Source organism: Diadema setosum, chromosome 5 (genome assembly GCF_964275005.1).
Source record: "Diadema setosum chromosome 5, eeDiaSeto1, whole genome shotgun sequence".
NCBI lineage: Eukaryota > Metazoa > Echinodermata > Echinoidea > Diadematoida > Diadematidae > Diadema > Diadema setosum.
Window position 1 is genome coordinate 43,338,724 of NC_092689.1, and position 72,089 is coordinate 43,410,812.

At 39.0% G+C, this 72,089-nt stretch overlaps 1 protein-coding gene across 1 annotated transcript; it reads right to left on the reverse strand.

Moving 5' to 3' along the window:
• Positions 1-527: 527 nt before the first annotated feature.
• LOC140228730 (ras-GEF domain-containing family member 1B-like) lies at positions 528-39,521 on the reverse strand. Its single transcript, XM_072309012.1, has 13 exons — positions 39,334-39,521; positions 11,323-11,412; positions 8,289-8,366; positions 7,036-7,124; positions 5,996-6,137; positions 5,398-5,562; positions 4,843-4,914; positions 4,238-4,436; positions 3,653-3,732; positions 3,087-3,281; positions 2,547-2,670; positions 2,132-2,204; positions 528-1,683 (listed from the first exon to the last, which is right to left on the reverse strand). Exons 1-13 carry the CDS (start codon positions 39,466-39,468, stop codon positions 1,653-1,655), a joined length of 1,473 nt encoding a protein of 490 aa, XP_072165113.1. The 5' UTR covers positions 39,469-39,521; the 3' UTR covers positions 528-1,652.
• Between the last annotated feature and the right edge of the window lie 32,568 nt (positions 39,522-72,089).

Below are 72,089 nucleotides of genomic sequence, written 5' to 3' on the forward strand. Positions count from 1 at the left end.
TGAAATGCCCACAAGCTATCAACTTATGCCGATTTCATCACCTACACAAGAACTTTATACACAACACATTTCAGGGTCACAGGTCAGTGCCACCATAAGCACAATACGAGGAAAAATTACTTCCAGATGGGAGGAAAAAAAATTGTGGGTAAAAACATAGTATCAATATTTGACCTATTCATTATGATTGCCTTTCATTCAAGTCACACTCTTTTTTTTTCCCACATTGCTAAAAAACGAAACAGAAAATAAATAAGGTAACCGTACTTTTAAAAGCTAAATAGATTAAAAAAAAAAAGAGTTATTCCTGACAAGGTGAAGAGGCAAGAAAGTGAAAGATGAACTTACTCCACATAACTTGGGAGGTTACATTCTAACGACCATCCATGTGATCAAAGTTTTGTACACCCATATTAAAAAGGAAAGTGTTCAGGGTGTTCCATGGTAAAGCAAGGACATCATTTGTTGTTGCAATAAATTAGTGAGAATATGAAGGTCTGCAACTGGTTGGGTTTTGTTTGTTTATGGAACGTTTCTAGAAATCCCAGGAGTGTGCTTTACCACATGTTATCATCTCCTGTTGAAGGACTTCTTGGATACTATGAACATGACTTTTTTCCCCCCTCGCTTTATGCAGTTTGGTTTCATGAGAATCCCACTCGCTATTAAACAGGATAAGTTGAAAGGTTGATCTATGAAATTTAGTTAAATCTGTTTTGCTTTTTTCCCTTTACATTTCAACATTCATATGAGACTATGAAAATTATGATTTGTAGGAATGAAAACATTACTGCTGAAATACTGCTCATTGATAATTTCCCTATGTGAATCTACTTCTCTTTTTTACTTCATGACTTATTGGGAGATCTAATTTTTGTTCAGAGTGTAAGTATGTCACTGAGGAATGTTACAAAGTGATTCACATTTAAAAACTATGACAGGATATAAATCATGTCTGCTTTAGTTGAAAAAAAATCATGAGACAGGGCAGCTGTAAGTAATAAATGGGCAACAGGAAGGAGTGATACCAAAAACATATGGGCAGTGAAGGAATTCATGAACAATGTAATCAATGTAAGGAAAGAATGCATTTTTTCCGACAATAACACGCTTTCCACGTCATCAGACAGGACACAAATAGTGACATGCACAGCAAAAAGGATTTGAGAGTTTATTGAGTACAGTGAATGCTAGCTGGCCTCTGCAGTCGGCAGTGCTTCTTGCAGCTCAGAGTGCTGGCAAAGGGCTCCTCACAAAATCGCACGAGTCCACTGGGCGCACCGTCAACTGGGGGCAGGCTATTCACATCCATTGCTGCTGCATGCTACGGTTCTGAAGCTCCATGAATACACTTTGGTGAGAAGCATCACTGCATGCGGACTGAAGCTCCCTCGACTGCGCGTCTCACATGAAAGAAGAGAGTTCCGCTAGGCAGCTCAACAAAGTTTTTTTTCTTTTTCTTTTTCTGGAAACATCAGTGTCCTCGATCATCACGAAATATGATGACGGCAGTTTGAGTCATTTCTCTGCACATCACTTCCATTGTGGATTGCTTCTGCACAATCAAAGGTTCGTGGAAAACACTTGTCGCCTCCAGACCATGAATCATGAATGTGCTGCAGCAGTTCCTGTATCCTAACAGGATCCAGTCTTTACTTTGGCGTTGTTGATGTGCACTGCAATCTACAGAAAGAGAAAAAAACAAACATAATGAACAGACGGATCTTCCAAATCTGTCACATTTCTGGTTTCTACCCATCTAGTACTTCTACACATTCATAGGCTGCATGAGAATGTTTATTCCTTCCAGAATATAACAGACAGATCATATTCATTGAACATCATAGTACTATAAATAAATGCAAAGTAACCTTGTCTAAAAGTGCAATCAACTGACTCATTGAAATCTTAGATTAGATGCTTTGAACAAGCTGCACTATATACATGCTTTCATGAACAGTGAGGACAAAGAGACGAAAGCAATTGAGACACAAATTCTATGATGCGAGCACAAAATGCTCATGAAACTTATCAAGCTATTTTCTCTTACACAAAGTTTTTTGTTTGCTACAAAGAAAAAACAGCTATATGTATGTAAGCACTATTATATGCAATCCTGTTTCATACTCACTTGAGTGACTTGTACTGTTCTTTCTCAAAGTCTGTCTCCGGACTTTCACTTTCGTAAGAGGCAAGATTTAGAGCTGCAGACAAAGAAAAACATGAATATATTACTGGATGTAGATAGAATAAAAAACCCATAAAGCTCATGGAAAGGATAATGCAAAAAACTATGCAATGAAAACTATGCAATGAGGAAGTTTTCACATGTCTCTACTCCGGCTTTTTGAAGACTTTCATAAAAATGTGTACATTCAAGTATTAACTTCTATAAAACAAATATTGAACACAGTATAAGAGACATGAAATCATTACATTATCAAGAACTCAAATGATCAAAAAGGTACATGAGTTGATGGCCAAGTGAAACTGATAAAAACAAACTAAAAAAAAAGAAGAGAAATAATCCCTTGTTCTTAACTTACAATTCTCTGAGAATACTGGAGCAGTGAGAAGGTAGTTGAGGGCCTGGCGGTCCCTGGGGTAGGGGCATTCCACCGACCTCCACGTCATGAACTCTGTCACCTGCTTCGCCAGCTGCCAGAATTTCTATCACAAGCATCAATCATATGAAATCTACCATTAGAACAGTCTCATATGCACAGCTTTAACATTAATATGGATGCTTTTGTTGACAAATATTCAAGCTCTCTAAGCATGTGTAAGGTTCAACAATTCTCTTTCATTTCTTCTCAAATCAAAGCAGCATGAATGCCATGGCAATGATTTCCTGAAATAGAACTGCCATTCTGATATGACTTTGATTACACTTGAAGATTAATAGTTTATTCACTTACACTATCACTACTACCAAACACAGTGCAAACGTTTGCAGAACTGCCAAAGTTATTGCTACCTTCAGTTAAGAAATGTGGAAACAAAATAATCATGTTCATAGATCTTTTTAAGCATGGGAGATACTTGTAATAGCGGAGAAACTAGTCTGAGGCTCGCCAATCACTCACCTGGAAGTTGAGGTACCCATTGGGCAGCTTGTTGGAGCAGCCTTCATTGAGGAAGTAGAGGTCCTTGACCAGGAGACTGAAGAAGGGGATGACGATCTTGTCGCAGGCGCCCTCCTGAGCACTCAGCGCCCGCTGCATCGCTGCCTTCAGAGACTGGCGATACGTGGCAAAGTTCTGGGTGGGATCCATTTGGTGCTGAGGAGAGAGAAATCCACAAATGAGCCCACGAAATTTAGTAAAGAACCGACATCTCTTTGACATCTCAAAAGTGGAGATAAATCATTAAACACCAACACCTTTTACTGAATTTTTTCGATTGCCACTTCATACTTGTATCTCTTCATCATGATTTTTGAATACCAGCTTGAGAAATTAAGCAAGCAAAATTGAGAACTTTAAAATACCACTAAGCAGAATTTCATTATTTTGTAGCAAGCACTGAACATTTGGGATAGATACTCGTCGGAATATAATTCCTGCACACTGAGGTAAAAAAAATATCAAAGACTCATTGATGCATTATACGATGTTGATTTAATACCATCTACTAAGTCTTGTGCCCTTACCTCTAAGACAACGAACTTGTCTGTGTTGATCTTGTTCCATGTCTTCTTCAATCTTGCCACAGGACTCATGTTCAGGCCGGCTGTTGGAAATGGAAACAGGAGAATTTATCAGATTAACAGATTACAATAATAAATGCAATCAGACTTGTCAGCTTGGCAAATTAGCTCTCCTATATACAATTGCTAGCCCATTAACACATGTTTAACCTGTTGAGATGAGTCCCGAGAATACTTGGGCAGGTGTCTCTGGGAAATGCATGTTATAGGAAAATCAGTCTGTCCTCAACGGGTTAAGGCCTTGTTTTTCTTTTCTCTTGGGTTTTATACAATGTTACTACAGCTCGTACACAGTGGGTCAAAAAGCAGGCAATGACTTTAATGATAAATGGTAAAACTTTAACACCTGGGGCAAAACTATAGACAGCTACTACACTGACGCATCCAAACTCTAGTAATGTATGTGGGGCACATTGACAAGAAAACAGACATACGGACAGACAGACAGACAGACAGACTGGAAGGAAGAGAGGCAGACAAAGAGAAAAAAAAAAAACAAAGTGCACACTGAGGAGAAAGTTCACTCACACATGATTGCCATGAGTGAGTTGAAGTTGCCAATGTTGAAGCACTCCCTGGCGACGTCGGTGAAGTACTCGATGAGGCGCGCCCTGTGCTTCTTCTTGATGTGCATGCAGACTTCGGTGGCGACAAGGAAGCTGAGCCGGTTGAACCACTCCACGTAGGCCTCGAGGTTCTTGGTCCGCTTCAGATCCTGGAACTTCAGCTGCTGATCAAAAGAGCCAAATACATTCAAAATTAGCAATGGCTAAGGAATGATACAATTGCAATGGGGACCTTTATGATTCTCGGTGTAAAATCTTGCATAAATGAATGGAATAACCATACACAGCTATGTATGCATATGACTGATGATAGTTATACTGATGGGAGATGTTTTTTTTCCAGGCATATTTTTTGGAGATTTTGTGCACTAACACATTTTTAATGTTCTAATTACTAGCACCTATAATGCACAATTTTGCAAAACAAAGACAAGACAAATATTTATGCACCTACAACAGAAAAATGACACCAACACTGAATCAAACAACAAACAGTCCTCTTTTCACGGGTCTTATTAAAGTGAAAGTGTTTGAGATAAAGGCATTGCCACAGAAATCAACACTCACCGTACTGTCTGAGTCGCCTTGCTTAATGAAGGATTGCACAAACTCCTCTGGCCCAATATTCGTTAACCTCTCCTGTAAGTGAAAACCAATGTATTCATGTCACTCAAGGCATAAAAGAAATATTATAAACTAAACACAGCAGAATGCAAATAAATCAAATGCATGATAATACACAACTTTATAAGTGGCATTGCCTGCATAATACATTGGACAAGTAATCGAAAACTTCAAAAGTTCTTTTTTTCTTCTGTCCTAGACCACACAAAATAGATGCTACAGGATATACATGTATGCTTGCATGAAAACAACTACTTAAACTATTCATTTGATTACCTAGCAAAGATTTTCATGTCATTAATTTGAAATCATCTGTTTCTCTTTAACTTGCTTAATTACTCTACAACTTGTCTTTCTGAGCAAAACAGGGCAGAAGAAGAAGGGAGAAAGAGACAAAGAGTGACAAATAGAGTGATACTGGAAAACAAGTAGTAGGAATAAAAGTATGCAAATAAGAGAGTGAATGAATTGTGCCATATTTGAGAGCTTGTGTCTTACCAGTTCTATGTGGGTGAGTTGCTGTGCTAACACATGAGGATGGGGACAGACGTCCATGACGTTCATCTGAAAGGAGGCAGGGTTCGCTCTCAAGGCGTGCATGCGCTCCGCTGCTGCTGTGCTCACCCGTGCCAAGACATCCTCGTACTTCTCCAATGTGGCAAGCTAGAGAGAGATGCAATGATGAAAGGAAAAAAACAAAATCGTGAAGAAGCTTGCATTGGTTTCCTTTACATGTAGAAATTGTGTCATCATATTTCAAAAGACCTAAATACCTGAACTACATGATTCTTACAGTCAGGCTATCCTTTGCAAAAGACATTTTTGTTATCTTCATTAACTTTTATAAAATTTCCTTGAATCTCACATTACATCTCACTCTTACCATCAATTATTACCCTAAATTAACTTATGAAGAACCATACACAACATGGCAATAAGTAGGCACTACGATGCAAGGGAAGTCTATGATAACCCCACTTATCTACAGCAGGCACCTGACAGTAATTATTCATTAGCTGCCAAACATGACAACTACCTGTACCCCCACCTGCGCCAAAATGATCCCCAGACACACACACCCCTCCCCAAAACTCACCCTTCTGATTAACCCCTGCATGAGCTGTCCTGCACTCTTCCGGAGGGTGGGGTCAATGGCGATGCACTTCTGGGTGATGTCCTTCAGGTGTCTCATCATGCGCTCGTCCCTGAAGTCGTAGGGGAAGGTCTCTGTCCACTCACTGAAAAGAAAGTCATATAAACTTTGAGATTCTGTTTTTGTGTACTCAATAAAGCATCGTAATCAAAGCAAAAAGTAAATTAGAATCATTTAGAGCAGGAACAATTCAGGCTCATCACACACAGGAAGAAAGAGAGAAACTGGCGCCATTGTGTCTTGTTCTACAGCTCTTGTTCTACTAACTGACCTAGATAAGTTGGCAGGAGACATCTATTTAGTGCTGATACAAAAGTGTTGTCTGTGCACAAACAACAACAGACCAGGTTTGAAAGTCACATCCCACATTTTTTTTTTAAACATTCTTTTTTTTTTAAGAATTACAAATTTCTATACATCAACAAAATGTATCAAAAAGAACAAACAGAAAAATGATGACCTTTATATCCAACTCCCATTCCTATCACTGGTTTCCTACAAATAAGGTCACATGGCGCTGCAAGGTTGGGCCCTGTCGGACACATGAAGGACAGACTAAACAGAGACAAAAAAAAAAAAAAAAAACACCCAAGGGGAAATGATATAAACTGGTTGGAGGTCTTCATCAGTCCACAGGAAGAATTGTGCAACTATGCTGCCGGTTGACTGTATGACAGCTTTATACTGATAAAAATTGCTGGAGAGTCTGAATAAATCAACTTTTATCCTCAATATTTTCCCAAAATGTGGCATTGCAGACATGGAATTTACAGACATAATGAGGGGAATATCACTTTTATCAGAACGCAATTCGGGGGAAACTTCAAAGAGATAGTGGTATTTCACAAAGGAAGTAGTCAGTCCACAGCATGGCACTAAAGCCAGATTAGCTCCATACAGAATCAATTACTGGACTTGTAAACACAACTCATTTAGCATTGAATGAATGGAAAATACTCTGCATATAGCTGCTAGGAACTTACCTGAGGAGTTGCATAAGATTTGGACCAAACTTTCTGATAGCCTCTTGGTCAAAGTCCTTGGATGTTAGCCTCTGTTGTCTGATGCATACCTGCAATGGAGAAGTAAGCATGGACGATAAACAATGAGACATGTGACTTTGCAATCCACACTGCTGCTGTATTCATTCATCCAGATCTGGTCACACACATTACGCTTCAGGTGGAATAGTGTCTGTTTTATCGAACACTGGTCAAATTGTCTCAAAGACAGCCCCTACCTTGGATCACACAGACAAATATAGCACATGTGATAGGATATTTTGTGTCACTCTCATACCAATGATGACATCCTTTTAAGAAAAATCCCAGAAATGGTAAAATCAGTTCCATTTCCATAGAAACTTACCATAGGTTGAACAACGGATAATGTACCAACAGTTTAATGATTGCCTATCTAGAAAGATATGCTCAAATGATTGCTAACTGAGAAAACAGCACCAATTTATAGTACTGGAAAACAGAATCTGTGATGTCAAATGTGTCCATGGAAACAATAGCACCATATCCTTTTGTGCAAACAATAATATACGTAAAACTGCATGCATCAGTTAAGAAAAGCAGAAAAACATCACCACAGTTCGGTTGAAATGAAACCACAACTGCTTGTCAATCCCACACAAATATTGACATTGTCGGCCTCTTGGATATGGAAGAGTAAGCAAGAAGGAAGGAAGCAATGGCTGTGACGCCAAACCACTGCTGCTATCTCGCAAAAACAACTATCTTGTAGTAATTTATCTACATGCCACTTTCTGCCTGAAATCTTCTTCAAAATTATGATGCTACATGTATGTGGGACAAATAAAAGCAAAACTCATGCTTCTTTCATCAGCGATAGTTGGGCATTTGATGGCCTACTGACTTGATTTGTTTCCATGCAAAACACACTCCAACTTAGGTAGGAAAAGGAATCTTCTATGTCTCTAGATGCGCACTTGGCAATCAGTTTATCTTTTTGGCTGTTGTTGTTGATATTGTTACATGAAGTGGAAGTCACGGAAATCAAACCAAAAAGTTTCCTCTGCTGTTTAATGATCAGGATACCCATCTGTGACAACCATGGCAACTCATTGACGAGTGGATGTGGATGCCTACAGAGAATCCGGTGGTAGTAATTCAGTCATTAATGGTGTTTTTTTTCCTCCTTCTTTCTCAGAGGGATGGGGGCGGGGGGTGGAATGGGGAAAGCGGTGAGTTTGGGTGTTACTTCTTACCTGGCATACGTCATTCAGGAGCTGATGTGGCTTGATGAAAAGCCGCGATGTAAGAAGGAAGGCAAACAGGTACGTCCTCTGTTCAACACAAGAGAGATTCGGAGGGAAGAAGTAACAAAACATTACTCATCGTCATATATACATAATGTTCCCTATTAAATGCCTAGCTGTCACACATTATGACTTTCAATGCTACGCCTCAAGCGCATAGGGAGCCTACAGGCTGAAAAACACCACACTGCACAACAGCAATCACAGAAAAAAAAAAATGAAGCTATATGTGGGCGTCTGTTTACACATAACTTTTTGTGTTCTACATTCAAAGGGCTGCAAAGTCTCTTTGGGAAATAGATTGTTTCCGTAGTAATACACGTATCTCCAAGAGCACAAATATCCAAAAATGTACAGGTGTAATACATACACATATGCCATGAGGAAATGTATTCAACACTTACTGGCAGCACAAATGTCACAGGAAAAAAGCAGATTTGACAATCATGATCAAATTTGCATTAGTGTATCCATTACGTGAGAGGAATTATTCCTGTTGATCAGTGTAGAAAGCTATCACTATTGAACTCACAAGAAATCTTGAGAATAACACCAGGTGGGATTGAAGAATAAATTTGGAACTTATGACACATGTTTTTGTGTGCTCGCAAAGGTCATTTACTCTGATGCAGCCAACAATATCTCCCCACATGTGGCATAAAAAAAAATAAGAAAATCTAAGGACAAAAAGATGATGGGAATCAGAACTTGATGCTGTGTTTGCTCTGTCCTCATTCACAGAAACGTGTGTGCTTCCCACGTTGAAACTCCTGTTTTCTAGTTTCACTCAGTGTTCAAGCATGCATGAAGTATCATGTCATGCACATACAGAGCGTGTATCAATATTCCTCACTCTCCACCACACTGTCCTTCTGAGCAAGTTTAGACTGAAACAAACACCATTTCCATAGAAACCTAAGCCAGTAATATGCACCTTCCTTCTGGCCCAAGTAGCCCCTGTGACGTTGATTGTGGTAACACTGAATTAAACCACACTGGGACTATGATTGAAGGCTAAATTTCCGGATGTGAAACTGAGCCGCAACGTCTTCTTCCGCTCTGGACAAACCCAGTAACTTGCTACTGTGCACAACTTTCACAGAATTATTTTCAGGGCAGGTTAGTTCACATTGGAACTGATTGGAACAGCAATGGAAACAGCTTTACATTTGGCCAGTGTGAAGAATGAAGGATTAAAAGAATTGAAAGATAAAGTCTATCACTTTCTTTTCCCACTAACATTTTGTAGAATCCTTCTGCAAATTGGAAATACTAGGGCCCTATATGCCACATAAGGAAGTGTATGTCCCTGTAAATGCCAAGCTCTTGTGTCACGGGAAGTTCTGAAGAAGTCTGAACCAGATGTGAAATAAGCCACTGTGTGATGCCTTGAACTAAGATAGTGATCGGAACTGGAAAAGGGAAAGTGAAAAAGGTTTGGGGGGGGGGGGGAGGGGCTGATTACATGGCAGGAACCCCTCAGGGATTCCCCAGGGAAGTGGGCAGTGACATCATCACAGTGTCTTGAATCAAATCAAATACCAAGCTTGACAAGATCACAATCATACAGTTGGCTGTAAAGGCCAAACAGACACTTTCAAGTATGGGTATCTCTCCACATCATCAAAGAACTGAGAAGGATAAATGATGATTATAATCAACCAAACCTTGTGATCTACACTTGTTGTTCTGGAGGCAGGCTCACAGCAGTCCTCTCCATGCACATATTTCCCCTATCAGTCAGTTTCATTTCTCAATCTCTTGATATTAATCACACATTCAGGACAGAGCGGTAAGGCAGGTGCCCGAGCGAGACACGCGTGGCCCAACACAGACAGACGGTGGAGGGTGTATTGTGGGGAGGATGAAAGGAGGCACAATGGCCGCACAAGTCCAGGAGTGCTTGCCACATCTGCCAGTTTAGCTTTGATGAATGACTGAGGGCAGAAGTCCTACCCCCACCCTCACCTTCTGATCCTACACAGGGCAAACTTATGATGTCATACACAGAGGCTGACAGGCCAAACAATTAATACCAGTTTTGTAGGAATAAATATTTTATGTCCTATTTTGATCCAATTTTCACAGGTAGTTTTGAATAGTATTTATTTCTAGGTCTGATATATAATCAGTCCTGTGTTGTTTGAAAGTTTGCATGGTGATGCAAAAGAGGAAGCTAGGTTTGCGGTAACACCATAATCAGTCCATAGATTCAGTTTTGGGTATCTTGAGCTACCCCAAGCTGTAGTATAAAGACTGACTCCTGCAGCATTATTCCAGGTCTGGATATTTTGAATGGGTGGCCAGGTAACAAGTGTGACAATAAAATATCTGACATCTATGTCACTACTAAAGACTATAGGCCCTAATAATTTGACCAACATCATTATTACTTGACAGCGTCAATAATCCTATACATCTCTTTGAACAACCACTTTAATAGCAAACATATTTGTTGTTGTCCGCTCTATTGGTTGTTTGTTATGAGGTCCCTCCCTAACCATACACGCTTGCTCAGGTCCAACCAACGACACAATTAACGGAGGTTGGACACCATAGTCTTGCTTGGCTGCACCAATAATGCACCACGAAGGCCTCAAAATAGAAACGCAACTCGACTGAGAAAAACAAAAAATAAAAACACACATACTCCATGGATGCAGCATGCCATAGCCATGACTGATCACAGCTACAGTAATGTAGTCACATCACTGTGCAAAGTCTTCCCCATTTTCTTTTCTTTTTTTTTATACATGTATATATCTATATAAAAGAATAATATATGCATTTATTGAAATAAGCTGGTAGGCCTGACTTGATTTCCATCAAAATATAGGGGAAAACATTTGTATCAAAATGTTACTCAATCCCTGATTTCATTTTGACATTTTTTCTTTCTTTCTTTTCTGGCTGTTGCTGCTGCAGCAAATTTGTCTTGTGGTCTCAGACTTGAGATGGATAAGAATAATCTTCTACTACTCACATCAGGATAGTACGTTGCCGTAGGAACAAGGTGTTGTACAAAGGCCTCCAGCGTACCAGACACCAGGATGCCATCTTGGTAGACCAACGCCTGGAGAGGAGATAAAAAGCAATAGGGACATATCAATGAAAGTGCTGAACGTATAAAAACAGATGAATTGTAAGTTGAAAAACGGTTAATCCTAGACTTACTAATCGACGGTTGATTTTGGGGACAATCAACGCAGAGAGCTGTGCCATGCCATGAGAAGAACAAGGCCTCTGAAATGGTGTACCAGTGGTATCCTTCATCACAAAGCAGCAGTCAGCACACTACCAGCCTAAAAAACCTCCAACCAGCCGCTACTCCCCACGAGCACCCGATCAAATCTGTCAGCATCCGCAAACCCACGTCTGAGCTCACTGACAAATTTCTTGCAAGTTGTGTGTTTCTCTGTGGTTTTCCACCAAATTTTGCAGAAAATTCAACAAACATCTGTGACCCTTTTGTTGACAGGCCATACAGAAATTTTTCCTACTTGAACATGATTTTGTAAATGCAGTCTGGTGTTTGCAGACACGCATGATTGATTACATTGTTAAGCAGAAGCGATGGATACATGTACGATAAAAGTCAAGGCTGCGAAAGGCTGATCTGACTCAAACAAATAGGGAGTTGTTTTTACAACCTCAAGATTTACAACATAATCCAGGCCCAGAAGAGAAGGGGTCAAATGCAGATTTGGAGGGAGACTGAATCAACACATTCCAGAAATGTCTTGACAGGAGGAATTCACCCACATTCTTGACCTCCCCTGACCTTCCTCTCAAGTTGGTTGTCTTGGAAACCAGTGCAGGCACTGAGCCATCTTGATGAGGGATGCCAGGAGATGATGGTCCAAGTGGGAGATGGTTGTTTTGGAGACATACAAGGATGCTGCTAGCTAGTTGTGGACAGACTTCAGAAATTACAGGGGGGGGGGGGGAACTGAAGATGCATTTCTTTGCTACCATGGTTGGCTCAAAAGTGAAAAGTTGGCTCATGCAAAAAAAAAAAAGAAAAGAAAAGAGAGAGAAGAAAAGAAAAAGGAGGAGATATATTATAAGTGTACTCTGCTCTTTAGTAAAAAAAATGTCTAAAAGAAAAAAAAAATGGTTTTGAGACTTTTTGCGAGGAGGGCATCATAAGTACTTCAATGCCCAAGATTAGTCATAGTTTAGAAAAAAAAAAAAGAATGGGGCACTGAAACAAAGACTTGAATTGCACAATATTACTCTACTGTTTGTGTATTCATTGTGATAACAGATCAAGAGGAATATATGCTTCTATGAACTTCAAAATCTGAGACAATGGCACCACACAATCCTTTGTCAATTGTCTGGATGAACATTTGTGATTCTAACAAACAGGAACTTCACAGGTGAACCTCACACTAACAAATCCATATGCCATTAGGTTAGCCAAACAATGAGTGTGAGAGACATAGGCCTACAACAAGAAAGAAGAAAATAGGAAAACTGAAATGCTTTGTTTTCAGGAATCGGTCATCTCAAGTTTCATATGCCCTAAATATGGTGGAAGTCATATATTGGGTTCAGTTCCTGACCCGAGAGACCTAGGTATTGCTCATCACTATTATCAGGATCTCAACAAACCACAATTACTACACTTCACAAATAAACACAAGAGTCATTAAGCACTTCCATTATGACATCATGACACTATAAGATCTCGGCTATCGGTCAACTTTTCATTTTTCCTAAACTCCCTTGAGCTCTACTCAAGACCACAAAGCTGACATTTTCCCTTACTACGACCCATGCCCCACATTGTATGATATGTCAGTTTGGAAAGCGAAAAGGATTCCAACTCAAAGCTGTGGTTGATTACCGATATATCAACACCAAACCTGGATCAGCAATTATCAGCGTACAATACTGGCACCAAATCTAGCAGCCAAAGCATGGTACGACAATTAAATCAGCAAAGGACAGGATATTGATGGCTATGCAGAGAAAATAGAAAGTCAATCAAGCCATGGCAGACTCTGTACTTTATTAATAGGGTATAGAGAAGACCAGCAGTGCAGCTGAATATATAACAATGGACCAAGGTTCTTTGCTCTCTATGCCAATAGAGTTCTGATGCTGGAAATGGTTCACACACGTGTGCGTGCACATGGTTGTTGACCATACAGGAGAGGGCAACCAGCTATTACTATTAATATTAATCTCACTGACCTTGAAAATTTAATTCTCCAACACCTGTGGTTGATTAGAATATTTATAGGGCTTGAAAGTGCCACGATTTGGGCCCTGAGCCACAGCGACAACACAAAATTAACCTGTGTGCCTCAACACCTATGGTGATGTACAGCCACTAGAATAATCTTTGATAAAAACATGACCATAGAAGAACTTCATGCAGCTTGCTTGCACACTCCTGAATCTTGAGGCATACCTTGATGTCACGGAAGGACATGGTGTTTGAAAGTGACCACACTGATTGCGATTTGACCAAGTAATGAGAGAGAACAGAGACCGGACCACAAACATACCTTGCTCTGTTGGATGAGTAATCCCCGCATCTTGTGCTCGCGGCTCATGGCAGCCAATTCCTTCATGTTTAATGAGTGTATGTTCACAAGACAATAAGAATAAGACACAGCTTCCAAAAAAAGTCCTGGTTTCTCTTATCTTGATATTTTCAAAACCAGTCTGCCGAGCTCACAAGTTCCGTTTCTCCGTCCCGCTCAAAGCCGTTCACAAACAATGTCTCAATGTATCTTTCGCAAGACCTTTATATATCCTGGAGTGTTGCAAAATGGTTAACGTCCATTAAGAATACTATGCATGTCATCTGATCACCTCCAAGTGACTGCTTTCAATTTCGAAAACCAATCTACGTGATGTTCAGCGTGGCAGGCAGCCAATACTAACTCTCGCACCAGAGTGTGAAGTCAATATTTCTGACGTAGCGATCAGTGATACTAGCAGGCCATCAAAACCAGATGAATAAGAATAACCTATCAGAGCCCCAGATATTTCTACGAGCCTCCCACTTCCGACTCTACACTTCCGCTTCTGACTGCGAGACGTCACAAAACTACTTCCCCCATGCAATTATTTTTGGTCACTAAACTATAAACCACCAGGAAATTATCATGTTGCTATTTTTAGTGCTATAGATGAGGATACTTAGCACTTGTGTATGCATAATTAAGGATTTACATGGTCACAGCAGCAAGAGAATGAAATAAGGGTCAGAATGAAAACAATACTGTTTGTTTAGAGTGGAGTGTTGCGAGTGGGTGTTTGTTATAGGGAAAAAAGGGGGAATTTTAATAATTATGGGGGACATGCTAGAACTGAATACAATGTCAACAGAAGAAAGATGACTGCTAGAAAGAAATAACACAAAAGATGTTGACACGAAACACAACAAATTCTTGAGCACGTTGACGAATGCCACTTTGGGCATTTGGGTTACATTCAATCATGCTGGGAATAATTGCAAAAAGAAGAAATGAGCTGGATAAGATACAGTAAAGGAGAGATCAGGGATGGGGATGAGCACAAAAACAGGTGGTACTTGACAGTAAGAGGGAACACAGTGGAAACAAGGAATGACACTAAAAGTAGATATTCACCAATCCTTCAAATTTTCCAACAGCACCAGTACCAACACCTCCAGAACCTCCTCCTCCTCCTCCCCTCCTCTTCTCCACCTCTTCTCTCCCCCCTCCTCCTCTTCTTATCCTAATTCTTCATCATCTTCTTCTTCTCTCCTCTTTATCTTCCATCTTCTTTTCCCTCTCCATATCTTTCAGCTGACAAACTTCTTCTCCTACATCTGAGTTTCAGTTATGACAGGGAGGTGGGTGTGATAAACAATCTACTTGAGAGCATTGCTAATAAAGAGCACACTGATAATGCTGAGATAAGAATATGAAACAATGTATGCACTCACTTTCGATGTTGATGAAGCACATTTTGGTAATTGATGCAAAATTTTATTAATAGATTCATGGTAATGTGAAATCAAAACTTGAATGCGTTAATATTCATTTGTGATCATGTGATATGTGATGTACACTTGTATGCACAAAATCATACCCACAGAAAAATGTACTGCTTTGTTTTTCTGCGATAATCTATAAAGTTTTCATCAACAAATGTCTGTTTTTATGTGATTCTGTATGTAAAGCAAATTGAAAAAGTATGTACAACGGATAATTTCTTTAAATTGGATAATAAATTGATTGCACTGAGTTCGACTGAATCAAATGATTTGAATTAATTGAAGCAAGACATCAATCAACCCCTAGGATAGCATTTAAGTATGCTCAGACAGGTATGCAATCTATAACATACAATGTATGATATACAAGTGCCTGGAAATAAGGTTACACATGTCATGCTGTATGTACGTACACCATATGACCATTACATCATAGTGCCCTTGTTTACTTTACAGTGTTCTTATTGGGTCAATCGTCACCAACCAGATCTCTCTCTCTCTCTCCATACAGTTATATGTTTGCACTTGTATGAATAAATAATATACACCTATATCACACATGTGACATAGACATTATTTTCAGATCATGTTGCACACATTCTTCTGCTGGGCAATTATAGAAACACTTGAACTCGAAAGGAAAACACTTGAAGTGGTATGACACAAATAGAGCCGTTTCGGGAGTACGTCAGGATAAGAATCGCGTCACATGGTAGAAATCCGAGACGCATACTCCAGAGTGATCTGTGCCATGTGAGCACCGAGGTGTCATCTGACAAAGCGGAGAAGATCCTGTTTGAGTGAAAGACAACGTTGAGGGGTTTCACATTTACAAAAGAACTTGTTTGAGGAACATCTCTGAAGCACATTTCTAATCATGTTCAGATAGAAATGAGTCTGACGCATCACTAATGGCAATTGACTTTCCATGAAGTAACAAGAGACCCGCGGGTCTAGCGCTCACCTGAGTATCGCAAGTTCACCTTTCACACAGTTACTAATCTAAATTATTCACAGCTCTACTACAATTTGACCAGGCATTCTCAAGTAGAAGATGAAAATGTACAATAAGGGCCCAATTTTTTTTAAGATTCCTTAATTTGGGGGGATTGCAGCCCCCCTGGGGCCCTCTGGGAGGGGCATGGTGCCCATTTTGATAAATTGAGATCCTAACCCCCTAGGGATGCTACCTGCCAAGTTTGGTGAAAATGGGTCATGGGGTTCTCAAGAAGAAGATGAAAATGTACAATTTAGGCCCTATTAGGACCACCCGTCCCCACCCCTGTCCCCTGGGACCCCTGATTCTGCCATGAACAAACTTGAAACTACAGTCATCAATGTACTAACTCATAGTTTTAACTTAGCTCTATCACTTCTGGTTCTAGAAGAAGATTTTTACAGATTCCTTAATTTTGGGGGTTTGGGCCCCCCTGGGGGCCCTGGGTGGGGCATGGTGCCCATTTTAACAAATTGAGTTCCTAACCCCCTAGGGATGCTACCTGCCAAGTTTGATGAAAATCGGTCTTGGGGTTTTCAAGAAGAAGATGAAAATCTAAAAAGTTTACGCACGACGGATGACGCACGACGCGCGACAGACGACGTACGACGCACGACGCACGCCGGACGAAGGGCGATCGCAATAGCTCACTTGAGCCTTTGGCTCAGGTGAGCTAAAAACACTGTGGCTTGTTACTCAACATTGAAGTCTCTGCATACTAAAATTATATGCCATATATTTTGCACGTACAACATTCCATGAATCAAAGACTTGTAAGATGATTATGCAAGTGTGTGAATTTGAGATCAAGAAGCAAGGTGATGAATAAGCCTAAGTTTTATTCCTTACCAAGAAAGAATTTAACGACTTTCCATCTTGGAGAAGACATATATGGGGTATTTGTGTAATGGATGGTAATGATTTTCTGTGATTGTTCATTTTTGTGAATGTCACTTGACTTGCCTAATTTTCCACAATAAAACACCACGAAATGTAAGGCATAGGGCCTATACAGTATATGCTCACAATGTGCAATTGTGAGCACACTCCATAGTAGACATGAAGTAAAGGGCATATCAGCCCCCCTCCCCAAAATAATGTCTAAAGCTATACAAAAAGAGGTAAAACGTTTCTGAGTACAAGTGAGAACCAATATTGAGCAAAATTCAATGCTATAACACCTCCTGGGCCATGATTGGTCAAACCTGACATGAGAAACATGTTTCAGAGAAAGATGGCTCAAGTTTGACTTCAGAAAGAAAAGAAAGAGAAAGACCCAATTAGCAGGAAATATTTTTCTCAACATACTTAGTAACAAGTTCTCCGTACATGTAAGTGTGAAAGCATAATGAATTGTCCTACAGTTACAAACCCGGACATTGCATCCCAGGTCACTCTGTTCTGTGTTCATGAAGTAATGCAGCAGACAAGGAAAGAGAGAGATTACTCTTCAATGGATCATTCTGAATTAGGCAATAATTTTTTCCTTCTCTAGAGAGACAAAGGTCTTATGGTGATGGGAATTTAACAGGATGTTTGCTCATTCCCAAGTGTTTTGCACAACGCAGCTCTGGATCCTGTTTAAAGGGACTGTACAGTACTGGTTGAGGTGGGGATTCATGTTTTGAACATTCCTAAGTGAGATAATGAAAAGCCTCTTATGAAATATGAAAGAGCATGTAATTTTAAGAAGGATTCAACGTTTATTTGATGAAAATTGGTTTTCAAATGGCCGAGATATCCCAAAAAGTGCTAATAATAAAAGGCGACATGCCACAACTTTATTAGGATCTCTTTGTTTCACCTTGTTTTTGGATATCTCAGCCATTTCAAAACCGATTTTCATCGAATAAACTTTTGATACCCCTTAGAACTGCATGCTCTTTGACATCTCATACAGTGGTTTCTGAATATCTCGCAAAACATTAAAAGCTAAATCCTCACCTCGACCAGAACTTTACACACCCTTTAAAGTTAGGACTCTTTAAATGAAAGAAATGTGATATTTGTTGCAGCTCAATTTCTTTTCATCACATAATCTATACTGCAGCTATATGCGAGCATCATCATTTTCAATCACAACCAAACATATCCTCAAAGATACATATTCCTTTTTTCACCTTTCTCAATCCAACCCATAATGCACCCCAGTAAAGTTCCCCTCCACCACCCACCTATCCACACAATGGTATATAGATACAGACTCTGTCACTTTTGACTACCAACACTGGGGGAATCCCCAACATTGAAGCTGTTTCCCCATTTCACAGTGTGGACAATTTCCTGTTGTTTATCTGAAACTAATCTTTTATCTCTTTCCCTCTCTTTTTGGTAAAACTTTGAAAGATAAATATTACAAAAATTCCCTCTACAGATGACGTGGGCGAGTCTCCTTCTCAAGCAGGAATACAAGAAATGCATACCAAAATCAAGGACAAGTGTAAAAATTACCAGAGTTGTTTGTGTCATGTTGCAACCTGAGACGTGCAACGTGACTTTCGCTTTTCACCAGTCACATGTACTGTATACAAATAAAACTATGTCGGCAAGATAGAGAGAAACATCATGCTAAATTCCCCTGAAGCAGAAACAAAGCCCAAGTAGAAAAAATATGAAATAATATGAGTTAATTTTCTTGGCTAACAGGTTTAAAAATAAAATCTGTCCAGGCACGTGACTTGTCAATTCAAGCTTTCTTCATCGCCTTTGACTGGATTATGGATATCTTCTTGTCAAGACTTCTTTCTTTTTCTTAAGAACTTTTTCAGGTTAAGGGAAAGTTCTTAACATGGTGAATAAAAAGTAACTATGTGATACCTATAAATTCTTATCATTCGACAGGCATATTTTTCATATGATTCCACATAATGATTTACAAGTAGGGACTAATGACAATCACTTTTACAATTAACATTGACACATACACATTTAGTTCTATATCATTAGGGAGAAAGAGGATAACTCATGGAATCAGGGTAAAACTTGGACAGCCAAGGCAATTACCTCAAGAGGCAAATAGTGCAGTTTAGATCAGTGTCATAAAATCTACCAATATTACCCGGTAAACTATGTTTGTGATGCTGATAACCCCTCCTGGCATTTACCTCAACCTTCTACTGCTTCTATCTTTACCTTATCCTTAACCCATTGGCATTTACCTCAACCTCTGCTTCTATCTTTATCCTTACCCCATCCACATCCTATCTGATTCCCATTTTTATCCCCATCCTCTTCCTACCCCCGTCCCATCCTTGCCCCCTACCTCTATCCCTATGGCCCTACCCCACCCTCTGCTTCAATTCTTGCCCCCATCCTTACCCAAGTCTACCTCTACCCCCATCTTCTGCCAACATCCTCTGCCCCCATCCTTATCCCAATATACATGTACTTGCCCCCATCCTTATTTCATCCTTACCTTATCCTTGCTCCCATTCTTTACCCCCATCCTCTACTCCTATTCTCTCCCCCACCCTTAAACCATTCTCAGTTTCCATCTGTTACCCTTCCCTCTGTCCCAATCTTTATGCAATCCTTTGTCTCACTGCTTACCCCCATTCTCTACCCCTACCCCTACCCCATACTCTGCCCTCATCATTTACAAAATTTATGTTTCTTAATATTTGTCAAATCTTCCATATCACAGAAAGTGTATTTTGCCAGTGGAAAATAATTCACTCACAGGTGGGTGAGGAAAAGCGAAAAGGAGGTGGAGCTACGTAGCAGTATAAGTACCAAGTCTACAAACATGAAAGAGCCTTTGCTTTCACAGTGTTTCTATACTCACTGCGTGGAACTATGTACTTTATTATTTCATGATAATGTTGAGACATGAAACCTCTGGAACTGAAAGGCGAAGGGTCCTTCAAGCCTTACACTGGGCATTTCCCTGTTTGGAGAAATGGAACAGAAACCTCCTACGCAATGATGTGTTGGGCAACAATGAATGTGTGGGCTTATTGATGGAGTAGGTCATTACATTTCTGTCATGGGTGGTGAAACTAAGAACTCTGGTGACTTAAAGTAACATTCCATACCACGATGAAATAAACCTCAATGAACAAAGTCAATACCATAAACAAAAGTGGTAAACATTTCATTAAAATCAGATATAGAGTTTGAAATACGTGTATCAACTTTTATTGATATATACTATGATCTATAGGATCCTGTACAAATTTGATGAGGTGTTGATGTAATAGCTTCACAAGTGATCCAATGTCCTCCACACAAATCTTTATAAATAAATATCATGAGAAATATATCAAAATCCCATAGAATTTACTTCACGACTTCCACAGGGCAAGCTTGCAGGTTCTCATCTATCAATCAAAAACCTGATCTCTGGCTACTTATCAAAATAAAGACCAATAGGAGACTTCTAAGGTGACAATATCCTTGCCTCACATAAATTGCACACATGTGGTTTCAGCCAACATCAGTCTTATGAGAACATGAAATTCTAAAATGTTGTAATTCTATATTCAAATCTACTAAAACTCCCACCATTCCACAAATTAGATCTTACTTGAGTCACTTTATAAAGTCAACTTGAACATTGGAGTGGATTTCTGCTTTAAAATGTTTTCAATGATCTACGTGTACTCCTCAGCACAGCTGAACAAAACAAGATCTTCATTGTCTTCCCATCTGACAGTGAGTCATTGACCATTAAAATACTGATTATCTCATTTCTCCCGGTTCATAGGATCATATCTCTATGATATCTTCTCTAATTCTCTTCTTTTTTTTGGGGGGGAGGGGGGTGGAGGGGTTGGGGTTGGGGAGCAGGATGGTGGGTTTACAGACTTCACTACCTATCCCGCCCATATTCACCTCAAAAAAAAAAATATATATATATATTGATTCTCCCTTTTATATATGATTCCATATGTTTCTCCTCTTACATTTCAAAAAATAATGTACTTCTGTCTGCAAAAACAACAATAACAACCTCATTCTCACTCCTATAGAGACAGCTTTAGAAGAACATATCCAGTGGAAACAGGGAGGTATAATCATGTAGTACATTGATTACATGTAGAGGTGGCCTTTTCACACAGGTCCCAAGACATGAAAGAGTCAGGTCAGCTCCAAAGGATTTGACTGTAGATTGGCAACAAGCCCAAAAGTGAAGTTTGAGTGCTGAATTATAAAGCACTTTTATGTCCAGGTAGAAACTGAATAAAACTACTTCTTCCAAAGAGATGATGTATTCTCAGAATTTGTGAGTCCTGTTTAACAAGAAATTTTTTTCCCAAGAAATTGTACTACATGTATGTCCAGTCAAGATCTCACGCGAAAACTGTTTTCACTAGATATTCATTGCTATATAATAGTTTGTCACCTTTCACAGAAATGTATCACTTGTGAAGGGACAGCCAAATTTCGCTCCAGAGTTTGCTCTTATTGGCATGAGCTTGGCAATCAAAATTTCTCTAACTCTGCATGGGAATATTCTTTTCATAAGTACTGTACTTGCCTTTTCAGGCACATATATTCATACTACAGTATATCTTTGAGAGAACTTGTTTTACAGAAACAGGTACAGTATGTCACATGAAAGCTCGTGCTAAAAACTGTTACTGTAAAATCACGAGTCTCTGTAACCATCAATTGAATATATTACATTAGTGGTCAGGGATCTTATGTTGTGGTAGGCCTACATCATGAACTTTCACTTCTTGAAGCAGTAGACAAACTTCATTCTACCACATGTTTGCTTAAATAACAGTGACCATACTATGCTTCTGCTTTCCAACTTCACAAACATCCTTTTCTGAAGAAATACAACTTTAATTTTCTCAGATAATGGTCATGCATGGCACGCATGTTTGAAATGTGCCTGCTCACACTAGTTAATGGGGAAAGGCACAGTCAGGGTTGACATTTTACTGAATTTCAGCTGAGGGTCATTCTGTTTTTCAAAACAAAAAGTTTGGCTATTATTAGCAAAAGACACACTGTAATAAGGAATTCCACACAATTTAAATCATTTCTGAAAAACATAAACCAAGGTTGATAGACAGTCAATGTTTGATTATTGCTGGTGATGATTTAAGTGGTGGAAGATCCAATCAATTTTTTTTTTTTTTTCAATATGAATCATGATTCCTGCTTGCCTTTCTACAAGGAAGGGTTTTGTTATCTCATTGTCTTCCTGCTTTTAAAAAACCTTTCCTCTTATTGTCACTCACGAAGTGCATTAACATTTACGGTGAAATACTGCTGTATTTCGCGCAGTACTTCGCAATGTGAATGAAAATACACCACGAAATACTTTGCGAAATACCGCGGTATTTAGGATGGTAATTCAAGCTTCGCACAGTGTGTGCGTGCAAGATTTGAGTGTGAATTGCATCATGAAATACCATCGATCTCACAGCAGTGCATTTTTCACATGACTTGGCCCACTTCCTGTCTTCTCTCTGTAGAAATTATGCACATGCACACGGTTTACCAGAAATACCATGATATTTTGTGAATGAGAAGAGTACCAAGTGAATTACTGCTGTATTACCGTGGTATTACGGCAACGAAAATGGAATCAAGAAATTACAAAAATATCAATTTCCATATCCGTCTATCTCATCAGATTTAATGATTTTGAAAAATTTGAAATGTACAAATCTATAGCATAGGAATGCTTTAAACCAATATTGTGTAAGTGCAGTGTAGGTAAAAACAGTTTTTCTCTCTGAAGAGGCAAGCCTGCTAACTTTTCATCACTTGAAAAAAAAAATGCAAAGAATAAATCGCAATACAAAGAATAAATCGCAATACAATGAACTGGTAGGGCCTATCTACTATCACTCATAACCTCTTGGCCCCAAGTTCTAGGCCAAATGTCCTGATAATTTTGAACACATCAGGAAATTCCTGTTCACATTCCTGTCTGACGCCCCGAAAAAAGTAGACTTACCCACAGACCAGCCAGTCTAAAAAGTCTTTTCTTTTTCAGACATAATAAATCAATAAAGAGAGTCAAACTTTCAAAGCAAGAATACAAAAATTGTCTGACAGTCTGAGCCAAGTTCACCTGTACCTTGTCTTGGCCACTGCATTTCCTTTTTCCTTGTAAAAATATTGGAGCAAAAGTTTTCCGACAGGCTGAAGATGTAATATGTTATGTGGCAGGACCACAGTATCATTTAAGTAGAATAAACTTCAAAGGGTTTGAAATCAGAGCGATTTTTTTTTAAATTTATAGGTGTGTGCTGAAAGCGAAATTGTTTTATTCGCCACACCATTTCGGCAAAGTTGGGTATGCATCTATCGCTTCATCGAAAGTTAATAAATCATATGAAGACAGGTAATAAAAAGTGCCAATTGGTGAGCGAAAATGATTTTGCCTTAAACTGCTACTGAGCGAAAGATAAACCTTTATCTGTACAGCTCGAGGCTGTGTTACATGGAATGGCACGCAGCCAACAGATACGGAGGAAGAACAAAAAAATACAGTATGTACATGTATGTACATCAAACTTTAGAACTATGTATACTTGCTGATTAAAAACTTACACAAATGTCTGATAAAGAGGGTGGTGCACCGTGGGAACCCACAAATCACACAGAAGTTTGAATAATATTGATGACTGCTTCATTAAACTGAAAATCTTACAACAACAACAACAACAAAAACCCCACTTTGAACCCTGTTTCATGCTGCATTGACTTGGTGAGAAATATTCGTTGTCTTGCAAACTGTTTTCAGTTGGATACTTTTACAACTGTGGGAAGCATCATATATTGGACACGGATAAAACCAAATAATGCCTGCCAAGCATATTATTATTACAAAGCATAACTTCAGTACACTTCTACATTTTCCCATCTATCTAGACCTATTTATCAATCTGTTCCATTTTTCCAAGGGAAAGTAGCTATGTCTACATGCCTTTGCTGAGTCAGGACATGGATGAGTGATCAAGCACAGCTCTGTGACGCCAACCACGGCTGGTTCCCAAGACTTTCAGTCAAAGATCTACACTCAGGGCAACCTAAAAGCTGCTTGACAAGTTCTTTACATCAATTTCATGGAAGCATGCTTGGGCAATAAAATGGAGGCAGACAGAGAAAGGTTAATACAGACAGATAGACAGACAGACAGCCAGTCAGATAGAAAGAAAGAAAGAAAGAAAATAGATAGATAGATAGATAGATAGATGGAGTAGATGGATGAACAAGCAGATGGATAGATAGATCACTCCACCAGTGTAAGGATGATTTGAATGGTACACAATTATGCAGATAATTATACAAGTTGATAATAAGACAAGATAGGAAGATGTATACATTGGAAATAGATAAGATTATACAAATAGATTAATGGAAGGATACATAGAAAGGTAAACAAATTAACACAAAGATGGCTATAGAGAGAAAAGTATAAAGGCATTATATAGAGAGATAGAGTGCCTGAAAATAGAAATATCATGTGATTGAAATCAGTATGAAAAATGTGGAGTGAGAGGAAAGGGGAAAAGAACAATATAGGAAAAAGGATCAGTCACTCCTGGCTTGTTTCCAATGAGAGAAATCAAGAGCAAAGGAAACTGCTGATTCTTTTATTTTTTCCAGATGACCTGCTCATGTAATTACAAATCTAAATAATTATTATCAGCTGTCTCTTATATCTGCTTTCATTAATAGGATTTCTTCTATATTTTATGTTTATTGCTTGTGTTCATGTGATTGCCCTTGCTTCGTAGTTCCAAGTTTCTGCATGGCCGTTTATAATGATGGACGTTTTCTTCTTCCAAAAGATCACATACAGCCTTCTGTCTTTTTCCTGTGAACAACAAACAGAATGTTTGCCAAACTAATTACAGGACCCTAAAAAAAAGTAAAAACCATCAAGGTCTAAATATTGGCCTTGTGCTCATCCAGGGTTTTGTAGTTTGTTTTTATTTTTTGGTGTTTTTTTTTTGGTTTTTTTTTTGTTTGTTTTTTGGGTTTTTTGGGTTTTTTTTTTTTTTTTTTACACAGCTTTGCTGATATCAGTGTATTGTGAAAGCCATGAATAATGAATGCACTTTCCTTATCTCACATAGATCAGTTGCAGCTATAGTGTGAATACAGTACTACTGAAAAAAAGGGGCAGATATACATCTGTATTGAAGCATGCTGTGGCAGCATATTGGTGTTCGAATAACCGACAACTGTGTGCTAAAACACAACCTCTTTTCCATTTGCTTCACGCCAATGGTTTTCCAAATCTCTTGGCAAAATTTGCACAGAAATACACACCATCCCTCCAACCATGTCGTATCTCAAAATGCTGCAAAATTCTTTAACAATCATCCCCTGGAATCTTTTGCATTTCATCAACCAATGAGGCAATGATTTTGGGCTGATTAGCATAAACCTAAATAATAAGCACATAGTTATTTTTGCAACTGATTGACAAATTGCCCTACATCGACATCGACGTCTACATCGACGTAATCGACGTAATCGACGTAAAACATCACGACGAAGAATTTTCATGAATTTGAACACATAGTTATTGTATTACAGCATACTCCAGAAATAGTCTGCAATTGTACTGAAGATCTGAAGCAGCCTTGTTGTAGTTGGGATCAATGCACAAAACCTATATTTTTTTTAATCTATGTCTGCTCCATGCATCACCTTTCACGAATCTCACATTGAATTGGATCCAACAAGTGTGATAATGATCTATTTCAACCACACCAGTTTACGAGTGTCGACGTAGAAAATGATGTGACCTGGCTTTTACAAAGCGAACAAAAGATACTGCTCAATAACACAAGACATGGAATTCACTTCTTATGAGAGTTGTAGTAGGACAAAGCTCTGGCTATCAAAATGACATCTACATCATACATGAAGACATAAATTCCTACGGTGTGGTAGCTGGTAAGTAGGCCTACATACAAGGCAGACAAGGATATACTGATGTTGGATCCAGTAAATGTGGACAAGGTAACACAGTTTGCCTCCAGTCAAGGGCAAAGAGATTTAAATTAATTCAAACAAATTTGGGACTGCACCTCTTTTTCCACTCATACAAATGAGCAAGAAACTTTCTTTGTACAATGTTGGGTGTGTTCTCATCCCCCACCTTACTGCTATTCAAAGGCACTCTTGGCTGCTGGTAACCATGAAGAGTCAATATTGGTTCTTCTACTTGACCTGTCTCACAGAAATCTCAGGGTGTCATGGGATTCCATCCTATGCATCAAGACATGCTGGAGAAGTCAAAAAGGTCATGCACGAAACATTTCAGAGACCGAATTTATGTGAAGGCAAAGCTACATTGTAACCCCCCTTGAAAAGTTATTTCCCTTGAACTCCAAAGATCCCATTTAGGCCCTATTATCATGAATGTGTGATGCAATATATCTTTAGAAGAAAACAAAACAAAACAAAACAACAACAACTTGAAATCTACAGTCCTTATTCAACCAGCAAACATAATATCATGCCCTGTAATGCTAATTAACGGATTTCCCATTGTCAAATTAAATTGCATTATCAAACTTTTCTAGATGCCTTTGTTTCCACATACAATGTAGTTACACGTAGGCCTACTTTGTTTCTTACATCCTTGTCAGCAGACACAAAGTGCTTCAAAAGACAGAATGGCATGAAGTTCAGAACACACAGACATACAGACAGATACTACACACTCATGATACACACTACAGTAAGTAGCCGAAAAAAACTTTTGGGGTTAAGGGGGGGGGGGGGGTACAGACGAGATGTTCTCTTCCTCCCCCCCCCCCCCCAGTTTGAACACCCAATGCTATTACATAGCAAACATTTCAGTGCCAATAAACTCATTTTGTTTGTGCATAAGCTTGCATTCATCAAATAAAATGTAACCCCTGAGGGTTTCCTCCCTGATTACATTTGGCTGCCATGCACACAAATTCCTTTTTCTCAGGAAGGACATGTTTTGTGTGTATGTGTATAAATTCTCTGACATATGAAGGTGTGACCACACACACATGAGATTACTAAGGTTTTCTAGGAGAGGATTTCTGCCCTGTTTGGTATCAGGGCAGTGTACCCTGGGTCGAACCAGACTGTCTCATATTGGTTGGACACAATGGGAGTAGACAGCATAAAATGGAAATCATGTGGTGTGCCTAAAGGATTGTGTGTGTGATTGTGGTTACAAGATCAACCAAAGTGAGAAGTTATTTGGAGGGGAAGAAATACAGGGAAACTAACAAAGAGAAGATAGAAAGAAAGAAATAATGTGGAAAGAAAAACAACAGCGAAGAGAGAGGGAGTGTTTGTATGTGTGTGCATGTGTGCGAGTGAAAAGCACTTGCAAAGGAATAAGCTGGTTGTTAAAACAAAATCCATCTATGACGAAAAAAAGAATATGTCACATCAGGAAAAAATAAACTGTAGGGGGCCCTACCTCATCTTCTGCTGATAATACAGAGCACCACGTAATTTAAAACCCCAGGAATGATAGTTTTATCAATTTGTTAAAGGTGCAGTTTACCTTTGGGAGCAGTGATTTCAAAAATGTTCAAGATATCTAGTCATTTGATGCATATGTGTAGGTCTATTGTATCACAAAACATCCTACCATACAAAATTTTCACAATAAAACCTAAAACATTCAGGAGGTATCGGTGTTTTTCTCAATAAACCGTAACTGTAGACGGTTTAGTCTGAAAACATTCTTATTATAACTATTGTTCACATTTTGTGTATTTAACAACACTTACCATTGATTATATGGATTCAAAATTTTACAGTGGTTGTTTCTATCCCTAACTCACATTTTAGAACTATTTTAAAGCACTAATGCTGGGTTTTGTTTCATCTGCAAATGGTATCCAATGCACATTACAATCACCTCAAAATTTGTGCTGATGCTCACACATTCAGGCAAAAGATCAATGTAAGAAATCAGTCTATGTGAAAATTAAGTATCATTTCAATGGCATAGACACTCCTCTTATTTCTTTTGATGGTTTTCTTTTCAAGTAACTGATATTGAAAACCTCTACTTGTGTTGAGTAATCAGATGCTTTATATTAAACTTCTTTGTTATCATATTACTTAACTCCAGGGCAATTCTCGGTGAAATGGTTTCCACTCCATCTCAATTCATGTACTTCCACTTAACTCTCACTCCGTCTGTTCGATGATAAACTGAAGTAGCTCACACTCGGTTTGCAACATGCACACACACTTGAAAATAAACACCAGTGGCTGTCCGGGGGAAAGTTTTATACCACTTTTACTGCAGGAAGTTCATGTCGATGTTTCTGGTCCATGATTTTGAGGAATTCCCTTTTAGATCATTTTTGGCATTGATGGGTTCTTCACTCTAGATTTTGAAGACCATGGGGAAAGGGTAGCTGGTCATAAGAAGGAGTGATATTATTGACTTTATTTAATTTCATCTTTAATAGTGACATTTACAGCTCCTAACTGGTTCTGGGGATATCTGCAATTTCTTCCTATGAGAAGAAATATTATCTAGGTGCAAAAACGGTTTCAAGTTTTAAAGTTGGGGTAAAGACTTCCCTGGTTAAAATACACCTCAGGGATTTAGGGGGCTACACCAAACACTTCTCCCACATGCCCATTCATTTGACTTGCCCAAACTGTGAGTTTACATTGCCAGGGGCCAGCAGTCAAGTTACTATAGGAGCATATTGTATAAGTAGGTGGTAACTCTGGCTGGATCTGCAGCCGGATTCGGTGCACATTTCACTGAACTCCATAACTCAAATATCAGGTGTTTAGGTGGTACAAAATGTGACTTGTCAATGACCTCTGTTACATTTTGATTTCTTTGGTTGAAGAGGACAAGGGAGGCCCGATCATCATAGCAGGGCTAATAGATTGACCTGCTAATGTGTTTCTTGGTAAGGCAGGATTCTCTACCTGTCTTTCTACCAAAAGCACTTTGCATTCCACTGTTTTATAGTGCCCTCTCTTGTCAGTGTTTAGTAAAGGATGATGATGGGAAAAGAATCCCCATTATTCTTCTGGACCCCCCCCCCCCCCCCCATAAAAAAAAAAGTAACAGTGGCTGAAGCAAGACTAGCAGCAGAAATATGATTGGCCTTGCTCATCTCCTAACCTATGCTTTCTCCTGTCCTCTTTCTTAATTAAATAATCAGTCACTGTCACTCTCTGAAAATGAGGTCTAACTATATGATAACAAACTGCATTACCCCAACCAGCATGGTATCAGGAGACTGTTATGTAGCCACCTGCCTGATGATAGGTAGGCTTACACATAGGACAAAAGAGAGATTTAATTTTTGAACAGCAGCCATTCATAATGTTCGCCTGGAACATTACAAGCCAAGTCCTAATTAGTACATGATGGAAAGGTCTTCATACTTCCTGTACATAATTACTTTCAGGCAAGTGTCCAGATTAGATCCACTATTTATTAAGACACACACACACACACACACACACTCACACACACACGCATACACGCACACCATACACACATGCATGCTTTCAAATGCATATAGTTAAGTACATTAAGGTCTACACCAGAGATACAAATGCCTCATTGCAAAGGTACTGTACAGTTATGATGGTTTGGGTCTGTATCATTTTACGGTAAGAAACATATACGGTATGTACAAGTTTCCTCACCCTGTCTTTGTAGCATACCCGACAACATTTGCAAAGATATGTAAACATAATCTATTCTAACCTGTACATTACCCCATCTGCAGAAGGATAAATTTTAAATATCGGAGAAGAAAACAGTACTATTTCAACATCTGAATATAACTACTTTGACAATCTGATACCAAAAGTGAATCTTTTGAATATGGCGCAACATCACTCGTATGAGCAAAATTAAATATGAACTGAAAGCAGAAGCTATATGGATTGCGTCATTGAAACCCAACACTGCATTGGACTCTTGAGACAGAGCTGAAGGAGGCTTTTCAGTGGAAAGTGACCTTATTCGTGTACTCTAGGAGAGCATGAGCTAAAGTAGGGGTTAAAGAAGAGACATCAGACAAATCAGAAAGATTAATACAGTGAAAGGAAGGAAGGACATAAGGATGGCTAATGAAATTATCAGGGGTATACTCAAAAGAGAACACTCACAATTTCACAGGGTCAAAGTACAGCTTCCCTTAAGAAACTTTACAAAATTGCTTTATCAGTGATAGCATGTTTGGGAGCTAATTTTATCAGGTCAAAGAGCCACAGTTCATGAGAGTCAATCATTAAGTATCATTTATGTTTGCACACCTGCCGGAAAATACCTAATAGGCCTATGTGGAATGTCAAAATTACAGAACTAAAATTTTCTTCTGAGGTTTATTCCCCAGCATAAGCACGGTTCCATCAAAGGCACACTGTGGATGAAACAGCTATCACTGCCCACAAAACCTAACCAGTATACTGTCTTTAATTCTCCTGTACATTACAACATTTTGTAACCTTTTCAAAACAGATCTCATCTAATCAAGCATACAGAAGAAACACAATTAATTACAGGATTTCAATCATGACTTCTCACATCTATATCAACAAAAGAATTCAGCACAGGCTCACAATAAAACAGCTCATACATATTAGCCCATATCATAGGACTGGTGATTGTTTGAGAAAAATCATCAAAGGAGAGAATATTGCACTGTCTTCCTGAATGGACACGCTCTAAAGACCAAAGCATTGTTCCTTATCACTCAGGGCTGAGCCCAATTTTGTGTAAAATTCTATTCCCCTGAGGTTGAAGGTTGTGTCAATATACACTTGTTTGACCCTGCACGCTCCCTTGGGTTTATCTTCAGCTCCCATGCACTCTTTTTGAGATCAAACAAAAACGGGAAAGGGCGATGTGTTGTTGGATGGAGCCAACTTTCCTCTCTGCTCCATCATGGAATTTGAAACTCCTTCCCTAACCCAGCCAGCCAGGGGGTAATTTGCAGCACCAAGCTGAAGTCATATTCATTTGATTGCTGAACCTTGATAGCCTAATCATAAACACAACATCCCTGCTGTAGACATCTCACTCATGTGTGAATGACCAAATACACTGTACATATATGCAATTCTCATCACATATTTTGAGGGTAATTCCAATTGGCAGTGTAGAGGACTAGGACAATCTCAGCTTCATGCTGAAATCATGCCCGAACAAAATAATATTATACATTATGGAATTAGTTTTTTCTTTCAAAATTATATTAGTCTTGTGATAAGTTATAGATGAGTATGTAGGCCCTACATAATAGTGTTATTTGTTGTATCATTTTGAGGACTAATGTGCTTTGAATGAAAACATTAGCAACTTTGCTTGATTCTTTTTTCCGTATTTGAGGAAAAAAAGTCCATTAGGAGAGGTCCTATACTGTTAAAGGGATCGTACAGTTTTGGTTGAAACCTCATTTCAGGTTTCTAACATTTTTTGGTGAAATAATGAGAAACCTCTTATGAAATATGAAAGAGCATGTAATTCTATGAGGAATTCAATGTTTATTTGATGAAAATTGGTTTGGAAATGGCTGAGATATCCAAAAAAGAGCGATTCTGATTAAGTGTGGGACCCACACTTAATTACGATTGTTTTGTTTTACTTTGTTTTTGGATGTTTCAGCCACTCCAAACCCAATTTTAATCAAATAAACTTTGAATTCCTCTTAAAATGGTATGCTCTGTACTATATCATAAGTGTTTTCTTGGTATCTCGCAAAAAGTTAAAGCCCAGTTCTCATCTCCACCAATACTGTACCATCCCTTTAACCATGCTGACTTATTCACCTTGCCTTGTATTTTTTTTTTCCATTTCTCCTGATGCTTCTGCCATTATAGTGGAAATTCTACTTCAAAACAAGAGCTTCTTGTGAACAAAAATAGGGAAAATCAGGGCACTAGATTTTCAAAGGTTGAAGTAACATACACATAGGCCTACTGTGATGGACAATAATTTATGTAAGGATTGTAATTTAAATGTCAGAACTTGGAGGCTACTAGAATAACACTATTAAAGGAGTACCCTAAACAGCAATATTGGCAAAAAGACAATGGCACTACAGTGTACGTTAGCTCTCTTTTTTCTTAGAAGATGAAAACATTTTTTCCCTACTTCTTATCCAAGCATAAAAAAGATCGACTCAAAGCAGTGTTACTGCCCTTTTAGATGTGTCAACATTTGATTTTTTTTTTGCTGAAAGACTACTATGAATACCCACTCACATGAATTTAACTCGTAACGTGACATAGGATATTCCAACTTCAGATAAACATCCTGCTACTACATGTCCCAGTTACATGCGTACGATTCTCCATTAGCATATCATGAAGTCATTTCTTGTGAAATGTCAAACTTTGAGAACACTTCACACACGTGTGAGGATGAATTCATGGACTGCACTTCCCTGGTATGGTGGACCTAGAGGTATTGATACTAAACTAAATATGTTCCGTGCTTATCTCGTCCTTTAGAATACTTCCTTTCCCATCACCCTCACATGTTAGCCTTCTGATAAAGGTCTCCACTATGTTTACTTTGAAGGGCACCAAGGCAGGCTTACACACATTCTTTTGTACATCACTGCTGTATTACGTACAGTCTCATAGCTCAGACATGATTCCAAAGGATAACTTTTCCAATGCTGAGAAAATGGAGGGAGCGAAAGGATGTCCTGTATAGATATGTAGGGCCCATATGACAAAAAGAATTTCCTCATACTGTGAAATCATTAAGAAATGTTTGACAACTTCATGAAAAAGAATGTTTTTGTAGTATGAAATTTGGAGCTAAGAAAAAGAAAATGTTATAGGCCTAATTACAAAATGGTGAGTGATGGGATCTGCTTCCCATTACAAAAGCAGCTCTATCATACAACTTGAGTAAAACTTGTAGTATGCTAAATATCTAAAGCTTCTACATGCTAAAATACAACAGATGTCAAGATGTATAATATGGGAAAATTATTGTATTTGAGTTGTTATAAATACCAAAAGTTATCAGCCATTTCCTTATATCTCAAGGATATCACAAATGTTTTCTGTTCAGACGCTGTCTGGGACTTCAAGACTATGTGAATTTCAACTCCGCTCAAACAAGATCCCCTCTTTCATGGATCTGTACATAAACTCAAGCCGACAAGAAATGTGCAACCATAATTGGGTAGCTAGAGTGGGTGGGCACACATTTCTAAAATCAGGATTGTTTATACTCCAAACACATAGACACTGGAAGTTTTCTGCCTCCTTTCTATTGACCTGTGGGTTATGTTCTGCCTCAGCGGTGGTTAAGACCTCTCTTTACTCCACGAATCCTGACACAATGGATCCTTTCAGCATTCTCAAGACCCGCAAATGGATGAAAACAAGAAAGGGAATGAAGATGTATCAGAGGGCGCGGATAGGAGACAAGTCAAGAACCCATTAACCCCTGGAATGGCTGCCTATTTTTGCTTCATTGGCAGAATGGGTACTCTTTGGTAATGGCAGTTGCTGGGTTAACCGAAGGGAGTAAAAAAGAGGGATGCATGCACATGACTAAGAGCGAGGGCAAAAGGATACAGGTTGTGGCATAACTGGAACAGAAGTAATGAGGCAAAAGAGCAGACAAACTTGGCAAAAATAGCTTCTTTGAGGCAAAGAGAAGTGGATCAAGGGGGAAAAAATAACTATAGGCCTACCTGGTACACTGAATAAACACACATAGAGGAAAACAGTATAAAGAAGAGATGAGAAGTGCAATCATATCAAGTCGAAAGGAAAGATAGAATATAAAAGAATGAGTCGGCCATGTTGGAGACCTAGAATGATTCCAACAAAACAAAGAGAATGCCAAGACAGTGGACATTGCTGCAAATGGCAGCAGAGCATACAAACTGAAATTCATCCATCTTTCAGAACAAATTAAGAAAAGCACAGAAGGGAAGATGGATAGAACACACAAAGAAGAACAGAAGACCTTGTTATCTGTAGCAAATCAAGGAATATGATTGCCACAGCAATCTTCCAGCTTCCCAAAGTAAACCTCATCCCTTAAAAAAATAAAAATAAAAATTGACGACTACGCATATCACAGTGTAAACACAACCTCTCTTAGTTTTGATGAGCAAGCGAAAACTAGAGCAACTCCTAAGATCTCATAAACCATCCATGTAATTAGTCATTGAGTAATTCATGTATTTTTTTTTTTGTAGAAATGACCAACTTTCTTAATTACGATCATCTTATTAGTGTTATTATGATACACATCAATGTATGTATCCCTTCAATATATTATCTTTGTACTTTAAGGGCCTAGACCTATATAGAAGGGGGCTACTCTTTGCCACTATGAAATCCTGAGACAATTGTGGAAAAAAATGGTTTCATCTTGCTAGGCAAGCGATCAATGATGTGTACCAATTCACTGCCATTCTGAAAGTTGTATCCTCAACCAGAAGACAAGTTCAGTCTATTACTTATCAGGTTAAAGTCGGAAATAATGACTTTGGGGCAACTTTTCCAGCTGTTTCCAGAACTTTCTATCAGCCTGTGTGAACTCTGAAGCTGGGCAAAAACCTCATGCAATCACAGGAGACTGTTGTGAGCAGAAAAGAAGCTTGCGTAATATTGTTCGTAAAGTGAAGTCCAGCTAGATCCAGATGACTTGTCCCAAATCCTCCCAAAAGAGAACTAAGCGCTCTAGACCACAAAGGCGATTGTTAGGAGCAACCTAAATGGACTAAGCCTGGCTAAGCCTCTCACACCCACAGATTTTATGCAACCAGCTACAAAGTTCAGACCCCTAAATATGAGTCTACAAATCAGAACTGATGACAGAAGATCAGACCACTCCTTCACCATTTCCCTCAAATTAATATCAATTCTGGGACATTGCACTGAGATTTTGTACCAAGACAAATGGTAATGAAGAATCAAACAGTGATAGTCAGAATGCAGTTGTTTGAAGTTGTGTGGTGAGTTACAAATGTAACAATTGATGCCGAAAAAACGGGTACTCCTCATTTATGCATTCTCATTTTGTCATATTGCCATAATATATGTTATGAACACAGAATATCTCTCACACGCATGAATAAGGATTGAGTATTCCTAATGGAAAAATGGAGAAAAAGAATTAAATTATTATTTCAGACTAATCATTTCAGATTCGTGGTGATTCAGTATCCATGTTGGAAGCATGAACAAGTCCTTTGCAGGTGATGGTATTGTAGCACCTTGGGTATATCAACATCATTAGAGAATACATGCTTTGGAAAAGAGTACAGTTGACCGTCACAATTACAGTATGTGTGTGTAGGTGTGTGTGCATGTACATGTAGGCCTATAGCTTAATGCAGTAAAGGTGGTCCGTTTCATTCAGAAATCATAAATGGGTCTGCTGGGAGAAATTGTCGCTGAGGGCCATTCCTTATTCATCACAGAACTGGCACCAGCTAATGGCTAATTATTATACTCTCACAACCAGCATTTTGAAAAGATATAGACCATCTAAGCCTATATGTAAACTGTAATGCCACTAGTAATGGCAAATTTAATTGGCTCATCATATCTTCAATGACTGGCTCTTAAAGTTTATACTCCGGTATTGTAAATCCTATGAAACCACCACTGGATGTATGGATTGTAGTTGTATAGGGCCTAAGTACTCAATAAATATGGAAATCAAATGGTAGCACAAAATATGAAATATGCCTTGGTGTATGCAATTATAATGATGTTGAAGACCTTTACAAGAATCTTCTAGAGATGTCAGTATCAAAATAGATAGAGCAATTTATTCTACAATAAGAAATTCCTGATGTGATTGATTGATTTTTCCATGTAAATGCCACAGTTGAAATTTATCTAAGATGGTCTACAGTCCTAAAATATCAATTGGTTCAGTGTAATTTGTTGCATACTACTATTGTGGCTTTAAAGTAAAAATTTAATACACATGTAAGTATACAATTGTAGGCCTACTGGAAATCAACACACGTTCACACACATACTGATGCACACCTAGATTGTCTGAAGTGAATAATTCAACTTTTATATCACCCTGCGCTTTTTACAGTTCTACTGAAATTAAATCAGAAATCTTGCAAGCAATTTCCATCTTCATCTCCATTCACTCTACCCTGAAAGGCCTCACTGGTACATTTAGTCCTTTGACACTCCGATCTAGAAATGACAGAATACAGTTGTGCAATTTACAACGTCCTTCGACATAATTTCTGGCCATCAGCGCGGCGCGGCCCATAATGGAGAGAGGTGGAATTAACCTTCGGGGGTAGCAGCATCGATTTCCTTGATTGCACAGGACAAATTACCGAGACCTTGGGATGCAGTCCCTAGGATGGATGGAGAGGGAGAGAGGGGGGAGACGGAGCAAGTCTCATCTCAAAAAGCTTGTTCTTGTCTCCCTGCATTCCACCATCTAACTCGCTCCAGCGCCTGACACATGATGCACAGAATCGTAATTGACTTCTCTAACAAATCCCCTTGCCCTCACAAGACATCTAACGTCACTTCGCCCATCAGTCAGCATTTCGCCCCATTCACTGTACTCCCCACGATCAAACTGGACCCATCTAGTTTGGTCTCTCCTACCTGCAACCATCATCATCATCTTTGATCCTCTTCTACAGTAACATTTGCAAAAACACTAATAATTTACTTGCAAAACTAATTTCAAAGAAACCTTTATGACTGTCAAAACCATTAGGATTTCATTCAGTACATTTATGCATGAAACACAGATCCAAATACATGTAGATGTCACTCCCATATCTACTTCTCAAATTCTAAAACTGTCACCTGTACAAGAGACAAAATGTAAAAGTTATTTAAAGAATTCTGTAAATACCAAGTGGTTAATTTCCATGACTGGTAAAGTCTGAAATCCCAGCCTTTGACCTGATTGATGTAAAAAAAAGACTTGTCTGAATAGGAAATGTGACATAATGTGGACAGTTCGGCTTTATCCTTTTACTTAAATCTTTATGTTAAAGAACAATTACAGGCAAAAGAACACAGTGCATTAGTAACACAGCGATGCACAAGACACAAGAGGTACATTGTAGTTGGAATAAGATTACGTAATGAATACAGGGTGAAGATGAGCAAGAGAGCTTAAAATTACTCTCAGTTTCTTCCCATGAAAAGTAAAAACTTTTTTTTTTTGTGGCTGTAGCCTGAGATTCTCTATAAAGAAACCCAAAACAATATACTGATGTAAATTTGTGTATTAACTGATAACTCCACAACCTACATAAAATCAGAAAAAAATTACCTTCAAGGGATATCGGTAGACTCTTTATATTATACTTCATAGTACATGTATAATAAGTTCCTATATGATGAAGGCTTACATCCAAATGAATTTTACTTCATGTTCATTAGCACAACCGTAAAAAAAGATGCTGTGACTTAACATTTATCCATGGTAAACATCGATGGGAAATATCATTCAGGTCCACTCAAGCTCAGACAAAGACACAAAGATAAACTGTAATTCTATCAGCTTGTTATGATCACAAACATAGCCATCACAATCAAAATGTGGTACTGTGTATTTGTTCAGCAAGTGATCTGTGGGCTGAAGCATGAATCAATAATTTGAATAAACACACGTACACAGCCGCTCTGAGTTTGCCGCTGACGTCTAATTGGCCTTGAGGGTGGGGGAAATAGCAGGGAGAACACACCTGCACAAAGAGGGCACAATGCTACTGTACCCATTTCTTTCTCTAGTGTTAGCTTGGGAGGTGGGCATCTCTCTCCGCATCCCACACTCATAACCGGTGAACCAGAGGGATACTTTTGATAAGAATTAATGGCATAATGATGATGATGACGACAACAGCGATGATGACGTTGACGACAACAACAACAACAATCATAATAATGACAATAATAACAATACTAATATAATATTAATGATAATGACAATAATAACAATAATAATATAATAATAATAATAACAACAATAATAATAATGAATTGATAATAATGATAATAATAGAAGAGAGAAAAAAAAAAGAATTTATGCAATGAATATCACTCTAAATGTGAAATGCTCTCAGTTGCTATGTTGGAATATCAGCTCAACCTCCCCCCCCCCCCCCCACTTAATACTGCATGTTGAATGCATGCTGCTCTCAACGTGACATCCATACTGTAGGTGGTTGTCATAGCGGCTGTCGCCACAAAATTGACTGAAGCTAAGCAGCCTCAAGGCAGAGACGAGCAATGTTAATTAGCGTGGCGACAAAATTTACTCATTCAGTGAGAATCAGAGTCAGCCCCACACTAATGAGAAGACACGTTTGGTGTAGACTCTAAATCAGCAAGGTTCCTCGGGTACTACCGAGAATGACGGTAGGAATCATGATAAATTGTAAGTGTGCCTTTATACTAACTAAAGTATAGCTTAAACTGATGTTTTCTAAAGCAAAACGTACTCAAATCTCAAACTAAACACCAATCATGAACATTGAATTCTGTCCTCGTATTTGGGACTGCCCAGCACCTTTCCCTTTGCCTGCTCTATAAGTAATAACTGATTGTAGCAGCTATACCATTGATCAGCATTTTTTTTTTTTTATATACAAAACTGAATAATAAAAGCCAACAGCTCGTCAAAAACATCTCAGAATTCTCATATCTTTAATACAGCTGTAGCCAGAGTATTTAACACTGTGCTGTCTGGTATATCATAGATTTTATTGTGTTTATTACCAAAGGATTTAAAGAGCATACCACACTGCACTGTAAACTGTCAAATTCAAAATAAAGAACTGCAACCATTTTATAAAAAAACATAGTTGTGTGGTATATACACAATTCACTGCGTTAACTGCTGATGGATTTTATGTGCATACCACAGACACTGTAAGACTGTGTGTCAAAATACAAAACTACAAAAGACAACTTTTTTCTTTGCAAAGTTCTATGATCATCACATATCAAATCAAGAAATAAAATCAAATTGTTTATTTATATACATAAATTCAGACATTCCATATTGACACGACTTTTCCGTTTAAGAGTGAACACATGAAACAGCTTCAACTTACCTCATCATAATTTTGATTAAGATCCACATAGAAAGTCCTTCCAAGCGATCCACCATTTGTTATCGATACTCCATTCTGGTGAACTGGTGACCCCTTCAGCTTGGGGCTGGAATTCTTACTCACGAATTTCAACATGTCTGTTTTTTGTTTGTGTCTGTGTGTACGTGTCTATTCCAACTGTCTACAGATATCTTTCACACAAAATTACCAGTTATAGCAGGTCACAATATTCCTCAAGAAGTGTTGAACGAACGAATGCATTTATAGGCCTACACTTTTAATCCTTTGTTACACATCACTTGTTGAAGAGGAAAATGGGGAGGAACATGTGGATCCAATGCTTCATCCATCTTGACTTTGTCTTCAAGTGAGTCTGTGATGTTCAAAATATGAGGAGCACAAAAAATTTCCCGCCAAGAAAGAAAAAGGGGGGTCTCACCAACGGCAGAACAGAGCCGCTCAGACGGTGTTTTGGAGTTGTTTGGTCTAGCAATTGAATTCTGTCTGGTATATTTCAATTGTTGGAGGCTTTGGGGAGAAATAAGATGCCACCACGTTCTAAACGTGTTCGTCTACAAAGGAGCCCAGAGTCACGCACTGGATACTCGCTTCAGGTTTCAAATTCCAACATCAGTGGAGGGCAGAACGCATCATTGACAATCAACATGGTAGTAAATTTCCTCGAAATCACCTCAAGAGTTACAAGGGAAATCATGCATTCTTAGCTTTTCTGAACTTAAAAAAAAAGAATAAGAAATACAGGATGATCAAAAAGCTGGATAATTGAATGATCCTTTTCTTCTTTTTTTTTCAGACCAAAGTCAATGCAGGTAGCCTCCTTCAGAACACAACCAAATTCAGAAATGTGTTTCTCTGGGGAAAAAAAAAGGACAAAAACAAAAACACAGTGCAGAAGCACTAAGGAATATGTTGGTCAGTAGCCACTTCAATGTCCTTCAAGTCTGTTTCACAAAGACGTGGCCACATTTGACCACTACTTCCTTATGGATGGATTTCCATGACAACGAGAGGCCGTAGAACTTGTAATTACTTCCTTAAACACCAAGAAAGCAAGACGTGCTTCACACAAGTGTTACTGGTAGCTGAGAGATTCCATAGTAGTGCAAGAAATCTAACAAACAAAACTTCCTGGATCCTCCTCTCTTGATGACGTAAAAACAATTTCCTCAAGTGCAATTACAACTTCCTTGAGATGATGGATGCCTGGCTTGTTTGTCCTGTTTGGATATTTTACACCAACGTCGTCATATCACATCACTGTGAACATCCAACACAGAAAAACAAAATACAGAAATCGACGAGGAGTTGTGATCTAGCAGACTGCACAAAAGCAGCACACGACTTTCTCCCGCAAGCAAATTCCAAAAGAGCTTGGGCACACAAGACCCCCCTTCTACCCCTCATCCACTCCAGCCAAGCATGATGTACCCTGATACTTCCTCCACAAATTCCTTTCCTACCAGTCAGATGAGATGGCTCCACTTGTCGATGCGGATTTATGGGGGAAACATACAGGCACATGAAACTGTTTCTGGAATTAGATCTCAAATGTCACTTGTCGCACAACTTCAAGAGTAGTATTTGCATGAGTCACTTCATGATCCGTATTTCTCATGACTAGCATTCCATTTCCAGTGATTGATATGTCCTTTTTTACCCAGGCAAATATCTAAAGAATTCAATTCCAACTTTGTGGACACTTTTGAAAAATATTTATTACCATCAATGTTTGCTTTGAAAAGGCAGACAATCTTAGGTGGAATCAATAAGTATAGAATCCTTTTCAGATTTCAGCCATAAGAGGGTCAAATCTTTCATATAGGCCCCCAATTCCTTCCTTTTGTGCCTTCTACAAAATGAGGCACAAATAAGTGTTTTGCTCTTGAACCTTTTGTAACTTGCAGCATGTGCATTCCACTGCTGAAATTGTGGCTTGCAATCCAAAAGTGACAAACTGTTTCACTTCTCCTGTGCTCTGCTTTGGAAGTCAAGCATGGGCCTAATCCAGGTAAAAATGATCCCAAAGTTCATGATGCTGCAGGCAAATACTCCAGCGATGTAATGCAGGGATGACAGATTCACACTATCTTCATATTCATTGCTCCTTCAATCCATGGATAGACTTCAAAAATTCCTCAGCTTGCACATGGAAAGTCAAAATAAAGTTGAAATGAACATAGATCACAAAACTTTGCTCCAGAAAGTATAAAATCACACTCACAGGCAAGAAAATATTGTAGTATATCAATGGTATAAATTCCAGAGACGAGAAACTGGTGAGAAGGCCCACGAGGATGATAGCTGGTATCTCTTCTTTTCCCTGTCATCCAGTTGAGATCCAACCTGCTTCCAGTGCACTGATGCTGTAAATGAGTACCAAATGGATGTGGGGCGGAGACCAGGGGTTTGAGATGATTACAGTCTCTCCACGCAGCCCTTGCAACAGGCAGGAGCTTCATCCAATATCACTCCATTGGGAGAGGGGGGCAGATAGGGTGAAGTGGAGGGGAGTAAATGTAAATCCAGGAATTGGAGTATTGGGCACAAATCCCTCCTCCAATCCACCAGGGTGGTAATATGGTCCTCTCTAACAGGAAACAGGAGTAACTGGTCCACACACAGGACCAACTAGCATCTACTTTGCTTCCCTTTTCCTCTCTCTGCAGTTCCCACACTCACTTTGAGTAAAACTACCGCGACCTCCCAAAATCTCCCGCGGCTAGCGTCTACCAGAAGTCCTGTGACACCACAGACTGCCCAATGAGAGAGAATAAAAGAATCCTAGTACACACTACAATTCAATAGTAAGCCCTACAACTCTTTTTCCCCCTTTCTTTTCTCAAGGCTCCATTCTGGATTTGCTCAAGTGCCCATTTACCCAGCAGTGTGGTATGCAGTGCAGGTGTTTTGTTATAGGTGAAATACAAATTGAAGTGGTTGAGACCATAAGAAAGAGACTAGTCTGATGTTCTCTCCTGGGTTTTTTCTTTGCTCAGTGAAGCAGCGTTTGTGTGTGTAGATTTTAGCTCAGATTGCATGAGTGTATCTGGCTTGAGCAGTGTATGTTTGTGCATGTGTGTGTATAGTGTGTATAGCTGATGTGCATTGAACCTATGCCTAAGAGATGCTTTGTGTGAAGTTTGCCAATCCACCTGTGTGTGTCTGCACTGCAGGCTGGTCTCTTGGTACAATACCAGTGTGGTCTGATGCATTCACTCCTCCACCCTACCCATATTAGTCTAGCATTTTAGACTCTTTGTTACAAAAACAGCATCACCCACGCTTGTTTGTACACTATGAGGCATGAGCAGCATACTTTAATGACAGGATGAAATTCGGTAACAGGCCCATGTGAATTTTGTGGTATACTGCAAGAATGGAATAAAGCATCAATAAGAGTACAATGTAGGTAATATTTTTTTACAGGAAAGTATTACAAGCAGACAGTCCGTAGCATTGGATTGACGACACCATTAGTCATCGTGGGAGGACTGTGTCATAGGGAGGAGGGACAACACCCACTCAAAACACATCTTACTAACCCCACCTCTTCCCTCCCATTCATACCCTTGATGAAATTAGACCTGGTGTCTGGTATGATTATATTCATCAGATATTTGCCCTCTCAATTTGATGCTGGTGATGCAAACAGCCACCTCACCAATTCCCATCCTATTCCTTCCTCCCCCTGTACCCCCCCACTTCCATCACACTTTCTTGAGAAGTATTTCATGAAGTCAAGAGTTCAGACCACTATCCAAATATCCCCTTTATTTCTCGCAGTCGCCCGCCCCGCAGAGCATACAAACCCATGCCGCCTTCACATGCTATTCTAAAGGGAGGGGACATATTGTTTTCTCTGGTTAAGGTTATCGCTAGGGGTTAATATAACACCTCAGGCCGACTTTGATAGAAAGGAATGGAAGAAACACTAGATGGAGAATAACTGTTTGAGATGTGGAGGAATATTATTTTGAGAATGTAACCATGACTCTACTCTTGGTGGCCAAAAATAGTGGAACAAATGTATTCATTTGACCTAGCAGTCAACAATCATTGATATCCAATAACTTGATTCTTTCTTCATCCTTTATCAGTCAAAACGTAACTTTTCTGGTAAAACTAAAACCCTCCTGGACCACTGGGGCATCTTGGCAACCGATAATTCTGATGGTGCCAGATTTGCCTCAAGCAGACTTCAAGCTGGCATTGTTTGCAACACCCTTATTCAGATGAAGTTCTCAACTTGCACGATGTACCATTCAGTACAGCATATGTGAGAATGAGCACGAGAACATAAGAACATAGAAAAAAAAAACAGATTGTGCACTGAAAAACAGATTGTGCACTGAAGACAAAAACAACTGGTTCAATGTTACAATGCTTTCAATGTTTTTTCACTTCTTTTTTTTTTTTTTGCAATGCAGCATTACTTTACAGGAGAAATAGGGAATTTAGAAATGTGAAGTTTTGAATTATTCATACTAAGATGGATGTTTACAATACATTTGCAGGAGTATGATGTCTGTGTTGCAGCAATTTGTAACTGGTCCGAGGAAAAGGCACTTTATACTAATACTATGTTATATTACGAATGCAACAGGTACACTCTCTTTTGAAAGCGATTAGCAACTGCTGCAAGTTGCAAGAATTGTGGTTCATATACCAGCTTTCATGTTTGCTGCTTTACAGTTGTTGCCTGGCTGTTACAGGAGTAACTAAAGTAATTGCGAGTTAAAATTGTTGTGTCATATCCAGTTTAATCAATTGCAGAAAATATTTGACATTTTTCCTCCAGCTGGAGCTGGGTTACAATCATTGATTTTGTGGTTTGGACAATTGTTGCTATCTTGGGTTCTTCCATGCAGTCTGCAGTGGTCCAAATCAATGGCTGAAAGAGAATAAGCAATCAAGGAATGCTGTTGGTCCAACTATCACCTGGTAGTTTTATTGATTGTTGGTTTAGGGATAAAAGGAACCAAAGCTGAGGACAGGTTGCTTAGGGGATAATGGCAATTTAAGGAATGCCAATTACAAGATCCTGGTATGCAATTCAGTCGTCTTTGTACAGTGAAAGAAAGTCAAGCTGGTGTCAGAAAAGGAACTAGAGTCCCTCATCCTCATATACTACTTTCTCAATAGCTTCACTTATCTCAGTATATGTTGTGAAGTGAACACTCTAAAATATAAAAAAATGACACTGTTTTACCAAAAACAGACAAATAATAACATGCAAATTGAATGTATTGACAGTAGAATACCTGGCTATATATTCTGTTCTATTATAGCATTTCACCATGGTTGCAAAAACAACCCAAAAAGTTTAAGATCTTAAAGAAATTCAGCACAACGTTCCTTTCAAACCTACTCATTAGCTGGATGCTATGTTGTCTCCTAACCTGAGTAGGGAAGTCTTTTATGTATAAATATATTCAAGGTTGTTCTACAGTATTCCTGCTCCATTCAGATGATACATCTGTCTACCTGTAGAATGATATGAAATTCTACCATCTACATCCAGTAGAATGATCACAGCATGCATTAATTTCTTGTTATGTCAGGCAATCCCAAGAAAGACTTGGGGATTGTCATGGTAGATATATTCTTAGTTAAAAACAAGATAACTACAATCGGAAAAGACTGAGAAAGGTGTCAAGGAGTCTCCTGCACAAAGTTCCAGAAAATTAATGATAGGTGGGTAATACAAAGAGACATGAATCAAATGACAGTAAGACTGAAGCAAATATTTGACATTCATAAATGGAAGCCCCGCCTTTAATATCCACTAAGGAATCAATAAATCATACAGCATCCTGTCCTAATACAATCCCTTACACTTGCCACCAGCACAGACATAACCAGTAAACATTGATCAAACAGGATCAATATGATTACATAGTCCGTTTCCTCCCATGGCAATGGTAGAAGGTGTTTACATCTTTTCCCCTGTTCCTGTTCACTGGTTCACATGTAAACAGAGACAGCAATGACATCTCAAATTATACGGCCTTCAACGTTGTGACAAATTGTGTGGTTAAATTAAGTTTACATTTGTTTTTTCTGAACCTAAATTTGTTTATCAATGTCCATGACAAATATCAGACATGCCTGACTTGTTGATACATTGGAAGGCCTTTACAAGGGTTATCTGTGGTCACTGCCAGTACCTTTATGGGTCAGCGCCCGAAGTGTTCTGCATGTCATGAATCACTTGGCAGCTATGACTAAAATATTACAGTGCATCATGCTCTCTGGATATGATCTCATGTAGAGTTGAACAAAGCTGCTTGTAACGGAGAACTTGTGAGTTCTTTTTGATGCATCTTTAATTCAGGTGACGTCAAAGCCTTCTCCTAAATACATGCTGAGCAGCTTCAAAACATATTCACAGGTTCTTGAATTTGTGCTATACAATTGTGTACCCATTCAAAATGTGCAGAGAAAATTGTGAAGATATTTGCACAGGCTTTAGAATTCGCACTAGACAAAGCAGCATGAAATACATGAAAATTAATGTACCGTGAAAATTTCTGCATTTACAGTACTGCAATCAGTAGTGTATCACAGCGATTGATTTATATAACAAGTACCTGGTGCATTCATTTTTTAATAAGAATGGAATAGTGAAGTACTAATGATCATCATCATCATTACATAAAAGACATTATTTTGACTACCAAAGAACATCATCATGATGGTTGAAATTCTAGATTACTTGAAATACTGTTTTGGATGTGATATAGAATTTTATGTTGAGATGAGAGATATCTATCACAGGTATCAAACATAGCCTCTTTTAAGGGCAAGAAACCTATTTTCCTACATTTTCATTTGATCCTTAGGCAAATCAGGTAATAATCTTTCAATTTGTAAAAGGATCACACCACATACTACCCATAAATCAGAGGTGCACATTGATTTGAATAACACAAGAAATGCTTGTTATATGGAACTGCCTGTTTGCTAGGATAAATGATGAAGATCACAAATCAATAACATGATCATCAATCTGGATAGGGCAAATTTCATTGTGCCATTCATGCGCCCCTTATGCTAATATCTGTTAACCAATAATTCATTAATGTTTTACAAGCCATCTGCCACCTGACGTTGGGTGGGAGGCTTACCTCCATTAGTCTTTTATGACGAATAAATAGAGCCATTACATGACACAATGGGAAGAAAAACTCCATGTTCTAATTGGATAAATTCATGAGCTTGTATTGATATACCTCCCAACAGTCCTAGCAAGGAGTTTTTCAATCTTTCCATTCTGATAAATGGATTCAAATACAAAAACAAATATGAACGAAAAAAAAAAGCTTCTATGAATTAGTTGTTATTATAGCCATTAAGTCCTGAATATGTTAATAGGCCTATACGGTTGCCAGGAGCAACAGTGATCAAACAGCTATGTACTAGCTTGAGCATGTTGGTAAAGCTGCCTTCCAATAAAGATGAGCCAGGCAATATGACCCCTTAGGGCTTACATACACCTGTTCCACACTGGCCCTACATGCTCGCCCTAGGCTGGATCCTTGCAGGATCAATCGATGACAACATTCCCGCTTTTACCGTGGAGGACAAAGCCCCAAATAGCTCAAAAATATTTCCCTTGAATAAGAGGGGATCATTTCATACCTGGACAATACAACAATACTTCCCTCTTTGAGGAACATTTGGCGCCACGTGCACCTGCCATCTCTGTTGAATTTAAGCCGATCAATTCATTGATTACCACTCCAAAACGATAACAAACAATGCCATTCAAGGTCTTTGTTCTTTCTCTCCTTTTTTCTTCCTCTCACTGAAGGGGGGGGGGGGGCATTCTTTTTGCAATCAGAAGTCAAGATTTGTTCTTCACAGCAGCAAGGCTGTAGATCGATGTGTGTCTGTAAAGATGTGGATCTGTCTGTAAACGTGAGAAAACATGTCAAGAAGAAAACACTGCACGACACTGCATGACTATGATAAATGTGATATTAATGGATTATACACCCCTAGTTCAAATAAAGAGCTCATCAACTTATCTACCCCCCCCCCCATGTTCAAATTACACACAGCATTGCAGAGTGCTTGTTCAGCTACACTGAAGGAATCATTCTTATTCCATTGCATATGCATGTGTTGTATCCTTTATTTTCCAAATGTTGTTTCATTTTTTCAATAAACAAAAAGAAATATGCAAAAAAATATTCAATATATTTCTCTGACAAAAGAATAAATATTGAATAAATGAATAAAAAAAGCCAACTATCATGATCTAGCTATTCCCATTATTTTCTTGAATCAAGGCTAATTGATAGCTTACAGTCAAGTCAAGGAAGTTTAACATTCCTGGGAGTGTCTGCCACTTATTTATTTTCATTGTACATGTGATCTGCTTTTCAAATAGGTCCTACACTATTGGAATGCTGGTCCTGTGTATGAAACAATAGCAAAGCCATGCCAAGAATGTGAGTCCAATGTGTGAGACAAGAATAGGCAAGAAATGCAGCATACACATCAACCAGTAGTTTGAAATCACATGATTACAATGCTGGCTTTCCTTGCATTTAAAACACAGAAAAGTGTAACAGTTTATATTTAGTCTGTTCTTCTAACCATTGTCCATTGTATCTTCCACTATAAAATGTTGCACAATCTCCGAGCAACTAAATAACACTTTAATAGGCGGTAAAAAAAAAAAATGACACACTCTTTCATCTTTGATAACTCAAAAAGTTTACAAAAGATGATACTAAAATTGATATGGGTTATCACTGACAGTGTACAATTTTGTTGACGGTGGTTTGGCCATGATACCATCAACTAGTTTTATGAAATTCATGTTTATTTCCGAAGTCAGGAATCAGATTTTGCAAAATTTTCAACTTGATGTTCTGTAAGAAATCTCTGAGATGCACCACAGTCTTGTGGATTTCATGTCAAAGAATTGAAGTGAACATTTGTGTAAAGGTCAAAGGGAGACTTAAAAGTGATGACATCATCACATTTGTCAATTGTTTTGTGAGAACGTATTCTTATTTTAGGCCTGACATCAAAGAAACCTCTACCATTGCTGTTTATCTGATTTTGCCACAATTTATCAATGCCAAATTGAACATGCTGTGGATTGTACTTAATTTTTATAATCTTTTGTGATCTTTTACAGCAGACATTGTCCATTGTGTTGTGCAGAGTGAGAGAGAGATTTGATAGTAGGGAAATTGTGGAATCACTAATAGGTTTCCAAAAACCACAAATATGCATTCATGATACCCTAGATACCTGACAAAGACGAAGGCACAAACAAGCTTTCCAATCAGACACTACAAATCCCATTTGTGGCACATCTTTTAATTGTGTGCAGACATTATTACTAACTTCCGTATTTTTTCTTCAGTCAAGTTCATGATAGGGCAGATTTGATTCTAGAGTGATGTAGGTTCTTCAGACACAAAGCCCATACAAAAAGATTTCTTTATCATCCTTCCAACCAGTAACAATAAAATGATATTGACAAAAGCAAGTTAAACCTTTCATCTGAACATACCAAACATCTTATTTGAGAGTAGAAGCTCATCTGTACTGGAAATTCAACTGAAATTGGTGTTAAACTTTTGATCTTGTATTGAGATCAAAAGTTTAACACCAATTTCAGTCCAACATTCTATCTCTTTTCTATTCTGTTTTTAGTTTTAGTTTAGCTTAGTTTTTGTTTTTGTTTTACTAGCTGAGTTGGAATTCATGTAATGTGTTTGCATCTTCCTTTCATTAACACATGTAGCCTACTTTCCAGAATTATTATCAATCATTCAAGAAATAGAGTGACAATTCAAGTCTGAAAACTAAGAATGAACCAGAGCACTGCCTGTTGACTTCGGTGTCTTTTCATATATTGAGAGAGTTGTGACCACTAAACCACAAGCCACTATCCCAACAGTCTCTTCTTGTTCCCCTCTTCAATGTACCCCCTTGTATCTCACTGTCTACCACTGGTACCGATTTCAAAGAATTGCCATCGTTCAAACACAACCTCTCTTTGATCTGTACACCAGTGAAGCTCCTTGCTACACCCACTTTTGAGAAATCTCACACAAAACATGGGACGCCCAAACAGGCTGCTCCACAACCCCCCCCCCCAAAAAAAAAAAAAAAAAGTAGAACAGACATTGCTTTTCACGATTCATCAGCAAGCTTAGTGTGAATGTGATCACATTGTCAGAAATTTTCTGAATAATTTGGTAGATGCCCTTCCTGTTTTAGAAAATAAGATGATATCATAACAATATTAAATATAGTCAAAACTCATAAAACTATATTTTGCATGGACTTGCAGAAGACACAAACATAAGCTCTTTTCAGCAACGAATGGTAAATAGTACAAATATTTTTTTCTCTCTTTTTTTTCTTCAACTCATTGTAATCCCTATAACATTTTTGCACATTTGCCACTGAGCACTATACATTCTGTCCCTAAATGTTGGGGTCTAACAGGAGTAGTGCAGATGCATACATCACTTCTTTGCAAGTTTGTATTCTTGCCCAGTTGTGGTGAATTGACAAGAAATACTGTTCAGTTGCTCATAGTGAGGCTTTTTCTACAAAGAGGGAAATATTCACAATCCTATCCACCTCCGTCCATCAATGTTTCAATGTTGAACAAATCTATCTTTCTTTTTTATCCAGGATAAATCTGTATGGCAACACAAAGATGGTCTCATGCATGTCTTTGATGACAAAACAGGGGAAATGTTCCGGCTGCTTGTAAAAATGGAAAGAAAGGTCAAACTTACAAATATAGAGTTGTACCTCTTGACTCTACAGGACTTCAAATAATGGGAGAATATTACAAGCTTGGTATTTTGGAGAAAGAGCAGCAACAGACTCTACAAAATGAAGAGCACGCAGAGTTCTTGTTTATCAAAAACAAATCTGAAATTTAAAAATGAAAAGATTTGTGTGTGTGTGTGTGTGTGTGTGTGTGTGTGTGTTTGATGCTCTGTAGAAACAAGGGATCCTTTTTTTTCTCCACAAAATGTCTGGGATCACACTCCTTCCTTTTCCCCAAATTCTCTTCGGAAAAAGGTCCCTTACCGCTATCTCTTACAAACCATCTCAAGAGAATTCTCATGCTTTGCCACAGAGCTCACTTCAAAGAAAAAAAAACAACAACAACATGCATGTATTCATGCCCAGATGCAAAATGCTGATTTATGAAGGACCGAAATTGAAAATTGGGCCATACATCACAGAACTCTACAGAACAGGTTACCTGTCACCGGTGCACAGTATAATAGGCATCTTTGTGAATGGGAGATGAACTTTCACATCGAGTGATCTGTCCTAATTTCAGCTCATCACTGTCGGATATACAATTCATCATAAATCTCGATTCAATGCATCCTCCACCGGCGAAAGATTTGTCTCAATGCAGGACTGCCTCTGTACAGCTCCATTCCTGCTACGATGAAATATTCAAATAGTGATTCACGCACATACTTTACGACAATGCAAGTCATGAATCTCGATATATCACATCCTGTATGAGCACAACACATTAATTCTTATTCATTACCCTAAACCCTCTGTCTTGCAGGATTCCCACATGCTTTCTTACACAGCAATATATCACGTCATCACCAGAGGAAGAATACTTCATCATCTTTCTGTGCTTCTGCATACGCCATATATTTCACGAGTCTAAATTTTCGAGACTTCCCAATGATTTCGCGAGTGGTTAAATTCGCGATCGTTGAGTCCTGTACGGAATGGAGAAATGTGTACACGTATGTCACATTCATATCAGGATCAGAGTCAATATTTTCACGTGTTTTTGATTTCGCGAATAGCAGCTGACTTGCAAAATTCGCAAAAATAAAAACCTCTCAAAATATTTGGCGTATACAGTAAATTATATACGTGTCCAGCCATAACTAACTACATGATTTGTTTCAATAAAGAAAGAACTTGTTTAGTTGGGAGTGTATTTCATCCCAATTATGATTAAGCAGTCAGAACAATACATTGTATCTTACTCCATCAATTTTGAGGAGGGAAGCTTACAAGAAAGTGATCTTAAAAAAAAAAAAAAACTAGAGCCAGCACTTATATTTTCCAAAGTAAATTATCACTCTACAGTCGGAAAAGACAAATACATTTTCCTGCATACATCTCATAGCAAATATATTGTTTATAGACTGAAACATCCCTCTTCAAAAAAAATTGACCCTTTGTTGAAATTTTGTGATCCTGGACATACTTCTGAGATATTGGTTTCGTCACCTTGGATATGGATTTGTTTTAGCGATAAAAATTAATCGTAAACTTATTTCATATAACCGTATCTTGACACAGATTGAGGGGTTTCCCCATAGAAAAGCTATTTGTAAAAAAATAAAAATAAATAAAAATAAACAAAAAATGATAAGGTAGGCAGGTCTGAAAATAATGAGTTTTTCTCATAAATTGTATTCACCCACACTTACGGAACTCTTCAACTTGCATGACTAGAAAGAAAAATGCAAAGAAAAAACAAGGATATGATGCACCACACAATGAAGTTTTGCTGATGGTAAACTCAAAATTTCTCAGTCTTGAGTTTTTTTTTCTGCACCTGATGCTTCCCAGGTTGGGCTGTATAATCATAAATGATGTTCAACTCACAACAGAGTTTAAACCAAATGACAGAAAGTGTACCTTCTGAAGGAGAATATTGCCATCAGTCTTTAGATCATCTGATTTTTGTGAAATCTTTACGAGATATCAAAACATGACTTTTTCTATATACTTATAAATGAGCATCAAAAGGTTAAAGTTGTCTGTTTGTTTTTTGTTTGTTTTTTGTTCTTAGTATCCCTTCATCTCCCCCTCTCTCCCTCCCCTAACCTTGTGTTAAAGCTCTTTTATGACATCATCCCTTGAAAATTAGTCAGAGAGGATGACATCACAGATATAGGGTCATCTCTGGGACACTTGACACCAGTGAATCTGTTTTTTAAAGCTCAATGATTTTTATACATGCCAGCCAAACTTTGGAAAACAAGGACTGTTGGCATTTACACCAAATGAGATCGTGCCCTCATGCTTTCAAACATTTTAGAATTTGCTGATATACACATTATACGAACAAGGACAGATCACAGCTCCCATTTCATAAAATGTTCGGCCCTTTGAAGGCGATGAACAATGAAACGGTCTTTTATCACAAATATTTGTGTCAGGTTGGTGTGTCTATAATGCCAGCACATTTTACACTGCATTACAGAGTGAATTAGAACAGTATGGTGGGGGGGGGGGGGGGGGAGAATCTTTTTCAGAAAGCAGATGTATCGACTGGGGCATTCCTTATCTTACAAAATCTTGGTTTCAACACAATGGTGCCTGCCGTTGCTATGGTTACCACATCTCCTGGTGTGGTAACATCCTTGCGAGTGAGAGTAATGGATGCTGTTAACAAGACGTACTTCGTGTTCAGAACAAAGTCACTTATGATGGATGATGCTTGTATAATTAATGAGCTAGTCTGGTTTCTAGACATAGTTTTCCTTTACTCACACCATGTGATTTGGATCTGGTGGTGAGTCTTACACTGCTAACACAACTGTCATTCTCATGGTAGGTTCCTGACAATGGTGGAAACATGGTAGTCTTGAACCGAGGCCACAAGGTACCCTGCACGGTCAGGAAACTTACAGCAAACTGAGGGGGCTAAAGAAATATGGGATAATAAGATAAGTCACTTGAGAATTCATGCAACCCACGTAACATCTTCATCTAACACCTAACTGAGGTGAGGTGGACTATAGCCGATCTACAGGAGGCAAATTTTCAACGGGCTGCAATGGCGGGTCATCCTATTACTCATCCCAATAGGCTTTACCAAGCCCCAATTAATATGCGCAATTAATTGTGGATTCTTTCATTCCACTGCTACCACAGGAGACCATATCTCACTGATGAATACCCCTCATTAAGTCCAAACTGCTCCCTGGACGATGTATAGACGCCATGACAAATCATGACTCACACTGAGTGCAACAGTCGGTCCATTGGTTGCCACACCAACACTGCCCCCAAAGTCCTCATGCTGGATGGTTGTGGGTCTACAAAATTGTAGGCTGCCCTCATGTGACAAAAGACAGAATGACTGTCAGAATTACACTTGGTAAAGTGCTAAATAAAATAGATGTTTTTATTAGGAAAGGAAATAGTTCAAATATTCATCATTAATTAAGATGTGAGTTTAATGGAATATGATACAATAACAGGGTATTCCATTTTTGTATAGCATTTGTTAGGGAGGGTTATGATTATTATTGTCTTTTTTAGTAGTTTTCAGCATCAATGGCAGGGTCCTAGCTTACTTTTGTGCATAGACAATGTATGTAACTTGGTAGCATGAAACTGAAATCATGAGACTGAAATTTATATTTGTGATTTGCACTACATAAAAACAGTTTATCATCAATACTTCTCTTATAATTATCGAGTCTATCAAAGGATGTGGAGTCTTGGCACGAATGAAATCTTTGCACTCTAGAAGTGAACTCAGAGAGAGAGAGAGTGAATGGTATTGAGTGAGAAGGGTGTGCCTGCTGACTGGAACGCTGTGAAAATGAAACGCATCCCCCACAATGCACTTGGGGGTAGCCCGAGGGCTTCTAGGCGGGGAAGGGGATGGGGAGCTGAGAGGGGAGAGAGGATGGGGTTGGGTGGAGGGATCAAGGGATCGCCAACCACCTGTGAAGAGGATACGGCCTCACTCAGCGGGACGTGCAGGCAGTGGGGCGATAATCTTACGCCTGTCACAAAATCAGAACAGGTTGGTCTTGCCCCTAGCAATGCGCCCTTGCGTGATAGAGTTCATGCTGCACTCCATGCCGTAATTATTTCCCCTCTCTTTTCCGAAATATTATATCCTGGCAAATGGATGTATAAATGATAAACTATGATAAGCTGGTAAGATATGATTTGAAGGGGGAAAAATATATGACTGCACTCGAAAACATTTCCAAGGTTAACAACAATAATACCCTGCTGCTTGCCTGCTTCTAACCTGATGAGAAATCAAACTGAATGTTCATATAATACTATTTGAGGAATGTGGGCATCATTTATAATCAGTGTTCCCGAATATATTCAATTTTATTTCTATACGAAGTGATAATGTAAAATGGGTTAGCTGCTTCCTTTGAGTATTTTTCTTTCACTTGCTTTAGTTGTCCAGGCTTTGAGAGTTCTTACTAGTATATTTCATATCATAAATTCAAAAGGATGATTAAAAAAAAAAGAATGACTGTGCCAAAGAATAAGTGCTTAAAAACTCATTACTTGGTAATGATAAGATATACAGATGAAGAAAATAAATGAGGCAAAAGAAACACAAATGAAAAACAAATTTGAGAAAAATTTGGAGAGCTGTCCTTTCCTGACCACAAGTTGTCCCCTATGAGATCCAATGGTCTTGAATGACTGAATTAACTTGATATAAAGAGCAATGGGGAGAGAACCAGGTAATGAGCTTTGCAGACCCTGGGGGAAAAAAGAGAGAAGAAAATTGCGATGAGAAAATAGAGAGGGTGGGGTTTGGAGGAGAGTGAGAAAGGAGACTGAAGGGGGGGGGGGGGGAGGGTATTGTGGCTGAACTCCTATTAATGAGCCGTGGGTCAGAGCACAAAATGAGGACAGTGAGGTCAGTGGCAAGGTCAGCGGATCAAGTCCCCTGCTGGATCCAGGGTAGCTAGCATGTGGTATAGCTAGTCTCCTGCTGCAAAGACCAGGGAATTGTTATCGTCATTATGATTTTTTTTTCTTTTTGTATCTGGTGTGGCTGATAGACCCTACAACTTATCATGCAACGAGATCGAGGCGAATGAGTTTCAGAGAAAACTTCCGTTTAAAGACCATTGAAGTCTGCAGACAAATGTCTAATCTCTTGAAAGGTGAACAAGTAGAAACTTTCGAAGCATGAAACATAATATATCTGGCAAGTGTATGTTTGAGAGTTTGTACACTCAGTGTCTTTATGTAATTTGTAGGCTTATCTGTTCATTCCCTGGTTTAACCATCAAAGGACTCTAAATGTCATATTAGAATGATTGACCTATCTTTCTAGTATAGGAACAAGTCAATGATAGAAAGCATTATACAGAGCCATTTGTGAGAACTTAAAACAGTTCTGATGAACCCTACATTACCTCCTTATATGGGTCTATTTTGAACTGCTATAATCTATTAGTATGTGTTTGCGAGGAATGGTGGACTGATATTCTTCTGCTGTTCAGCAAATCTCAAGTGCAAAATGTGCTTAATAATGTTAATCCCTGAAACATTAGGTGTCAGTGGCATCATTTGAGGTAAAAGCATTTTCCCAGTAAAAAACATGCTCTCCCTGCCCAAAAGACCTCATAAAATCAATGAATATTCACAGTCTCAAATTCGGCGGTTTGGCCACAGAATTGTGCTTCTTCAGCTCTTATCTATCTCTATCCAGCCTCCCGCTTCAACTTTTTTCCTTCATCATTGAAAGTACAAAGAGGGGGTGGGGTGGGGTGGGGCGGTAGGGGAGGCACCTCTGCAGACAAATTTGATTTACTCCCCAAGTTCACCGAGAACCAGAAATTAGCGATAATGCCCTACCCATGCGAAGCAGGCCACGTTGTGGATTGAAAAGTTTGTGAATACTGCAGGGACGCCTGAGAGAGGGAATTGCGACACCTGTGAATTTCTTGTTCAAACAAATCCTACACCCTACTTCTCCTTCCTTTTCATCCCCTGGTAAACTGACCTCAACAAATGAGCCGTGGGGTCACTCTGTGTGAAAGAAAGCATATCCCCCTCTCCACTGATCCAACCAAGGAGGTATGAGAGAACGGTTCTCTCATACCTCCTTGATCCAACTAGAAAGAAATTAGGAACTTGCAATTATCACCCCACTGGCATTTTCATCACTAACACACCAAGCACTACATCTTCTTTGTAACACAACTCAAGCTGTAGTTCTCAAGGATTTGCTTTCCTTCTCCTCCTGATGTTGAAAAAGCCTGAAAAATGTTTAAATTTCACCTCTCTTTTTTTTTTCTAGGTAGAAGAGAATGGAATCTCAGAATTAATGGTGATTGACTGATTAAGTCTTTATAAGGATGTTGATTACAACTTTACCGACTACTCTCGCCTTGATTGCCAAACATCCATTGAAACAGGAAGCTGTCCCAAACTAATTAGGCTGTCGGTGACAGAAAGTCACTATTAAACTCTACCATGTCTGAAAGGTAATTTCAAGAGATAATTTCATCCGTTATCATCCAGAAATGAATTACATAACCACAAATTGCCATCATTTCAGAGAATGCAATTATTTGTAATTGGAATTAATGCCTGTTGTCAAGGCAAAAGCCACCTATTGAAAGCTTGGCCAATGCAACAGACTTACTACAATCCTTCCTCTCTGATTTCAATTAATTTCCACACAAACTGTTGAAAACCATCAACAACCTTGATTTCTTTCATAAACCACAAATCATACCTATCCTATATATCCACATTCATTAGGCTCATTGTAAGTTTTCAACTGACCTGCACACACAGGTAGATATGTGATTAGGTTTGCTACAAACTTGCTAACTGGTAAAAATGGTAAAAAATGAAAGAAAGACACAATTATGTACACACACTATTACTACATATTTGGACAATCAGATTTAAGGAAACTCAAAATATTGATTTGATGCCAGTGCTTCTTTATGTCCAAACACAATGTTTGATATTAAATTGTAAAGCCTTTTTGATTGATTATGTTGATTATGATAAATACAGTAAATACCATTAAAGCAGAACAAGTGGAGTCTTATGAAAAAGTAAATATAAAAGAAAAGTCGTGCACTTTTAGAGTTTTACATGTTTCTGCAAAGGATATGCAAATTAGGTCGGGTGTTGGACTCATAACACTTTGATTAAACTGTGCACAAATTTCACTGATTTCCTTTGTTTTTGTCACAAAATAAATATAGAATAAATAATATCTATCACATCAAATGATTGCAGAGAGAGAAAGAGAGAGAGAGAAAGAAAGGAAAAAAGAACGATGCCTAACATCAATATCTCTGGCTTGGCATGAATCCAAAACAAGTCAATGAAAGCCATATTTGCAGTGTGACGTGGGTATCAAACGGATTACGTGCCTTGAACGACCATCTCTTCGTGGCTATTGGCATGGATAACCAACACAGTTTATTGCAACATATGATGCTTCATGAACAGTGCATGGAAGGAGATTTCAGTCTAAATCAGCCACATCCAGGCTTGTGAAAACGTAGGAGTCATTGCCCTAGAAGTCGGGCGAAACAATCAACTCAAAAAGGGAGCTCTCCCCCCCCCCCCCCCCCAAAAAAAAAAAGGAGAGTAATTGCTTGCCCCATGAACCCAAGAGGGCAGTCTTCATATCCGGTCTTTCATCACACAGGTGATTGACTTCTGAAGTCATTCACCAGTACATGACAGCCCTTGACTGGTCTCTGTCAGCGAATCACTAGAAAATGTTATGACCAAAATACCCTCTTTTTCAATCATGCATTTCATTTTTTTATCAAACCTACCACCAAAAGCTAGTTCCACATCCTTAACATATTATGCACAGAAAATGTATTTTTGATTAACAGTAAACATAGTCGTATGCAATAAGGACATTTTGGGATTGTTTGACTTAATTTTTACAGAAATTGAGTCTTTTCAATGTCTGGGTTTTTTTCTTTTCTTTTCTAAATTTCACTGACTGTAAGTAAAAGCAGTGACATACATGCTAAGCCTGTGCTGTAACGATCAGAGTGTGAGATGAAAACATGTCAGATTATTTCATTCACATCCTATTTGTTCAGTAGAAACTGTCTTTAAAAAATGCTGCAAAATGTGATCAATGAGCAAATCATATTCCATCAAGGTTGAGCATTTCATCAATGATCCATTAACAACATATGCAACAGCATATGCAAGAAAGGGAAACAAGTAAAGGCAAAACCAACAGAAATCCATTTCATTTCGAGAACTAACAAACAATAATAAAAATAGCAATCATACCAATTAAGATCACAGACAAAATTTAGTTAATACACGTAAAAATTTGACTATCAATTTTCCATGCAATGCAATACTTCCAACTAAACTTCAGGCACTGTGAGAAAAATTATTGTACAATCAAAAAATCTCTCCATCAGCTATAGCAAACTCAAGACTTGTTCTAAACAGCTTTTTCATTTCTGTGCTATGAACTTTGGACATTGTGTACAATGCTATGGGGTTTTCTGTGTCACATGGCACTAAAAGGCTTAAAATGAATGTTTGTTTCCTTGTTTGTGTGCTTTGTTTGTTTTTTACTTAGCACAGATGCTCTTGTCCTGGTTTAAAAAAAAAAGAAGAAGAGAAAAATAGATTAAAGTCTGACTGATGTGTTATGTCTAGTGAATCAACCTCCGATGAGCTGTGGTTGACCCAGGTCAAGGAATATGGATGACTAAGAATCAAACTTTTTACTCATCTCATCTCTCGGAATATAATGATATAGATGCCTCATTCAAGCCAAGAATAACAAAGCCCCAAAAGTTGTGAATAGATAAGCCTCCTGTTATTATAGACCTGACCACAAACTGACCCCTGTGTAGAATAAAAATTGTTAATTCCTGTCCAATAAACCTTTCTGGTTCTTGTCATCGCTGCTACGATATTCAGGATATTACTACATTTGGTTTTTCATTTGATAACACTGTCTTTAACCTTCATTGATGAATTTGTTAGGCTATCATTCCTTGTAATACTGCATACAGCCATGTATTTTGCAGCTGGTAAGATGTCATGAAATTTTGTTAGTCAACTTTAATTGTATGCCTCCTGTAATACAAACCTGATTGCTGTACCATCTCTATACTGGGCACTTGCTAACTTTGCTTTCTGACAAAGAATAAAACTTCTTTCTCATTCCGTCATTGTGGTTCCCAATCATGAGTGTAACTACTCATAAAATGTCTCAAAAGTGTGACTGGCAAAATATCATGTCCTTGAAATTTATCTTGTATTCAGTCTTCTTTTTTTCTTCAATTTTCACTTTCCTTTTTTGCTCTGAATGTAAATACATCAAATTTTCCAGTGCATACTGCTCATTTCTTTATCAAAGAATAATAAGGAATGAATTAAATGTATGATATGTCAAAATGCTGGAAGTATGTGTCTCTCCAAAGTGTGTGTGAACCGTTTTCTATGAAATGTTCCCACATATTCATACAGACAAACAATGCATTTGTAATTCATTATGTGTATCATACTAAATCAGGGGGCATTGACCGGCCTCCCCTTTTCCTTCACCACCCCCCCCCCCCCCCTCCTCATATAATTCTTCATAAAGTGACAGTGATGATGGCTGGGTGTGGTCACAAGGGCAGAATAAAAGGTACCTGACAACAGCAACAAGACAAACAAGGACAGGTTGAATCACAACATTAACCACATTCTACTCTGCTGGGACAAACTTCTAGGAATACAAATAAATAAGGATGACACATTAAAGTCGACCTGGGATCCTTTCTGGCAAAATCACAGAATAATTCATCTTCCTGGAATGTATCCAAGGCGTCTTTTTGTTTTGTTTTGTTTTTATCTTTTCTCTTTCCTTTGTCAGTCTGTCAGTTGTGTAAGTGTCAAAACAAATCCGTGTCACTTCCATATGGAATAAGATGACTCAAGAAATGCTCCATTATGGAAGGCTAAGAAACGTGAGCTGCTTCCATAATACTCTGCAAGCCTCTGGTGTATCATGCGAACACAGTCCCAGGGCTTTGCAGTGAACAGACGAACGAGGGAGGCCCCTTACACACAAACTCCACACAGCAGTGGGATCTACTGATGGGACTCAAATTCAGCAAATCTTGCCGGAAGTGGCGGCAGCATATGTCATTATCATTGTTTAAGACTCACAATTGGCCAGCGCTATGCACAGATGTCTTTTGTTGGGCAATCATTTGGCACTGCTTGAAGGAAAATCCCCCCACCCCCCCCCTCCCGAAACAAAAAAGAGGCAAAAGCTACATACTCTGCTTCTTGCGACTGACTGATATAATTATTACAATAATGTACCTACACCCAATGGGAGGCATACTACAGATCACTCCAAGCCGCATTATACAACCATTTATTCCAATCCAGTTTTCACCTTCATCAAATTATGCTATTAATGTACAAATATTTAGCATTAACCCATTGAAGACAAGTCCCGAAGGCGTCGACGGGAAATGCATGTTACACAAAAATCAGTCCGTCCTCAACAGGTTGAAAAAAAAAATGATTTGACCCTATTTAATGATGCCCTACATGTCTTTCATTGAAGATATCAATTCATTTCGCTCCGAGAATGTTGCTCATGAAATGTGACACAGTATTCCCACTTCGATACAGAATAGCAATTCCAACCGCAGATCACTTTGTTGTTTGTGTCAGATTTGACACGTACCACAGCATCAGTGCACACATGTATTTTATTGGATCATGCAAGTATTGTTCATAATTTAAACTCAGCAGCACAATGTGTCACATGAATCACCGCTTCAGCTGTTTGAACAGCAGTTGAACCTGAACCTGAGTGAGGCAGCTGCATTCTCTGCAGTCCAGCCCACTGGTCTCAAGAACATCATGGAACCCCTGGATGTTCTCTTGAAAAGCCAACTAATACCCTAGCTTCTATGTTTATTCATGTCAGCAATGGGATAAATGCCTATACAGGACCTTGACAGGTGATGGTTGCCACGGAAACCACAAAGAGCACACCTGCTGTAGTTTGTTCAACGAGTGTCAACCTACTACTTTACCAGGCAAGGCATGTTTGTGAAATCACTAAATCCCCCTTTACACCCCTACTCCTCTTTGTTTGCAGCCCTAATCCAACCACTTAATCATCACATACATTACAGGGAAAAAAAAGCAACAAAGGAACAAGAACAGAGTCAGGACTTTTTTATGTACATATTTCATTTACCCTTGGAACTTTAGCAGCATAGGTGCTCGCTTTCCATGCAGGTACTGCTTTTCAGAACCCTTGAACTGGTTGCTGGGTTTCTGTAGAACCTACCTTCATGGCACGATTGACAAATCACGAGGAGTTACAGAGAAGGAAGAGAAAGAGAAGGAAGAGAAAGAGAAGGAAGAGAAAGAGAAGGAAAGACTGAAACAAACAGACTGGAGAGTAATAAAGTCTACAAGAGAAATACGGGGAAGAAGAGATAGAGATATGCAAGAAGAGAGAAAGAGAGACAGACGGATAGATAGAAGGAATTGAAATCCTATACAAATCTCACAGGCAGTCTATCGAAGTGAGTGTAGCCTAACACAATCAGTCGTCATCGTTACAACCTCAAATTAGTGAGGCCATTTGGGCCAAATTACATGCCGCAAATCCCTACGAGTGTGAACTACTTCCTGATATCGCCTTTGTAATCGTGTAATCAAGCATGAAACTGAGGCCTAGTTCACATTTCAAATCTAATTCACTAATTGGTGAGTCAGCAACGAAGAATTAAATGCATGGCTAGCAATGATTACAAACAAATTCTGTATGCAGACCACCATGCTCGTGAGAAGATGGCTCTCATACAGTTACGCCCTATTCAGACGCAAGCCAGTTTATATCAAAACTCAATAAAGAAACGACATATTAAAGTCATCGTGTAGTCGACAGACCCTTCAGATGCTAATTTCGACCATTCTGGAAAACGTCGTATAGATTTGCAGTTTCCCACTGCGCATGCTGTTATGGTCATGAGTGACAGCTGTGGGATCACCTTTCATGTGCGCTCCCATTAAGCCCCGCCCAGTTATACTGTTCTATGGTCACCATATGTTCAAACAAACAATGGACACGATGGAATGCTGATTCGTTATCGAGTTCCAGTTCGAAACGATGTTCTGACCATTGTTTCGCTTTGCGTCGTTTCGTTATACGTTGTTTCGTTAGTCAGCGTTCAGACATATAAATTCATCATATAGCTATACCGTTTTGGTAAAGCTATACTGTTCAAGTATAAATTTTTTGAGTCTCAACACCCTATTAGCCAACAGCTTCTTGACTGAAGAGTCAAATGCTGTCAACATCAATCCTTACTCCTGTCAGTGCTAGACAGGAAACTAACAAGCAGGGTTTATGGGGAAATTGACTGTGGCAAACCCCGCGTTCACATTGTCCCCCGCGCCGCGGGGAAAGTCCCGAGCTGTGGGACTTTCTCCTCAAAAACCATAATGTGAACGCTCGCTGGGACTTGTCCCCTCGTCCCCGCGAAGCAAGTCGGGTACGGGGACAAGATTTGGAGGGGAGAGTGACCTTGGGGCGCAATTGATAGTGACCTTGGGGCGCAATTGATAGCGTCCAGCTGTGGTCATCAAATGTGGGCATGTGCTATGCCTGGATTCAAGTGCCAGAGCTCACTCCAAGCCCCAAAATGCCCCCACAGCTCGGGGACAGATGAGATAGCAATGTGAACGGTCAGTCGTAAAAAAGATAAGATCTCTTGTGGCTGTCCCCGCGTCGCGGGGACCAATGTGAACGCGGGGATAGGGAGACTTTGAATTAAACGGTATTAAATCAAATTAGGTGACTTTTCTCTTTTTCTGCTTGCAGCACGGAAATTCAATTTGTCTCCACGCGGTTGTGATAACAAAGGTAATTGCTTCACGGTTTCATTTAAAAAAAAAAGGGAAACACACATTGAGTGCCATCTATGACTACTAATCTAGACAATAAAGTCCAAAGATGGCTTCTTTCACACTATGAATGTTGACAGCATTTAATAACTTAATAACCACCTTTTACCAAAAGCAGCCAGCAACACACAAAAATAAGCTTCTTTCAGCATGATTTATGAAACTAAAAGCCCATACAGAAATATGCAGTAAACATTTCTCACTCAAGCTGTATAGTCATTAGACGATGCATTTGTGTAAATTTACGCAGTGTAATACTTTTGGTCACCTTGTAAGCAGAGTGAATGATGAGTTCTGTGCAAGTAAACTCATCGTCATAGTCAAAAATCAAGATAGCCATTATGTCAAGCTAACATAGTGTATTCCTAGATGATTTCATTCACTTGCAGTGGCTTTAAAGAAACGAATATGTAGTATATATGTTGAATGAAAAAAAATATATATAAACTACATCAAAACCAAGCTGAATTTATTCCAATTTGACGCAAAAGATACAGGAATAGAAAATATGACATACTTTAAAGAAAACTGATATCAAGATGAATCATGACAAGGACAACTTACCGGTCCCGCCTTCTCCTCCTTTTTAATCTGCGGCTTCTCGATCGTATGATGGCCATTACACTTTCTGCTGTCGTTGCTTACAAGTTTATCCTTGATGACAGGCTTGTGCGTCGTCGATGTCGGTGTGGTTGCGTGGTTCGCTGTTTGCTGCTGCTGCTGCTGCTGCTGCTGCTGCTGCTGTGTTGTCGTCTGTGGCGCAGTCCTCTGCAGGAGGTAAGAGGAGTTAGCAAATGTTACGGTCACTTCCACTGACCACATTCTTTGGTACGAGCATTTGGTCACAATGGGGGGCATGGCTACTTGTGTTCCAGGTATTATAACTACTCTTCAGAAAATGTATGCTTCCCAAATATTCAGGTGTAATGATACGCATTTGTTCCTGTGGTCACTTGGATGGTGTTTAGCAGGAAGCTGTGAAATGACAGAAGAGATCAAGATCAAGTTTTTTTCCAAGAAATGTGAATTACCAATATTTCAAACGCCCATCTCATGAGAAAAGCAAACGCCCTCGAAGGTGCTTGCTTCAATGCCAACTTCTTGAGGTGACGTCGCAACATCTACGCTGGATCAAACAGATTTCGCAACACAACCACAACACTTGCGACATCAGAGATGTCTGGGGGAAAAATGGGGCCACATACGTGTAGGACAATCGCAAAAGGCCAAAAGTGTGCAGAAAACTGTAAGGAAGAAGGAGAAATGCAGCCTTCAAAGGTGCTCCTTAACATTTATTTCAATCTTGTCAATCACTTCTGGATTCTGCGGATCACAAGACTTCCAGACAAAATAGCATCCCAAAAGTGAGTCAGAGTCACATCTGCAGGAGAATTCAGCTGAAAACACAAACGCCAAATGCTTGGAAATTAGGGCAGTACAGTTAGAGTGCTTGAAGCTCACTTAGCTGCTAATTATGTCAATCACTCTCACCGATGTCTCTTACAAGTCTCACCCGAAGCTGGCACCAAGGATGTCAAACACAGGTACAGCTGTGGCAACACCAGTCTCCCTTTCAGGGAACGACACAGAAACTAAAGCAGCTTCCCACGATTGACAGAAACGAACAGATTTAGCCGGGACACTCACGTTCACCGCCACAAAAAATAATGAACTCCTTGTGTACGTCACACCCACAGCGCACAAGGGTGCAAACAAGGAACCCTGAGGGGTACAAATCATAGCCACGGAAGAAGGGATGGATACTTGGCCTCCAATGGGGAGTTTTATGTTTCCTAAAGGCACAGGCACAGCCAACTACAGAGAAGCAACATGGGAAGAGATGGAAATCTTCACTTCCTGCTACCGTTGCCGCCGATGACTCTACGCAGCCCTATCACAAAGCCCGAAAAACGTGGGTTTGACTGCCAATCCCACAGCAACTCTGATCAACTGCGAGAGTTTTGGTGCAGCGGAGAGGGGGAAGGGGGGGGGGGGAGCCTTGGAAACAAGTTTGTGGCACAGCCGAGACAGTGCTCTACCAGGAAAAGCCAGAGAATATGACGTCTGAGTCCCTGCTCGTGGGACGTCACTCTGAGCACGCAGGCGGAGCAGCCAATGTATTCCATGAGAATGATTCACAGTGACAGTAAAGCAGATAAGAGTTCACAACACCAAACGTCGGTTGGCACATGGGTGATATGTGCATGCACCCGAGGCCTAGACTGCTCCTTATTGTGGTTTCATATCTGCGCAATACATCTCGCCAACTAACTTTCCTGGGATATCAAAAACCTCAAATCATGAATCAGATCTATGTATGATCAGTTCTGCTTCCAGACTATTGGAAAGAGTGTCCATAGTCACTTCACATGGTGGCATGTTATTTGATCCAGAAGCAGTGAAAGAAAGAGTCTTAAAACATACACCTGAGATATATCTCTTAAGATATAAAGAGCTTTGTGCTAACATTTGTCTCGGCACTGTATTCTTGATACTCTGTTACTCAAACTATTGATTAGCTGTGGATTACATTGGTTTGGTTTATTACCCCTGCCAAAGAGGTTATGTTTTTGTTGGCGTTAGTTTGTTGGTTTGTCTGTCTGTCTGTCTGTTTGCAAAATAACTCAAAAAGCTGTAAACAGATTTGGATGAAATTTATATGAAAAGCGTACAATGATTCAAGGAAAAATGATTACATTTTGGTAGTGATCCGGATAACAATCTGGATCCTGGATATATTTTTCATTTTTTTTTTTTTGCAGGATTATCATTGGTAAATAGGGACAACACGCCAAGGAGTTCGCTATGTGCATATACGCGCACTGACTGCACACTCCAGACGCAGCGTGCAAGTCTAGCTGCCTATAAGGTAGACTGCTGAGACACAACAGAAAGGCTTCCTTATCACTGGGAAATAAGGGCGATGTATGGGTGAAAGTGAGCTTCTTGGTGTAGGTCTAGGTTCTCTGAGTACTTTCCTAGTTACTGTCTGTGTTGAATTCAAGATCGAGATTTCCAGTAGATAAACATCATTCACTGACCTCTAGAATGATACCAAGACAAACATAAATGCCACATTTACACATAGGAAAAAAAAATCACTCTGCTACAAATGAAGTGTTTGAAAAGAGTGAAATGGAGTAAACAAACATAGGGAGGCTGAATCCTTCTCAGATGATGTTTTTTTGACGATCAGGTATCAGCTGGCTGGGAGGACTTGAGGCAAGTTATCAGGTGACAGACAACCGTCAGATTTGACAACAGGGTAATGACAGGGCTACGCATCTGACTTCTCCTGTGCCGATTGGTCACAGTGCATATTTGTGCTGCATATAGTCTGTATACGCCATACATTTACCAGTCTTAATTTTTGTGAATCGGGACTTCCCGACAATTTTGCGAGTGGTTCAATCATGGAGTACAAATAATGGACGGAGAAATGTATGCATGCATGTCACAATTGTGTCAGGATCAGAGTTAATATTTTCGCATGTTGTTGAATTTGCAAATAGCATCCAACACAAATTCATGAAAATGAAAACCTCACAAAATATATTGCGTATACAGTAATATGGAACATTCAATATCTACCTCCTGATAGTTATGGAGACCTCTTCATTTCCAGTTGCAGATGTAAAAGACTTGTAACCAAGATATTTTCTCAAAAGGGTGTATCTAACCTCTTGATCTCATTTATGTCAAATGTACCTTATAATAATCTGCAATTTCATATCAAGATGTGAATTGATCTGGTTTTTTGGATGAGCACTAAAGCATATTTGAGACTCTGTGAAAAAAAGACAGTGGCCCATGTACCATGGACACCATCTAATGAGTCAAAAATTCCTGGTGAAAATACAACGTGAGAACCCTGAAAAAATTCTTGACTTTTTAACTGTTGGGGGAAAAAAACCCAGCATGACTAACGGGAAATTTGTGAATTAGGAGAGATACATCCTGCTATGCTTAGCAAGTAACATCCATACTTCCAGCTCCTTAAAGCATTAAAGTCTTAATAAGAGACCCTGGTCTATACTTTCAGACTCTTGTGTCACAGCGAGGGTATTGATGAGTCGAGGGATTTTCAACGTTGATATCCAGGGCAACACCAAGGTTCAGTGGACTTGAGCTGAGCATCTTCAACTGTTTCCTATTAATAGACAGGGTAGGAATCTGTAGAAGCCTCAATGAAACAAGCGCTTTCAATAAATGAAATATAAATTCAAAGACAGACCACGTGGGAACACAATATCTGATCAATCTTTCGATCTTTCTTTGGTATATGAAACTCGAACGAGAAGCGACAGCGCTGGCTTTCACAAGAGACTATCAGGAGGGCTGTGATCACAACTCCAAGGTCAGTATGTCTAGGAGAGAGCTGGGGGAGGAGGGAAGGAGGGGGTAAGGATTGAAGACAAAGAGCTACTGGGAATATGGCCAAAGACAACCTTTTTCTGTCGGCTTAAAATCATATCCCTCAATGAGGTCACTAATCATTGCACCTCTGTCTTAAGGCACATCACTTGGCAACATTTCCCCTCAAGAATGCGAGTCTATCAGTACATGTTATGTCACCTAATATTAATCCAAACCAATGACACAGTCCCGTCTCTTTATGGCAAAGATCATTCCTTCAAGGGCCATCTTAATCAGACACAATAGCGATGTCCGCCTCAAGGAGATAATTCCTATCTTCCACCTGTGATGCGTTACATCACAAACACAGGTTTCCAAGAGTGATCAGGGAGAGGTGACATGAAACACTCTTTGAGACCACTGGAATCTTAACGGAACAAACTACAATAAAAATCTGAATCAAAAGTATTACAAATATTGAGCTGAGTTCATGGGGGAAATCAGACAAAAAAAAAAAAAAAAATAAAGAAGTCATTGAATCAATTTGGTCATGGGAAATATTTCATGTGAAAATGTCAAAACTTGCAAAATATATGTGGATTTTAGCACTGTGGGTTTTAGTACTGTGACTTGAGTAGATGTATATACATGAGCACCACACAAGCAAATACCTGGATGTTCAAATTTATTTTGAAATACGTTAATAACTTCCTCTCTATCCCACTGGATGTAATATAATGTGATGTGATCACACTGAAATGCACAGCAAGGTGCAGCTGGATGAACAGGACAGGAATAGCAGTATGTGGGATTGAGGTGAGCATACCAACCACTCCATATCTGGAAACATCTTCCAGGTGTGCCAGGCACACACTCTCGGATTAAGGTTCAAAGCCACTTCAATTTGTCTGCATGTAGCTGTGCCATCTACACACCTGTTTATAACTCTTGCTACTGCTATTTATAGCATACTTCAGTAAGCATTTATAGGTCTGTATGCTTCAGTACTCGATTCTTTCTCTTTAACCACTGTCAATAACTATCTGGTTTGGGCATCAAGGATTACAGCTTGATGCCAATGAGCAAATTTCTCATATAGATTGTCTATGGATGACCTTTTATCAATTCATGGGTGACTGAATACCAACGCACAAAAGAGTGAAGTTTCTATGAAAAGTGTGAATGCACTTACAGAGACTCTAACCCAAAGCACCTTCTGATCTGGAGATTCTCCCACCTGAACCCCTAGCAAACTGAAGACTCCAATGATGTGCGCCGAGTGCAAAGCTTCCAGGGGCCTTTAAGCGGGCCCTAGAAACTCTAAGGGTTCTAGATGCTTTCTCCTGCTATTTCAGGCTTATTTTTTCAACATACGATGGCACTAAGTTAGGAATAATTCAATGATTCAAATCATATATTTTGGCTTAATGGGAAGAAAGATCATTTCAAGAAGAAATAAATCTTAAGCGGGAGACACAGAGCCAGGGTAAGAGAAATTAAATCCCAAGCAGGAGAACTGGAGATTTTGCGAAAATGGGCTTTCGGCACGATATCTCCCGTCGAAAGCAGGAGAGTTGGAGTCTCTGCACTTACACACGTTGCACCACAGATGATTACCGTACTCACACAAGTATTACAGACCATACAATATGCTGTGAAAGACATACTTGTTTAAACTAAAGAAGCTGGTTATTGTGATTTTAGAAGGACTAATCACAAAAGTATGCCAGTCTTTTGACAAAATGGTCATGAAGAATGAGTATACAATAGTCTCAAAGTGATACTATCTAAACAGGTCAGTGTCCCTTGTTATTGCTTGATGAGAAATATTTCCTCATTCACAAAATTCCTCCCCCCCCCCCCCCCCCGCACCGTCTGAGCAGAGCCACATTTAAAAGGGGATCACTGACAACTTTGATTTGAGATTGAATTTTCAGGGGTAGAAATCTTCTGAAGATAGCATCTGATCTGAATGTGACGGTAGAGACAATTCAAGGATGGCTTTTAATCACATCAAGACTTCCCTCAATAATTATGCCTCTCTTCTTGCTCCGTCTCCCATCGGCTTTTGAGTGAGTACGTTCCTTAATTGACCTTTCAGTATGCACATCTGCTCTCGATCTCAACTGTGCCAAGCACACACACACACATACAAGATGTCTCGGGAGTATCGGTAGCCATCAGTTCACCCATGAAAGATATTTCAGGACAGGAAGGACTCAGTATCTTGACCCGACATTGGACATGGGCTAGCTACCACCACCACCACCACCATCATCATCATCATCATCATCATCTTCACAAAACACAGCAGGAAAAGTTATCAATTTTAACCACTTTTTTTTTTTGTTGCTTTATTGTGGAGGGAAAATGCTGTCACTTGTGAAAGGCAATATGGCAATCTTCCCTCAGCCTTTGCTCGTGCTCTAGTTTTTTTTCATCCATGCAAAGTTGGTTATGATCAATGTTTCAAACATGTCTCTGTTAACTGCGAAAGAGTGAATCAACATCCTTGGGGGTTGATCAAAATGCAGATTTGATAGTTTGACATTTGTCAGCAAAAACTTAAATGTTATTATTGCTACAACATTGTCCAACATAAAAGTCAAGTTATGTCTTGGGAGTGTTTTATGAAACCGGATTGCTTGGAATTAACATTATCATTTTTTATCTTGGAAGAGTGACTATGATTAAATGGTTCCAAATCATGGTCAATAAGTAAACAGATGAATCTATAGTATTTAGAATGGGACATAGTTCATCATGGGCAAAATAAGCCATCAATATATGTAATGGAAAATGAAATCAATTGAGAAATTTTCTTACCTATCTCAATATTCCCACTTTTATATTTTCAAGTTCTTTTTTGTGTAACATGTTAGTCTCTTTGTCTTTGGCAGGTGAGAGTAGTAATAAGAATACACCGAATCCTTCATAAATTCTTGCATTAATACATCATCATCACAAATGTGACATCACAGCATAACAGCATAAATCCTAAAAATTAACAAATAACAGAAGATATATTGTATAGAAAACATAGGGTGTAAAATTTCATTTCTTTGGTGTAAAATTTCATTTCTTTGGTTTATGTTCTTCTCTGAGTCAGCTACTCTGGGGAAGGGAATGTAGTTGTGTATTGTAGGGCTACAATATATACTTAGAACACAACTTTAGGTGCACATTATGTATATGCTGCATCGTTGTGTACGAATAATTCTGAAGGGCAACTATTTTTACACCGTAGGACTAGTTCTTCCACAACTGAGCTTCGATCTTTGTCAAAGAGCATACTATCAAGGATGACTAATCATTCTTTCCCTGTATAAAATGTCACAATATTGCATTAAATACAACTGCCAGACAGCTGCCAGCATGCCTCATTATTGGTATTATTGAAATTTGATGGTGGAAACAGGTGATGATTTTGCACAAATTTCATCCCTGAAATCTGATAGATTCCTGAGCAATCCAAGTGAGGTCCTAAACTTAACATTCTATGGGATGAGTGGTAACATTTTCTGTACGAACATTCAAGGACAGATCAAGATACTGATCTATGAAGAATTACAAGGATTTTTCACTTGCAGAGTGGCTGACCAAACACCGAAATCTATTTAAAGCTGAGGTTTAATTGACTGTGACTGTACATGTGACTGTGACAGTTTATATTATTTGGATATGTGATTTGAGGGAAATTTAAGTATATTTGATATCAGAAATGTAAGAGGACAAACAATGTAAGTCACAGCAATGGAAGTGCATTTCATGCAGGACTCTGTACTTTCATAAGAAAATATCATTTTCATTGAAAATAAAAATTTCACTAAAAATATTAATTTTCATAATTACATGAAAATCATAATCCCACAGTTAGTTTGTGCTTAAAATATCTCTGCACTTCTCACTTGCTGATGCTAATTTGTGCTTTGGTGTTAAAAACAGCTACAAAGCAATGAAACGATAAGACTGACTAACCCTAACAATACCAACTTAAAAAAGAATGATTGCTGTTACTATAGAGACGATCAGAATCAAGAATTGAAACTTTATAGATGCGGCCGTGGAACTGGCAATTGTGATTGGTTTAGGGAAACGATCATGGCACATTCTTTCAAGCATGGGGCTAAGGCTGTGTGGTAATCGTGATTACTTTTAACGGAAGCTATCTCGGCACATCCTGTCAAGCATGAGAGGGGGCTGAGGCTGCCGAAATTGAAACACAATCTCAGCAAGAGTTACACCTTAACCGTCGGGCCGTGGGGAAGTCCTCATATACTCTGGTTTGGCGGGGAAGAGATTGGCGAGAACAAAATATCAACCTGGATACACCCATGATTCACCCCTTCCTCAACTTCTGACCAGAAGTCTGCAGGGACTAATGCCCGACTATTTGCCTGACAACTATTGCCTGACGATGCAGGCGGGGGGAAGGGATGGGAATAGAAACGGTATCTCGCTGCCATCACAGCGGTTTTGGATGCACTGCCTGTCACACATCCCGAACAAACAGGAACAAGGCGGGAGAGGAGCTAATCAGAGCCAGCTTGCTGTCGATCTATACAAAGGGTATTATTTCACAGAAAATCTGATGCTCTGCAACGCTCTTGCATCGCAAGACAGTATCAATATTCTTGTGTGTTAACATCATGTGGTATGAATCA

Excerpts from the sequence above, each read along its gene's own strand:
- LOC140228730 (XM_072309012.1), bottom strand. The coding sequence starts at position 39,468 with ATGTTGAAATTCGTGAGTAAGAATTCCAGCCCCAAGCTGAAGGGGTCA. Across the intron at positions 4,915-5,397 it reads AACTCACCCACATAGAACTG|GAGAGGTTAACGAATATTGG; the intron begins GTAAGACACAAG and ends TTTCACTTACAG. Across the intron at positions 2,205-2,546 it reads TCCAGTATTCTCAGAGAATT|CTCTAAATCTTGCCTCTTAC; the intron begins GTAAGTTAAGAA and ends CTTTGTCTGCAG.